Below are 70,592 nucleotides of genomic sequence, written 5' to 3'. Positions count from 1 at the left end.
TGATTGAAGATCGATCTTTTGAAGGTTTGTCCAACGGCTAGTTTGGAAGCTAAGGAGTATAAAAGAAGATCCATGGTGACCAAGAGAGAGAGATCAAAACATATAATTTCAAAGTGTTTGAGTTATTCGGATTCACATACTTATTCTCACGAGTTAAACATATTATCTTTGAGAGGTTTTGTAAGAGCAATTGAGAGTGATAATCTCTTGTAACCTCTATTGATTCATCTAGTGGAATCCAAATAATTGGCTGTCATCGTGAGAAAGTGGACGTAGGCTTAACAAGCTGAACTACTATAAATACTGCGTGCAATCTCCTCTTCCATGAACTCATATTATTGTGGTTAGATCACTTGCACGCTCTCTTACTAATTCTATTCAGATTGTGTTCTAAAATTGTCTTTATTTTGCATTAAGTTTCAAAATTGTTCAGAATTACCTATTCCCCCCTCTCCCTCTAAGTGATATTGCTAGATACAACACTAATCAACCATCAACCACTAGAAAAAATTGTGGATGGAGCACCAATCAACTATCGACTCTAATACAATTTGTTAGGAGCATGTAACAAAAGTTACGTACCTTCATCTAGGGAGATCGCCAAGAGAGAATCCAACTCTAAACTCGTCAACATATCCAGTTAAGTTAATGAGTTATGAGCTAATTAGGACATATTGACGGGCTCGAATGGGGCTCGCTCTTGACGATATTTCTAAGTAAATATATCGGGCTTCTGTTATGCGGTCCCAACACCCAACCCAATTCAAGAGACAGAAGAGGATGGCCTTCAATTAGGTGGTGTCAGACTTGGGGGTGGTGAGAGGATGACGCTGGTCTTGGGCTTGAAAGTGGCCTTGGCAAGTGAGGATGCCGTTCAAGAGCTACGGGGCAACAACGGAGCCGTGGTATTGGTAGAGAAAGCTGAAGATCCAGCCTTTTGGGTGAGGAAGCGAGGAAGGAGGTCTCGGCATTTTTGGGAAATGTCATCTTCTTGCCAGTACTTTTCCTGGGTAGGCTGAGAAGGTGTCATGGTTGAGGAAGGCGGGGAGAATTTCAGAGCGCAGGGTCATTAGAGCTACTTATGGCTCCGCGAGGGGTCCATTAATGCTGTTGAGTAATGTTAGAAATCCGGAAAGGCTTTAGCTAGCTCATTTTTGTCCATACACAAGGTGTTCAATAAGTTATTCATCATACGCATGGGTCCTAACTCAGCCAAATTGATCTTTTTCGATACACAACATTCAGATATCTTAAAAGATTTATGACTAAATTAACACAATTGAAAGATTATGGGCTAGATTGAAAAATCCTCAAAAGATTTAAGACTAAATTGATACAATTAAAAGGTTTATGATCGAATTGACTGCAGTATAATATGTTTAGAACTTTTTGGATAATTTTTCCTAAAAAATACGTTATTGCTTATGCTAAGCAGTGACAAGTTCAGCTTGACTTTTGACTATGAAGGTACAAATTTGCTTTAAGCACATACATCACCATGCTACATGGAGAATGCTTCCACGACAATCTGACAAGATCGTTAGTTATGTTTGATTATACATCCACACAACATCACTACGTATTTTGCATAAAACACGCATTAATTAAAATATTGTGAGGTCAAAAATGATGAAAGTACCGCCAAACTGTTAGATTAGCGGCTTCCACACTATAGTGTGTGAAATATCACCTGAACTCCGTGTTGTGGGCAGGTCGTGAGAAGTTGAGTAGGTGAGTGAACGTATGCAGGGGAGAGAGAGAAAGCATAGCGCTGCAGAATCATCGAAAGAGCAATCTTCGCCTCTGTGGCCGCAAAATTGAAACCCACACAAGTTCGAGGTCCCAAGCCAAAAGGGAAGAATGCTGCCAAATTGTTGTTGGTGGCTTTAGCAACGCCTTCAAAGAATCTCTCTGGCTTGAAAAGTTGTATGTCGTCGCCCCAGATTTGAGGATCGTGGTGAAGCTTCAAATTCGGGATGTATACGCAAATGTTGGCAGGAAGAACAAGCTTTCCTAGCCTAGCTTTTGTAGCAACTTTCCTGTCAATACCAACTACTGGAGGATATAGTCGTAGAGACTCGTTTATGATCATTCCCATCTATAGCAACAGGAGAGCATGTTGATATGTAAATCATTTCGCCGTGCAAAAACAACAGCAATAGTGGAACAAATTTTAGAACTTCATGAGAATGAATGGAAATTACCGTCTTTAGTTTGGCAATACCATCAGGATTCGGATCCTGGTTGCCAAACACGCCGAGCACTTCCTTTCTTGCTTCATCTTGCCAGTCTGGGTGAATCGCCAGGAGGAAGACGGTCCACGTAAGCATGGTGTTCGTGGTATCATGCCCGGCAATGTAGAAGGTCTTGCACTCGTCAACAAGATCATCGATTGTAATCCTTCGACTCTCATCGTCACTTTGAGAAGCCTTCACAAGCAGTCCCAGAAAATCATTCCCCAAATCATCCAATTCTCCAGCTCTCACCTTCTGTTCTCTTTTCCTAATTATCTCTAACACCGCATCGCGTATCCCATTCTCAAGCTTTTCGGACTCAAGTTCGTCGTTCGTCTTCCACAATTTGCTGAAAAACGTAACCAAAACCTCCTCATATCAACTGGGTTCACCAGAATGCATAGAAATCCTAACGTATAGGTATATTCTCAGACAAGTTCTGTATGGTTTTGGTTTGACATTCTGTTAACAACCAACCAATTAGCTTATCAGACCAATCAAACGGAAAAATAGAAAGAAGAGAAAGAGTACCTGATTCCTGGAAACCTTATTTTGAGAGCGTTTCTGGCCGTAATTGAGGACAACTTCCTTACCATCTCGAAGATGTGTCTTCCTTCCACATAGCTGCTCCCGAATGCAGTTTTGGAGATTACTTCTGACGTCAGAACTGTGAATTCTCGGTACACCTCGATCTCATTGCCGTGTAGATTTTTCCATCTCTCTAGCATCATGTGGACGCTATTTACCATTGCGGGAAACATACTCTGCATTTGCATACATTGATGAAATCAGTTCAATTCTTCAGTATGGCCCAATAATTTTCAAGCAACATCGTGTTTCCAAATACTCAGTCATTCATTGTGTTCATTCAAAACTCTACAGCATTCCATCTTTTGTGATTCAAAGACAACATTGGATAACATTTCCTGGGTGAAAATGCAGATTGTACCCTCAAGCTATCCCCATGAAAAGCATAATTCGCCAACCTACGGTGCTTCGCCCATTTCTCGCCTTCCGACGTCACGAGCCCATCACCCAAAAGCTTCTTGAGAAATCCTTTCGCATCAGATTTTGGAAAGGCCTCGTCTTTATTGTTCAACACCTCTTTGATCAGCTCAGGCTCTGTCACAATCAGCCGAGGCAGAGTCCCATACCAACACAAATAATTTGCCCCACAAATCAGAAGCCCGAATGACGAACATTACGTTTTTTTTTTTTCGCGAACTCACCATATGTTCTAGTCCAAGCGGAGATGTGAGGCTGGACCCGAGGGAAGATGTCGTGAGAACGGCTTAAGGGTCTGCCCGAAGCTTCGTTCTGGATTTGGAGGATCGCTCGGGTGCTTCCATAGATGAGCTTGTAAGGAGGGCCTGTGATTCCTTGTGAGGCCATTGTCTTCTGGATGCGAAACGGGGTCCACCATAGCTTGTGGAGAGCGATGGCGAGAGCTGAGAAGAGAAGTAGAAACAGAGAGGCCAAGAGCCCGATCATGGCGTCTCCCAGAGAATCGGGTTGTGCTCTGAAAGGATGAAGAAGAAGGAGAGGGAAGACCAGCTTCTCGGTTGTGAAGTCAAGCGTAACTCACTGAACTCAACCTCAAGTTGTTCTTTCCTCATTTTCCAACTTATTTATTTGCTTCCGCATTTGTCTTTGTACTGCAGGAATCTTCCGCGCTTGATGGCCGACACGTGAAAAGATGCGGAAAACACAAAAGCGCTTCGTTCGATCTGTCATTACATGTGGGATCTATCTGTCTATCTGTGAGATTTATCAAAAACACACACAAAAAAATGTGTGTCGTGCTTAATTAAGCTACAAACCATGCTTTACTTGATGGTTTAAGATAGAAATAATCTTATCCCACCAATAAAAAAGAAGTTAGAAATAATCTTATGATCTGTATTATTCAACATTTCTTGAAAATTGCGATGTGGGTCCATAAAATTGCAATGGTTTTGTGCTATTGGACAAAGAGAGAGTAACACAAAATATCTAAACAATCAGCGATTTTTCCTCATTTATAATGCAAGCTTAAATGGATGTGAAATGATCCGCTGCGGGGTGGGAGCTGCTTGAATCTTCTCCTTTGAGAATAATCCAAAATGAGTCGACTAATGGAGCGGGGATCGATTTACGGCATTCCTTCTTTGTGGTTCGTTTCCAAAGTAAAGATGATCAGAACAGAGTTTTTAGTAGCATAGTTGGGCCAGTACTTGGAGCTGATGCCGAGACGGCTATGAATAAACGTGGAAGCTTTGTTCTGTGCCCAGGTTTCCCTGGATGACCCGCTCAAGAAGAAACTTTCCATTGATGAGGAAGAAAACCGGTTGCTATGTGAAGGTGTTGAGTCCCTGTTCAAATTGTGGGGTTGGGGGACATAGGAAGGATAACTGGCGGAGCTTCAAAGCGAGGGAGGATGATTCAACCGGATGCGCGCAGGCGCTGCTGGTGGAGAATCAACTGTGGAGAAGTGTCAGACAGGGTAGAGCCCCAACGGGAAACAAGTTGCAGATAAGAGGAAAGCCGAGGTTGCTGGTGGATACAGCGAATGAATGGATGATCATTGCGCCCAGAAAGAGTTAAAATTTCCGACTTTGGCGAATGGGTGGAGCTTGGGACCCGAGAAGATGGAGGTGAATGTGTTACTAGCTAGCTGCAGACGCTCTCGAAGGGCCACAGACATACCAATATCATCTTAACCATTAGTTATGCGGTCTCGTCACGGATGATGAGCCCAAAGTGATCAATGGTTGAAATGAACTTGGTTTCTTAAGTAAGTTGATTGAATTTGATAATTCTCCTCATCCAAACATTGGTCATCAGACATTCATTCTTTACTTGTACTTCCAAAACTGTAGTATGTTGCATTTATAAGGGATGTGGTAAAAATCACTATTTAGTCTCACCAGACATAAACAAATTGACTACTTACAAGAAGCAGGACACAAGATTCTGCACCCTGTAAGAGTCTTGGCAAACCCAATACACTACACACTAAGAATATACTGTCCAAATTAAGAGAACGAAACCTTGACACCTTTATGAATATCACATGCCTCTGGAACCAAGAATTCACAAGCCATTGTTGCATTGACCTATGGTGGCATTTATGCACAGTTGCAGCTGAGCATCATGCGGTGATCAGCTACTGCAGAGGATGAAATCTGATCTGAAGTCCATATTGCGGGTGGGTTGTAAGGAGCTGACCTGGGCAGTGGATGTACGCCGGGGACAGCTCAAAGGTGTAGCGCTGGAGGATCATCGAAAGGGCGACTTTCGCTTCAGCCACCACGAAGCTCATCCCGACGCAAGATCGAGGTCCGAAGCCGAAGGGGATGAACACGACCGCGTTGTTGTTAGTAGCCTTGGCTATGCCTTCTGAGAACCGCTCTGGCTTGAATTGATGCGCATCTTCCCCCCAGATTTCTGGGTCATGGTGAAGCTTCAGGGTTGGTACATAGATGTGAATATTAGCAGGAAGAACAAGCTTCCCTAACCTCTGTTTTTTTGCCACCTTTCGACCCAAGCTGACTACAGGGGGGTACAACCGCAGAGTTTCATTTATGATCATGCCAATCTGCACATGAAAAAGGAAAAATGATAGGTTGGGCACTATGTCTGACATACAATTCGAGTGAATCGAAAAAGTTTGCCAGGAACAAGACTTGCGTCGGTTTCTATACCTTCTTTAGTTTTCCTAGTCCATCGGAATCAGGGTCTCTATTCCCAAACACATTAAGAACCTCCTTTCTTGCCTCCTCTTGCCATTCTGGATACATTGCGAGGAGGAATAACATCCATGTCATCATTGAGTTGCCGGTTTCTTGTCCGGCGATGTAGAATGTCTTGCACTCATCCACTAGATTATCTACTGTAATTTTCTTGCTCTTGTCCCCATCGTGCAAAGCCTTCACAAGTTGTCCTAGGAAATCATCCCCATAGCCATCCGCTTCACCGGCAATCACCTTCTTCTCTCTTCTCTTGATCATCTGCACGATGGAATCGCATATGCCTTTCTCAAGTTTCTCCGCTTCGACTTCATCCGCCGTCTTCCAAAGCTTACTGCCAGCAGGGTTCAGAACAAATGCCATTGCTAGTTAGGCCTAATTGAAACTCGGATTCTGAGATGTGAAATGTCTTAGTCCATTAAGGCTTGAAGTTTGTATTTGCACAATGATCAAAATTGATGCCTGACCAACATCAGAAATTTGAAAAATGTGTAATACCTCATTCCTGGTAACCTTATATTGAAAGCATTTTTGGCTGTTAACGATACCAATCCTGTCAACATCTGAAAAATGTTCCTCCCCTCGACGTAGCTGCTCCCGAATGCAGTTCTTGAAATCACTTCGCATGTCAAGAACCTAAGCTCTCCAAACACCTCGATCTCTTTCCCTTCTTGATCCTTCCATCTTCCTAGCATTGTGTGAACACTCTCCACCATTGCCGGTGCCATATTCTGCAATTTCAATCCCCCAAAAGCAAATTTTTAAAGCCTCAAATCAGACAACTCTCTTTATTGATCGAGCTCAACTACCTTCAAACTTTCCCCGTGGAAAACGTGGTTGGCGAGTTTACGCTGCTTCGCCCATTTCTTGCCGTCGGTTGTGCTCGCGAGCCCATCTCCTAGAAGCTTCTTGAAAAAGTCCTTAGTTTCTGTCTTTGCGTATGTTCTCTCTCTGTTGAGCAGCACCTCCTTAATAAGCTCTGGCTCTGTGATGACCAGCTGAGCTTGAGGTCCGTGCCAATTCAGGAAATTCCTCCCTACAAAGTTGCACCAAAACTTCAATATTAAAGTGTCACAACAATGAAAATAAAGTCTTCATTTTTCGGTAATCACCGTAAGCATCTATCCATGCATTGATTTGAGGATGAATCTTAGGGAATATGTCGTGAGAGAGATTGCTCATGGGTGTGTTCTTGACTTTCATCCTCATCTTGATGGTTTCCTTGTTGGTTCCATGGAGGAACCTGTAGGGAGGGCCTGTGATTCCTTGTTGGGTCATCATCCTCTGTATCGTGAGCGGGCTCCACCATAGCTTGTGCAAGAGCTTGGCAAGAGACCAGAGAAGAAGAAACAGAAACAGAGAGCTCAAGAAGATGACCAATCCCATGGTTCCACCAGGGGATCAAGCGGTAAATGAAATGACAACTGTGAAGATTATGGTACTGGGTTTTTCCTGTGAAGTGAAAAGTTTCGATTGGATTCAGTATTTATCGTGTCTTTCGGAGGATCTAATGAGCCGGACGACGATGCCAGGGTCAAAATTCTAAAAGAAAACTTTGTAGGGATGATGTCGGAAAGGTCCTTGGGTCCCAGTTTGACACTTCATTTCGAGGAGGAAACGTGGGATATAGACCAACTCTGATTTAACGTCATCTCTGGGGTCGATGGCCGATCTGGAATTTATCCAAATCAACCCAAAAAAGGAAGAGCACGCAGACGAGCGACTCTTGGGTGATCCGGATGCACGTGAATCCAATCCACTAGAGTCATCTTTATCATAAAAATTATTTTAGGAATAATAAGCTGATCTTCTTCAAAAGTTCACGGTGAGAGATATTTCGCCTTATATGCCTATTAATGTAATTTTCATTACGGATGGACAAATATTAGATGATCGAGAACCGGTGATAATTGTGATGCACACGACGTGCGTGACCCGTTCGCCCCAAGCCCAAAACTGTCAAAATTCCCTCCCCAACAGTCAAACTGACAATTCGATGAACAGAGAATTTGCCAGACTTTTCAATTTAGAGACACGGGTCTCGATTTGCTTTCGGTTGGACCAACGCTGAGGATGACACAAGCTGGTTCGATCGACTTCTTGGTCGACAAGGAATTCAAGGATCAACGTAGAAAGGACGCTGTCATAGGCACATGCGTATAATTAGCATTTTACCTGACAAATCGATGTTGACATCGGACGTGACAAGGAAACACCAAGACCATCTATCACTCGTTTTCATCTTTTTCCTTGCTCTGTCCGAAAAGTCTATCCAACACATTCTCCATTGGCAGATATATTTTTTTTTTTTGGTCAGAAAAATAGATATAGCTTTCATTAAGTTGACATTGAAACAAGATATTGACTTCCGAGCATAACAACCCTAAAAGGGTACGGGGAGGCTAAGAAATCCAGTTTTTAGGGCAAGCCTTTATTGCAGTGGGCTTTAACGATTTAATCCGCAACCTTATTGCTATCCCTATAACAATGGGCTAACTTTAAAAATTGGAACTTCTTTGCACGGGCTTGGGCTTTAACGATTAATGCATTTACTTCCCAGCTTTCTTGAACTAAAGCTCCGATTATCGCTTATATCAGATCAAAGTGATCCGCTTCTATCTCCAACTTCAATTCCGTTCAGTCTTCAAAGTACTTTAGGGTTTCTATGATGGCTAAAGCTTCCACACTCCGAACCCCCATCACCTGATAGCTTCCACACTTGCGACAAAGTCTAACCTCGACATATGGGTGAAAGTGAATCAGACCAAATCTGACCAACAAAGGGAATTACAGCAAAGGGACTCACCTCATTCCTGGAAACCCCCATCCCTCAACGTAATCAAAATCAATGTCGATGGGTAGTTTGTAGCAGGATCGAGTGAAGGAGCTATCTCTTGTGTGTGTCGCGACAGCCATGGGATCTCGGTCTATGGATTTGCTGGCTCGGTAAGAGTTTCCTCAACTGTTCATTGGCAGATTCAAAAGCAAAATTGGCTTTTTGTTTCTGTTGCTTCATCACCACAAGGGTATAAAGGTGGTCTAACCGCCTCATAATCGGTCAAATCGGGAGGATACCTTAGTGGGATCGAACTCCATATCTCATAGTTGTCAGAATGAAGTGAAATAGGCTTGATCATTGATTTGACAGCTTATTATCGAACACGATTTGACATCGACACAGACACCTAATGAATGTGTAAGTAATCCAAGACACGACTCACGTAAATCGTTAGATTAAATGTGGGTCGATTCGACCCAATCGTGACCCAAACACACACATGTTAGGAGCGCATGCAGAAATTTGATAGCTTCACTTGAGGATATCGTCAAGAGAAATTAAGTCCAAATCCATCAACATATCCAATTGGATTCGCTTTCCCTCAAAAGCTTAAACTAGTGAGTTATGGGCCAAATAAGATCTATTAAGTACTCCATACTATACACTTATTCTATATGTGACTTTTCTAATAATATTCACATGTGTATTTCAACTATCTTCCTTTCACATGTGAGCTCAATATTAGGTCTAGCTCCCTCTTAATTCAGGTATCCTTCTATACCAAGATATATCAATTTGAATCTCCATCAACACCTAATCCGGTCTATTTCTCAAAGAACCATGAAATCATATTGGTCACCAGATTCCTTCCTTAAAATATTTACTAAATACTATAACAGATTGGGGGACCACCAATGTACCACCAGCTATGAGAACATTCGTTAGAAATGTGCACTAGAAATCTAATACCTTCATCCGGGGAGATTATCAAGAGGGAGCCCAAATCTAAGCTCCCGAATATATCTAGTTGGATCCACCTTCACTCAAAAACTTAAGGCCATGAATTATGGGCCAACTAGGATACATTAACTACTCCACACCACAACTCACACATGCATCATAACAATGTTCCCCTCATGTGTGAACTCGGTGTTGGAGAAACATCTTATAAAGTTTTTTTTTAATGATTTCAAACTATTATGGGTATAATATCTACCTTGTTTAGTGTATATATTTGAGATAATGTTTAAGGAATAAGTGGTATCGGTGGTGTGATTTATCGGGTGGAGATCGCGAAGTTTCCGGATGCTTTTTATGTAAACAGCACAATCGCATCAAAGATTGACCGAGTAATTTCATTATTGTCGGGGACTTCCTTTTGGTTCTCCTTGGTACTACCCTTAATTCTTCGGATAATGCCTTCAATTCTCGTGCCCACACTCACTAGGTGTTCAAACGAATGGTATCTATGCACGCATTCGATTGAAATACTCCTTTGAAAGGGCTTTCAAGAGATATTCCACTAATTCTTTCTCGGATAGAGGCGGTTGAACTTGCGCCTATTGCATCTTCCATCTATGAGCAAAGGGCTTAAATCCTCATCATTGTCTTTAGTGACGCGAAGCAAATCAGTCCTACCGACGATATCCTTCAAACCAGCTTCAAATCGCCATAGAAATTGGTCACATAAGTCTTTCCAATTCGGAACCCAATCCAGGTCTACTAATCGGAACCAAAATAACGCAGGGCCCATCAAGCAAAATTTAAAGTTGTGGATGAGAACCTAGTCGTCTTCGTGGTAACCGATCATCTTGTGGAGATAATATGAAATATGGGCCAGAGGGCATCCGGTGTCATCATACCTTAGTTGGAACGTCACTTTCGGATTAGACCACAAAGAGGGGATATTTCTACTTTGAACGGTCGGGATAATGAGCTTCTTTAGCTCCGATATCTTGCTCGATAGATCTTCGCATTGTTCCTCTAGATTCGCCATCCGGCGATTCCGTATTTCAATGGCCTTCTGCATGCCTAATGCTTGCGTATCCTCCTCCACTCGCGAGCCACCAATCTGCTCTGTGAGCTGAGATAGTTGTGATATCGATGTTTATGTTGAAGTTGTAAAGATCATGTTGCTGGTGATGTTCGATCAAAAACCTTTTGAAGATGTTCGCTGAAGATAAAGATTATAGCCGGTGTTGGGTAGATATGCGAAACAAAAGTTCAGGAAGATTCGGGGGAACAAAATACAAGCATCTATCAGAGTTGGCTGAGTAGTTAGCATTCAACAGCAGCTGCGGGACCTATTTTTGGATAGCCTGCAAATGTTCACGTAAAAGAGTTGTATGGGTGGTTCCATTCTTGGACAGCAGAACCAAGAGACTTCCAACGGCTTCTTGCTTCTCTAGGACATCTTCAATAGGAAGATTGAAGATATCCATATAAGAAAGGATCGAGAACGCCAATTGTGAGAGAGAGAGACACATTACACTAAATCCAAATATCTGCTCTAAGCTGCTTATCATGTTGGTAGTTATCTATTCTCTAAAGATCTTTATTGTGATAGTTTTGGCGTACTATAATCGTGTAAAAAATCAATTGTACAAGAGTGAATGCAATGGTTGAGTCCAGATAGTGTGATTGATCATATGAAAGGATTAGCACTTCTCAATTGCAACTTGTTGAGCAAATTATTAGCGCAATTCAGCCTAATTTGTGACTATTAGTTTGGAGAGTGGACGTAGGCTTTGTGAATAAGTTGAACCACTATAAATTGTTGTGTGCTATCTTTTCATTCTGCTCTTTAACTTATACCTCCACACAAGCTTCACCAGATCTTTGATATAGATCTGCTACACCCGTTTTCCAAATATCATATGGTGATTTCCGCAAAAAGTTTGAAAACAACCTATTGAGCTCCTTTAGGTTGCATTGTTAGCCCGGATACTCAATGTTCGAAAAGTCTCGCATCAAATAAGTGGTGTGGTGTGGTGTGGAGCAGTTTAGTAATCTCCCCGTCTGAAGGTATCAAACTTCTATTGCGTGCTCCTAACAATATGATTCAGAACACATCTTCGAAATAACACAAGGCTGCAATAGCTTTTTCATGAAACTAGAACCCACAGGCTCACAAAGGCATTAAAATTAGTCTCTGCACATTATTACCTCAGCTTTGACTAGACCATATAGGCTGATAAACGAGCTACAAGGGATGAAATACAACTTGAAGTCCGTGTAGGGGGCGAGTCGTGAGGATTTGAGCTGGACTGTGGATGTACCCAGGAGACAATTTGAAAGTGTAGCGCTGCAGAATCATTGAGAGGACGATTTTCCCCTGGTGCGTCGTGAAGTTCATTCCCACACACATTCGAGGCCCAAAGCCGAAGGGAAGGAACGCGACTGCGTTGTTGTTGGTTGCTTTAGAGACACCTTCTGCGAATCGCTCCGGTCTGAAGAGGTGCACATCTTCTCCCCAGATTTCGGGGTCCTGGTGGAGCTTGAGGTTTGCTATGAACACTTGAATGTTAGCAGGAAGAACAAGTTTCCCCAACCTAAGTTGCTGGTTAACTTTTCGATTGAACCCAATCACAGGAGGGTATAACCTTAGAGCTTCGTTCATGATCATGCTCATCTGCACACAAGAGAATGCATATTAGTTGACAACACGTACAACTCAGAATTTAAAAGAAAGGCGATTTCATTGTTTCGTTCCCAATAAAACAATTCTTTTCCGTCGTTGGTAAATATTAGAAAGAGATTCTCTTTAACCAATAATTTTTTAACAGTTATCGATGTTTCAGCATCAACATTTACGGACAAGAGTGTTCCTCAAACAGAATTACAAATGGTATAATTCTGGTAAGTATCAATGAATTTTGAATTTTGGACTCAAACAACTAGTCATACCATGTTGTTAGGAGCATCATTTCTAGTCTACGAAACAAATTAAGGCAAAGAGCAGTTCGATTCTTCATACCGTCCTTAACTTGGCGATTCCATCGGAGTCAGGGTCTTCATTCCCGAACACATCGAGAACCTCCTTCCTCGCTTCCTCCTGCCAATTGGAATGGACCGCCAGGAGCAACATGACCCACGTCAGCATTCCGGTGGTGGTTTCTTGGGCGGCGAAGTAGAACGTCTTGCACTCGTCCACCAGATCGTTGACAGTGATTTTCTTGCTCTCGTCCGTGTCATGGTAAGCCTTCACAAGCTGCCCTAGGAAATCGTCCCCATAGTCATCTGCTTCCCCAGCCATCACCTTCTTCTCTCTTTTCTTGGCGATCTCCAAGATCGCACCGCGAATGCCTTTCTCGAGCTTCTCAGCTTGGACTTCATCTGCCGTCTTCCAAACCTTGCTGCGCTCGGATTCAACAAGAAATGCCTTACTTTGTGTATCTAAATTGTAAGATTGATTTTCCAACTAATGTGTGTTCAGGTTTCCTTTCACTTTATTAGTCAGCTACGTTTACTCTTGTGGTGGGCTAGTTTGTGCCTAAGGTGGATTTACACCCTTTTAGCTCCGCTTGACCCTTTCCCCCTTTTCACGTTTTTGTCAATTGTGTCTATCTTGTCAAAATTGGCTGGAAATTGCGAGGAAGCCCTAAGAAAAAAAAAAAGAGTAAAGAAAAGGAGAAAATATCCTAAAAAAATTCAACAAAAGATTAAAATATTATTAAAAATATCCATATCAGCACCGGTCATGCCACGTAAGACGGCTGGTATCCACGTTAGGGACTACTGGTCAAAATTGATCGGATAGATTCAATTGATAAATTGTAAAATTGTTTAGGATTCAAGTGACACTATTAAAATATTTAGGACTGAACTGGTACAAATGCAATAGTTTTTACACTTTTTTGGCTAATTCTCCCATAAAATGGGATGACGGAGATTTCGGTACTCATTTATTTTTTCTAGCTTCTATACATCCCAAAAATAAGTGAATTTTTCTTAGGAAGGAATAAAAAGGCATACCTCATTCCCGGGAACCTCATGCGCAAACTATTCCTGGACAACAACAAACCCAAGTTTGCCGTCATCTCGAAGATGTTTCTCCCTTCAACGTAGCTACTCCCAAACGCAGTCCTCGATATCACTTCGGATGTCGATAACTTGAACTCTTCGTACACATCAATCTCTTTTCCGTCCTGTTGCTTCCATTTCTCTAGCATCATATGAACACTCTCCACCATCGCTGGAACCATGTTCTGCACTTCCATTACTTCCGTCAACTCGTAGTCTGAATATCCAGGAAGCAATCCTTTTCCACTTTGAAGACTCCGTTTGTTTCGTGAAAAACGACTTTCACGAAAAAAAAAATTCGGATTTTTCCGTGTTCGGTTCGCAAAAAATAAACGAGTCAAGGAAAATATTTTTCATCCATAGAAAATACACCTTCAAGGAAAATATTTTCCCTCATCTTGCCTCCCTCTACTACTTCACATTCATTTTCTTTTTAATTATTTTTTCATTTTCTTTTCTTTTCTTTTTATTTTTGAATTTTGAATTTTATAATTTATTTTTTTCTCTTTTCTTTCTTCCTCTGCCAATTGCCGGCCATGATGAGGCCTTGAATTGCTAGAACGGTTACCAGCCAAAGAAGAAAGAAAAAGGAAGATAAAAATAAAAAGAAAAGAGAAAAAATAAAAAATAAAAATTTCAATTTTAAAATTATTAAAAGGAGTGCATTGAGGAAAATCATATCTAGTTTCCTTACTAAACCACGGAAAATATTTTCCAGTTCATTTTCAGGTTAAATATCGTCATTTTCTCAGAAAACATTTTATGAAAACATTACATTTTTCGCGAAATGAATGGAGCCTAAGATTTCATGAATTCTTTTTACATATGTTATGTAGGAGAAACTCGAAGTAAAATCGCAGCACGTTGACGTATCAAACCCTAGTTACCTTCAGGCTTTCCCCGTGGAAAGTGTGATTGGCGAGTCTACGCTGCTTCGCCCACTTTACCTCATCTTTCGTCGTCACGAGCCCGTCTCCTAAAAGCTTCTTGCCGAAGTCCTTCGATCCTGTTTTCGGATACGTTTTGTCTCTGTTGATTAGCACCTCCTTAATCAGCTCGGGTTCTGAGATGATCAGTTGAGCTTGAGTCCCGTACCAACTTAGGTAATTCCTCCCTACGAAATTTCTCCCACAAAAATAGATCAAACGAAGGTCAAATCGAAGTTGGGGCGACGCTTCGCACAACAATATGACCAAAGCTTATATTTTTCAATTACCGTATGTGTTGATCCATGCGTGGATGTGAGGCTGAACCTTGGGGAGTATGTCATGGGAGAGATTGTCCATGGGCGTGCTTCTGGCCTCCGTGATCATCTTCATCGTTTCCTTGGTGCTTCCATGGATGAACCTGTAAGGCGGGCCTTTGATTCCCTGTCGGGCCATCATCCTCTGTATCCTGAGCGGATGCCACCATAACTTCTGCGCGAGTTCCGCGAGAGACCATAAAATTAGAAGCAAAAAGAGAGCACTCAACCCGATCGCTATGCTAATTCCCATCGTCTTCCAAGATTGAGAGAAATTTTTCTTGGTCTTGTGGAATGAAATACTGCCGCTGTGGTCGTGTGGGGTCTATGCCGTCGTAGAAGGAAGCTTCTTCTTGTTTGACGAGGGCGACGTCCACGATCGACAATGGCAATGTCTTTTCTTTTTTTTTTCATTTTGGTACGAGACATGGAGTGAAGACAGATTGAGACTTGATGAACACCCTAAAATAAAACAATGAATGTTGCCGGCCGGTTTAAACAAAGTATGCTGATTAGGATTGCATGAAAATTGGTAAGCTTTAGCGTCATGCAGTGCGTCAAATGTAGGATAATGTTTTTATCAAAACATATAATGGTATTCCTTTTTTTTTTCCATAAGAAACATATAATAAATTGCTTCCACAATGACAATAACATTCTGGAAAATGGTTATGATCTTTGTGTTATAGATGCTGAATAGAAATGATCCATTGCTTTGGAGATTGTTTTCTAGATGTTTTTTTGCTTTTACAATGTAATTTTCACGCAGATATCCTAATCCATGTAGAGCATTTATATTTTATAATCGTATGAAAAGACTGAGCCATATCAAATACCTACACGAAATTTATTGGGATGCACAATGAAAGTCTGAAACACTTAAGAAGATCAATAAAAAGGAGCTAAGTCCGAGCTCATTAACATATTTAGTTAGACTGGTGTTCATTTGAAAGTATAAATCAATGAGTTACGTCTTAATTGGGATATATTAACTGCTATCAAATTCAGCACATCCCTTATGTAGGACTTTCTTTGCCCAACACCCTCACACATGTAGCTTAACAAATCTGTTGGATCTCGGAGGCGCAAGCACTCGATACCGAAAGGTTTGAAGAAGGAAATTTGGAAATGAAGTTTATTCACTCATATTGAAAATGATTATAAAACACATCTATTTATAAGCTTAAGATATGACTCTACGTCTACTCTAGACACACGAACAGACACATCTAGATTTATAACATTCAAAGCTATCTTAAAAGATTAGCAACAATAAATAGACATAATTTCCTAGGTAACAACTCCCTAGATTCCAAGTATCAAGATGAACTTGGGTTACGAAAAGTCTCCTTGAGACCCGAAAAGTCTTTTGAGGTTTCCAACAGCCTCCCTTAAACCGAGCTCATCTTGACCATGCCTATCATCCTCTTGAATTTAAGGAAGGAGTCTGTCTTCAACGGCTTCGTGAACATGTCAGCCACTTGGTCTTCCGACTTGCAATATCGTAGCACAATCTCCTCAGACTTCACTAGATCTTGAATGAAGTGATACTTTATATCGATGTGCTTGCTTCTTCCATGAAAGACCGGATTCTTTGCAAGGGCTATGGCTGACTTATTATCACAATTAATCACCGTCGCATGCTCCTGCTTATGACGTAGCTCAGCAAGCATCGAACGTAGCCAAACCGCTTGAGTAGCACAATAACCAGCTGCTATGTATTCTGCTTCTGCACTAGACAAAGCAACCACCTGTTGCTTCTTTGAGGACCAAGAAAAAATTCCATTTCCTAAAAAGAAAACATAACCGGAAGTACTTTTCCTTTCTCCAATATCGCCTCCCCAATCACCGTGCGTATATCCCTCAAGCTGAAAATCATTAGAAGAATTGTAGAATATACCATCATCCATAGTACCTTTAATGTACCGAAGAATCCTTTTTGCCGCCTGCAAGTGTGATTGTCTAGGAGTCTCCATAAATTTGCTTACCATCCCAACACTATAAACAAGATCCGGCCGAGTAGAAGTCAAATATCGTAGACTCCCAACTATCCTCTTGAAATAAGTGGGTTCAACTTCGGAACCACTTCCGTCTTTTGTCAACTTCAATCTTTCCTCCATTGGAGTGCTAATTGGTTTACAAGTAGCCATCTTGAAACGCTCAAGAATATCCTTGGCATACTTTTGTTGACAAACAAAGATACCATCCTCCGATTGTGTGACTTCAAGGCCAAGAAAATAATACATGAGACCCATGTCTGCCATCTCGAACTCACGAGTCATGGCCTCCCCGAAGTTGCAAATCATCTCTTGACAATCTCCAGTAAATATGAGATCATCGATATATAAGCAAACAATGAGCAACTCACCATTCAAACCAACCTTGACATATAAGGTATGCTCATACGGACAGCGAATAAAACCATGATGCATGAAATAAGAATCAATTCTGGTATACCGGGCTCGTGGTGCTTGTTTGAGGCAGTAGAGAGCTTTCTTCAATTTATAGACTAAGCCCTCTTGTCCTTCCTTGACATAGCCCTCCGGTTGATCCACATATACCTCTTCTTCAAGTACGCCATTGAGAAATGCGGACTTGACATCCATTTGGTGTATTTTCCAACGCCTTTGAGCAGCCAAAGCAAAAATCATGCGAATAGTATCCATTCTTGCAACCGGAGCAAATACCTCAAAATAGTCAATCCCGGGTTTTTATTTGTAACCCTTGACTACAAGGCGAGCCTTCAACCGATCAACATCACCATTAGGCTTATACTTGGTCTTATAGACCCATTTCACGTCGATGGACTTCTTGCCTTCTGGAAGAGACGTGAGTTCCCACGTATCATTCTTCTCGATCACATGTATCTCATCATCCATAGCAAGAACCCAACCATCATCTTGGGAAGCCTCCTTGAAGTGTGTCGGATCACAATCCGCAAAGAGAGCAAAATTGATAATTTCTTCATCGGAGGGATTATCATCTTTCGACAGAGCACAACCCCTCAAACGAGCAGGTAACACTCGTTCTCGCCGTGGACGTGAAGATGTTTCGACAATATTTTCGACAAGATTGTCGACAGAATTTTCTACAGAATTCGTTTGAGTTTCTGCTGTCGAATTAGGCTGCATCAAACCCATTGCTGGTTCGGATTGACTATCCGAATTGGGTTGAACCGACTCCTCCTCATCGAGGACAAAGTGAAACTGCCTTTTTTCTTCCGTGTTCCACGTCCATTCAGCTTCCTCATCGAAAGTGACATCTCGATCGATAACCACCTTCTTCGTTACGGGATTATACAACCGATAACCCTTTGTCTCATTACTGTAACCGAGAAAGATGCACTTCTCACTCTTCTCATCAAGCTTCTTGCGAAGCTCATTTGGAACATGGGCATAAGCAATACACCCAAACACGCGAAGATGTTGAACCGAAGGGATTTGACCACTCCACACCTCCGCAGGAGTCTTGAGCTCAAGACCTTTAGTAGGACATCGATTCAACAAATAAATAGCACAGGTAACCGCCTCCGCCCAGAAATGTTTAGGCAAATTTTTGGAATGGAGCATGGTACGTACCATATTGACAATAGTGCGGTTTTTTCTTTCCGCTACTCCGTTCTATTGAGGAGTATACCGTGCTGTTAATTGATGCTTAATGCCGCACTGCTTGAAGAAACCATCTCCAACCAAGTATTCTGTGCCACGATCGGTTCGAAGAATTCGAATTTTGTGCCCACTTTGTTTTTCTACATAGGCTTTGAACTCCTTGAAAGCATCGATGGTATCTGATTTTTGCTTCAAGAAATAAACCCATGTTTTTCGACTAAAGTCATCGATGAAGGTAATAAAATACATGTACCCCCGATTCGACGACTCACCGAGTGGTCCACAGAGGTCGGAGTGCACTAGCTCCAATGGCCTTGAAGCTCTCCATGATTTTCCCGAAGGGAAGCTTTCTCTGCACTTCTTCCTAATAACACATGGTTCACATATCTCCTTCGGAGAAGAAATTTCGGGTAGTCCACGTACTATCTTCTTTTGAGACAACAGCTTCAAGCTGTCGAAATTCACATGTCCGAACCGCTTGTGCCGAAGCCATGTCAAATCTTGCACCGAGGCATTAAAGCATGACGTAGCTGTCGCGACCTAAAAAAAATAAACGAGTTAAGTTTCGGGCTAATGGATTATCAGGTTAATTAATTAACTAACCTAACTCGGACTCTCCCAAGTCCATACCAAATCGCAACTTATGGTTCATGTGATTATCTTGCAAAAGATTTTTCATTTTTTGGAGCCGCCACTAATCATTTTTGGTAGGTTGATTAGAAACCTAAATAAAATAGCGGGAGAAAACTATCTTATTTCCGCGAACCGGAGATTTTGAATTCGGGGATTTGGTTACGTCAGATTTCTCTAACGCCCTTTCGGTACCATTTTCATGAAAAATATTTGATTTGGCTATTTTGATGGATTTTGCTTGAAATTCAAAGATGCAATTTTTTTGGTTTTTTCTTCTTTTTTATGGGGATGTAAAACATTGAACTTTGTACGATATACACCATGGGTGATTTAGAAAGAAAGAAAACGCAGCCAGTCACGAGTATTTATAAAAATAAATTAACATGTAATAATGCTAAAATTTGGAACACGTGGCATGTCTAAAATAAACAAACAAATGTTCAAACCAAACGATTACATTTTTGTAGATCGAGATGGAAAGGATTACCTTCTATTACACAAAATCTTACTCACATACACGTTATAGTTCCCTTCAAGATCTCGGAGCTGGAAGAACGCGGCTGTCGTCGAAAATGGCAAGCAATGGCGTTGTTGGGTTGCAAGGGGCGAAATATGTGTCGGGACTCGTCGAAGATGATGCTCGACTAAAACTCTTTTCTTCACTCTCGAATTTTCTCTTCTGATTTTTCTCAAGAACTCTCTTTTTCCTCTCTAAAAATTCCTTTCAAAAACTCTCTCAAAACTCTCTCAATTCTCTTCCACCTCCCTAAAAAACTCTCTCAATTCTCTTCTACTCTCTCTCTCAATTCTCTTCCACTTCCCCCCTTTTATAGCCAAATTTCTCCATCATCTTCCCTTCTTCATCTTCCCTTCATCATCTTCTCTTCATCACCTTCCCTTCATCATATTCATCTTCTCTTCTTCATCTTCCCTTCACCATCTTCCTTTCATTATCTTCTCTTCTTTATCTTCTCTTCATCACCTTCCCTTCATCATCTTCCCTTCATCATCTTCCCTTCTTCATCTTCTCTTGGTATTTGCAATGCAGTCCCCGAAGTTTCAAGTATTTGCAATACAGTCCCCGAAGTTTTAAGTATTTGCAATACAGTCCCTGAAGTTTCAAATCTTCTCGGTATATTTTTCCAACCCGTACCTAGTCTAGACGCATGCTAAATTAAGTGTTCTGCTTGCCCAATTATATGCCAATGCAATGTACGCTAAAAATAAATATATGAGATGATTTTTTATAATTTTTATGCAAAAAATAGATTAGTCAAAATTTAGGCGTCAACAGCTGCCCCTCTTTGAGTGGAGGCTCGTAGAGGTTCCGCTCAAAGACAAAATTGAATCCTAAATTTTGACAGTGCAAATTATGGATGAACTTTTTGGCGGGAGTTTTAATCCCATTTTTTATGTAATGAAGTGATGCATGATATGCAAGATCGTAGATAACATGTGTCAAAACTTCTCATTTTTCATGTTAGAGAAACCTGCACATGGATCGCATACAAGAATACCTGTTTTACCAAATTTCTCGTAAGCTAATGGTTCTCTTAATTTCCAAGCTTCTTTTTGCGGATGCAAGGATTTTAAGGTATCGGTGCCTTATCCGTTATCGAGACTTCTCCCTAATGCAAGACAGCGCAAGATATGTGTGTCGTTTGAGATCACAAGAGCTACGTCGTTGTGAGTCGAAAGAAGTGAAATCAAGTTCACAAGAGCTACGTCGTTGTGAGTTGATTAAATGTCGAAATCGCCGGTGCATATGTCTTCACGATTCGACAAAGGGAATCAAAATCATAAGAGCTACGTCATTATGATTTGGTTTGGATCAAAACCATGGGTGCTTATGTCTTCATGATTTGATAAAGGAGCCGAAAATCATAAGAGCTATGTCATTATGAGCCGACTAAAGGTCAAGATCACCGGTGCATACGTCTTCGTGATTCGAGACCGAAATCATAAGAGCTACGTCGTTATGATTTGATAAGATGTCAAGATCGCCAATGCATATGTCTTCACGACTGACGAAGAAGAGGCATACTGCCCGAATTGAACAATGTTTGATAGGAGCACCATTGAATGGAATCGATAAGTACAAAAGGGGCATATTGCCTGAATTGAATCATAACAACTATCATCGGAAGAGTTGTTAATTTGAAAAGGGGTTCAGAAAACTTACCCGGGTTCTCCAAACGATTAATCAAGGAACGAAACAGATTGCTGTATCGTACCTGGTAGGCATTTGCCAGCAAAACTTGCTCATTCAATAATCCTTGGATGAATTTCGAGACCTTGGGAGGGAACTCGAACATCGGGAATGTATTACGTATCATAGAATGTCAGAGGTAACACACACAAACATATTCAACAATGAGTATAATGCAATCACTCATACTATGGTTCATGCATAACCATTCTGTCAAGTTTGCATTACCAATTTTGTCCAGGGAGGTTCTCACATGACGAATACCTCGAATGTGAGCTGAATGGGGGGACTTCAGTCCGAAAGGGCTTTCTCTCACTCTTGAGAAAAGCTATTTATCCTGTCTGCAGGATTCAAGAGAAATCACTCAATCTTTCCATCATCGCATTCGATAAGGATCCAAGTAATCTCGCAATTGATACGACCGAGCCGATCCGGAGGTCTTGATTAGGACCGTAATGAGGGCTAGGTCAAAGGTTTACAAAGGAGACTCTAGTTGAGTCAAGGCTGCTGAAATGAATTTCTTCATCATTTGCTCCGGATTTACAAGTCAAGAATCCCGCAAAAATGAGAGAGAAATAATCTTGCTCGAACTTCTTCGAGTGATGCTTAAAATCATTTAACTCTACGTTAACTCAAGTGCCCTAATCGAAGAGACTTTGGATGGTTATAACGTAGGCTAGGATTGGGGACCGAGGAACGAAAAGGCTCGTTTTGGCTCATAAATTAAATGAGAAGGGGCTTGACGTTGGTGATCGTCGCCGACTAGTCACCGATCATGGTCTTCCGGAAATGTCTTCAGAAAGAATTCCATCATTGAATGAGGGATGGTAATTTTCTATTGAAAATTGCACTTTACAAACCGATTTCTTGGGGAGTCTTCTTCACAACAAGTGTCTGTCAAGGATTTGCAAGAGACACAATGCAAACATATACATGGAATTTACAACTTAACATGCAAAAATGTACATTCAAAATTCAGAAGTACTTTACAAATGAATGTGCATTGGCCTTACTTTTGGTAGGGACTTTGCTTTTCCTATGCTCGAAATTTTCATATGAGATCGGCCTTTGCTTTTCTTACTCCCGACTCTCATTTTTCTTTTTTTCTTCTTTTTTTCGAGAAGAGATTTCTTTTCCTTTTTCTTTGAGAGCTCTTCGACATCTCTTTATTTTGCTTTTTTTTTTTTTTTTTTTTTTTGAGAGCGGGCCCTTCTCCTTTAAGTTGAGTTTGCCTCTTTTGTTTTTTTTTTTTTTTTTTTACAATCCAATGATTTTTAACCAGGAATTACAACAAACATAAACATTTACAAAGAAAAATTATGTAAACATAAAAAATCTAGCATACAAGAAATGAGTCCATTCGGGAATTCTCTCGTTGACCCGACCATCTCCAATTCTAATCCTTGGGAAAATGCTATCTTCGTCTTTGGAATGAGCAAATGATCACCAACGGGGGTTTAAGAAATGAATTTGCAGGCTCAAGTGGGCTATGCAAAGAATGAAGTGTATAGATAGAGAAGTGAATGCTCTTCATCATCCTAAGGCACTTGAACTAAAATTCGAGTATAAATGCAAAGAAACACCCGAAGATTAATGTTAGTCCGAGCAAGAAAATTTCTAACCATTTACCTCGTGTTGCTGCTAGAATTAACCCGTCTGGACCCCGATGTGGAGTGGTTCTTGACAGGGGTAAAGAAATGAAACCATCGCTCAAAAGGGGTAATCAATGGATCACCCGTAGTGTTTAGATAGAGAAATGAACACCTCCGTCACTTCGGTTATCGTACCTTTCGCGAGAAAACTCTTTACCTCGGGAATGCGGAATTTTGCCACCGTTCATCTCGCCTGAAAAAATTGGACGTGTTTGGGAAATGATTGCCTTTCATCATCCTGTCATGCCCCATTCCATACATTTGATGTATCTTATGTAGTTCATGTTCCTTATTCGAGTTGGTAAATTAAATACGAGGAACAGTCATGCACAAACTATGCAATGTATGAGTGTTTTCGAGCATATAAAATGTAGCAACTTTTTATCTTGGTGCAAGCACGTAAGAAAATTCTTAAGGGCGTGAATTGTGAGTTGCCCCTACTCATGCAAATGAGTTGCAAAACTTCATTATCTAGTTTGAGACATGAGATTGTCAAAGGCTCCGGGAATTTCTCATTTCATTAATTTTTCGGGAGAAGGGATACTTCCCTATCCGGAAAGGCGGTGACCCCTGTAAAAATCAAAAGGGAAAGCGTCAATGTACGTTCTCACGTTCTAAACGAGTTGAAACGATACCGCTTTACCCTTGTACGTATTCCTTGCAAACTTTGAATTGAAAAGATCAATTCATCTGGATCAGACCGTGTGTCGGGGATGTTATCTCTCCGGGTTACGTAACCATCTTGGCTGAGTTTCAATCGGCACCGAATCGCGAAGCAAAAAGTTTTTATTAATCTTTGTACATTGATGCCAAATCCCGGGATCGAACCCGGGATGCCTCGGACCACTGTCATTCCCCCAACCACTAGGCTGTGGTGATGTTGGCGTCCATGGTTGGTTCGTTTTTTGCTATATTGTTCTCAAAACAGTTGGCAATCCCCTGTCGAGAATAAAATAAGCATAATTTAGAGTTTGAAATGACTAAGAGCCAATTGGGACGATACGGAGTTACCCATCTTTGAGCCCGCTTGGCCTTTTACTCGTATTCTCCCAAGTAAGGCTATTCGGAATTTCTCTTTACGGGCGTTCAGAGGCGTCGTCCACAAATTGATTTGCTATAGGCCTAGCTTAGTAAGGAACTTACGCATTTGACAAGAGAGGAGAAAATTCGTCCTTTAACTCTAGGCAAATTCTAGACAGTTAGAAAGTAAAAAATATCCCACGTAGGGGAACTATACATGGAATTAAAGGAATATTCATGCGAGATTAGTTCCACCTCTCTTGTTGGCCACTTCAACGATCAACCGATTCTGTCTTGGACTAAACACCAACAATCGTTGTTTGAAGACCCATAATAACTTTCTTCGGATCACGGCTACGGAGGTCCTTCATTTCCAAACAGGCTCATCAAGGTAGCAAGCTCATCATCAAAGTAATCTTCCGATTTTTCGAGCAATTGATACTCGAATTGGGCATTGTTACTTGCTAACACCGGTGACAGATTCTTGTGGCAGCATCGACTCCTTAAACTTGAGCCTCCGTCGTTGCTCGGGAACTTGTAGGGATGATCAACTGTCTGCTACTAGAACCACCAGCGGAAGGTTGGTATGACCTGTATTCTTGATTGGGAAGTGGCCGGGTACCTTTTGCTCTGTAGATTTTCCCGAATTGATCTTCCAGCCAACTCTGGTCCGGTCGCCTTGGTCCCAAGCTGCATCGTGCTTCCTCGCCTTATCTCTAACCCTTTGAAGGTGATTTGTGACACTTTGCATGGTGAGTCCGTCTATATTCATCATTTTATGTACAGCCGAGTGGTCGTCTTGAATTGATTCCTAGGCTGTCGAACCGCCTCAATGAATATAGAATGAAGCTTGGCGGACCAAAGGGGCCTTTTCTTTTGGACAAAATCGTCGTCGTCGGCTTGGTCGTGGTTTTTTGTACAAGTAATTGCTTCCTTACAGCATGCTGCCAAATGTTTTGGAGCACTTGAACGCAGACCGGCTTCGCGGGACGTCTCGAGCACCATGCGATATGGCCCTCGTTATGAACTGGCTGATCATTACTTGCCGATACTACGATGACCTGTATGTCCAACTCGGAATCAATGATCTTTAAGAGACGAAACCGTCCATGTCGATCCCTACGACGGCCGTGACGACGATGTCAAAATCATATTTGTACTTGCCTCGGTACTTGTAAGGCATCCGTTGCTTTCGCATTAGCAAAAACCCCGTACATGCAACTTCTCAAGCATAGCAACGAGGATTGAGAGGGAAACGGGGTTGCCATCAATGACCATGACTCGCAGATCTTCGGGATAGGAAGGTTCCCATACTTCCGCCTTGGAATGAACGTGTTTTTCTTTTAAAACCTTCCATATGTAGATCAAAAATGGCTGTTTCGACCCGAGAGCGAGCTTTAGATGTTCTCGAGACTTGCAAAACAATCCGTCCGAAAAATCACAAAAGTGATGGTGGTCTTTCGTGACGAGTTCCGGTGGTCATTTATAAACTTTTTCTGATCCGTTAGTCTCGCATATAGGTTCTCGCTTTTTCTACGAAAGAGGACAACTTTTTCTCTCCTTTCCGGTCTTAGTGCCTTGGATCCATTTCGTAATAACTCTTGCCTCTCACTCAATCTGTCATCTTTTTCCTTTTCTGATATGTAGGAGCCCTCAAATCTTTTCGCTTTCTCTATGAACGAGGCGATTATTTCCTTCCTCAGATCTTTTCGGTTCCTCCTACGAACGAGGCAGTTATTTCCCCGAATCTTTTTGCTTCCTCCCGAGGCGCTTATTTCCTCGAATCTTTTTGCTTTCTCTAATAACGAGGCAGCTATTTTTTTCTCAAATCTTTTTGCATCTATCTATGTGAAGGCTTTTAATGCTTTTTCTTTCGGCGTTCAGTCAAATCTGACAAAGAATTCACGCATTTAAGCATGAAGATATTTGCGGATAGTAATGTTCTTTGCCCCTTGATTAACTCTAGGCGTAAAAGGAAGAATGTCTCACATGGGGACTTTGTAACAAACAGTACATTCATTCACGCATGTCTCTACTTCTCTTGAGAATTCATAAGGGCTAGCTAGTAATGCTCAAAAGAGTGATATTTTGAAAGCCCATAATAAAAACTCAAGCTTCATGTAGGCTACTGATTCGGAGTTTCATCGGTGTTGAATTGGCCGATCGTGACATCGTGGAAACTCCAATTGTAGTGATGCATGTCACTTCCCTCGAAGGGCATCGGTTACGCCTCCGCAAGGCCGACTTTCCGGGATGTATCCCCAACGAAATCCGATTGTGCGAGAACTTGCTCGGGAGGATGAATCGATAAATGAGCATTTTCAATGCTCAGATGTGGCTCATCAAGGAACATGCCACCAAAGGTGATGGGGTTGCTGCGAGACATGGCAAATAGCGATGTTAAGAGCATCCCTATACCTCTTGATCTCTCGCTCGAAGCTCTTCATTTTCTTCCTTTAGAGACGCAAGTTCATGACTTTCACTTCGAACCTTCACTCGGGCCCGCTTGTTTTGAAACCAAAACCTGACCTTCAAGGGCTCCATTCCTAGCTTCCGGCTCAACTCATTTTTTTCGTTTCCCGTTCACGTAAGGGCACTCCTTAAAGGCAGCTTCGAGCTCTTTGATTTGATGTTTTCTTTTACGGGGTTGACTACGGCTCTTCTGCTTTGCTATTGTTGTTGGTGCTTGTTATCGAGATCTTGAACTTCACCGCCAAGGGAGTTGGGTTTTACGGCTTTTGCGCTAGATCTGGCCTCGAAATTCAGCAGTTCATTCTCGGGGATGTCTAGGTTGGTTGCCTCCGGTAAGTGCTGGTAGCCTCCAAACATGTTGGATTGAAATACTTCTTCTTGCCTTTTGTTCACTCTACTCTCCGCTGTATGCTTACTCTCTCCAAATTCTTCCGAGTAAACATGCATGTTCCGAGCCTCCCTTTTAACGTGGATGAAAACCACTAAGCCGAGTGCTTCTCCCAAGATTTCGTGTTTCCCGCTCTGTCTTCTTCATTTCCTTCTAACATGGTGGGACCCTCAAATCTTTTCTGCGGTATGCTTGTCCCTCTTTTAATATGGCGGAACCTTTAAGTCGTTTCGCAACTTTTTCGAATTCGTGAGCCTCGAGATGGTAGATCCGTGATTCACGGACGAAACGTCTGTAGTTTCACCCGGATAATTAACTCGGCCCCCACAATAATTATTGTTATGACTTTTCCTGCCCTTTAAATTAGGATTTAACGCCGAGACGATTATCGCTTTCATATCTTCATCTCCAACCTTCTAAGCACTCTTTCGCATCCATTCTTTTTCGGTTGCTTCAACAACAATGGCCTCCCTCCCCGCACACGTCTTCTCGGCTGAGGTTTTGGCCAAATGGGAGAAACTTTATAATCTCCTAGGCCAGGGCTACTCTTATATAGCCAATCATCCTGAGGTCGAAACTGAAATTCGTTTTATGTTTAGGGATATGGACATTACTTCTATTCAAGGTACCAAGTTAGAAGAGGAATATAGGATCTTCCCTACCCTCTTCACTAACTTCCCGGGAGGCTTACAATCACGCTCATCAAGATGTTACTTTGGCCTATCTTGTGAGGGCACGCTATCGGGGATCGGACGAGATAACTTGGTGTTGGCCGGTCTTGTAGCCGACAATTATAAGAAGGCCCTTGACTACGGTAATGATCAAGTCTCCTTGCTGGTTCGTGAGAGGAGAAACTTGGTGGAACGTTTGGCCATGTCTCGGACCATCTTTGAGCGTGATCCGCTCAATATTGTTTTGAAATTCCAATGCACATGGCTGGAAGAAAGGATGGACGATCCGACCCTGGATATAGCCCGCGGGAGAATGCTGATCCATGACTTGGAATCTGCTGTCGAGTATCACGAGGACAAGGTAGCCGAGCTTAAAGAGAAATGTGAGCTCCTCCTCTTTAAGGCGGCGGATCTTGATTCTCGAAGCGATCGGTGTAGGCGGAGCATCAATTGTATGGAGGACCGGTTAAGCTCCTTTGTGATGCTCATTAGGGCTCGGTTTGGCTTTACGTTCCCACCCCGATGATCTATTTGTAAGGCTTTCTGATGGATGAAACGAATGCAAGTTTTTACTGATTTCATCTTGGTCATCATATTTTTTCGCAAGATAACCCCTTTTACTCTGTGAATATGTAAATCTCACGCTACTGATGGCTGATTCAATTGGGCCAGAGAGACCCCCCATTCGAAACGATCTCTCGGCAAAAATTGGTAGCGATGAAACAAACGAATGCCCAAATGTGAACAACTTGTGAATCTGTATAAATATTATAACTCGATTATGAAAATATCAGAGTAAATCAAGTATAATATTTCTTTACGGAGTCGAATTCATCGGGTTGGTAAATATACGACCATCCATCTCGGCCAGAATCAAAGCACCACCAGGGAGCACCTTCTTTACTATATACGGACCACCATAGTTTGGAGCAAACTTCCCTTACGGGAGTGGGACTATTGGCAACAATTTTCGCAAGACCAGGTCATTGATCCGAAAATATCGAGGCCGAACTTTTTTGTTGAATGAATTAGCAACCCTCTGCTTGATAACACCGACCATGACATATAGCCTTAATTCTCTTTTCATCGATCGTATTCAATTGGCTTGCCCTCTGCTTGGATCCAGATCGGCTTCCGTCGAAGATAGCTTGAGACAAGATACGTAAGGAAGGAATTTCCACTTCAACCGGTAGAACAGCCTCCATTCCATATACAAGAGAATACGGGGTTGCCCCGGTAGATGTCCGGATTGAGGTCCGATATGCCATAAGTGCAAATGGCAACCTCTCATGCCAATCGCGATAATTTTCAGCCGTCTTCGCCAAGATTTTCTTAATGTTCTTATTGGCGGCTTCTCTTGCTCCATTCATCCGAGGACGATATGGGGAAGAGTTCATATGCTTGATCTTGAATTCCTTAAACAATTCGTCCATTAGTTTGTTGTTTAAGTTCGAGCCATTGTCGGTGATTATGGCTTCGGGTGAACCGTATCGAGCAATGATGTCTCGACGGATAAATTTCACGATATTTCGTGCCGTGACCGCTAAATAGGATGCGGCTTCGATCCATTTGGAGAAATAGTCAATCGCCACCAAGATGAATCGATGTCCATTGGATGCTTTAGGGTTGATAGGGCCGATAACATCAATGCCCCACATAGAAAACGGCCATGGTTCGGATAACTGATGCAACTCATTTGGAGGGACATTAATTTTGTCACCATGAATCTGACATTTGTGACAACTCCGGACATGCTGAATACAATCTCTTTCGAGCGTGAGCCAATAATAACCCAATCTCATAATCTTCTTAGCTAACAAGTGGCCGTTCATGTGTGGACCACAGATCCCTTCATGTACTTCCATCATCAGACGAACCGCCTCGGTTGAGTCAACGCATCTTAGCAAGACAGAATCGAATGACCGCTTGTACAAATTCTCTCCGTTCAAGAAGAACTTCGAGGCCATCTTCCTTATGTACTTTTGGTCGGATACGGTACTTTTTTCGGGGAACTCCTGTTTCTGAATATAAGTCTTGATGTCATGGTACCACGGCTTACCGTCGGGTTCATCGGTCACGACCATACAATATGCTGGCTTTTTTAATACCTCGATCTTCAGCGGGTCAACCTCAAGTCCATTGGCGACTTGTAACATTGAAGACAAGGTAGCCAATGCATCAGCGAATCGATTATGAGTCCCGGATAGATACTCAAATGAGATGTCCTCAAATTCCTCCACCAGTTCATCCGGATACTCATGGTAAGGTAGCAATTTAGCATCTCTCGTCTTCCACTTTCCGACAATCTGAAGGATAATCAAAGCGGAATCTCCGAATACCTTGAGTCGGGCTACCCCCATTTCAATCGCAGCCCGCAAGCCGAGGATGCATGCCTCATATTCTGCTATGTTGTTTGTGCAAGGGAAAACCAATTTTGCTGCCACGGGATAATGCCGACCACCTGGAGATATTAGAACCGCGCCCGTGCTCGATCCCGATAAATTGACAGCTCCGTCAAAATACATAGTCCAGATATAAGCCTCCACGACAATGATTCGATCCTCAAAATGATAGGCATCATCATCTCGCCCCGGATTTTCAGCTAGGACATCTGCTATAGCCCGTCCTTTGATTGACTTTTGGGACAAATATTGAACATCAAATTCGGAGATGAGGATTTGCCATTTGGCAAGTCTACCAATCAAGGCGGGTTGATTAAGCAAGTATTTGATAGGATCGCACTCTGTCACCAGAAGCACCTGGTAATGCAAGGTGTATTGTCGAAGCCTGTGCAGCACCCGGACTAACGCCGCACATGTTTTCTACGCTCGGAGTAGTTCATTTCCGAAGCTGTGAATTTCTTGCTCAGATAATAAATGGCTCGTTCTTTTCCATCCTCCTGCCTCTCTTGTGCTAACATAGCACCCAAAGACTCACTAAGGATTGTGAGGTAGAGGATTAAAGGTTGCCCCGGTGTTGGAGGAATAAGCACGGGTGGACTCATGAGATGTCGCTTCAGTTTCCCAAAAGCTTCTTCACATTCGCTATCCCATTGGATTAGCGCATTCTTCTTTAACAGCTTGAGGAATGGCTTAGCGGTTTCTGATAACCGAGAGATGAATCGAGCAATATAGTTTAGCCTGCCCATCGGACTTCGAACTTCTTTAACCGTCGTCGGCGGCTTAAGCTCACGAATAGCCTTGACTTTAGAAGGGTCGACTTCAATACCCTTATTGCTTACCACGAATCCGAGCAGCTTGCCCGAGCTGGTCCCAAAGACACACTTGGCGGGGTTGAGGCGTAACTTGTACTTTCGGAGTCTATCGAACAATTTCTTGAGCGTTTCGACATGATCTTCTCCATGCCTTGTTTTTGCTATCATGTCATCAACGTAAACCTCAATCTCATTATGCATCATGTCGTGGAAAAGGGCAACCATGGCTCGTTGGTAAGTAGCTCCAGCATTTACGAGACCGAACGGCATCACCCGGTAATGAAACATTCCCCATGGTGTGGTGAAAGTGGTTTTCAACTTATCATTGACATTCATCAGAATCCGATTGTACCCGGAGAAACCATCCATGAATGAAAACAATTCAAATCCTGCAGATCAGTCAACAAGTACGTCGATATGCGGGAGGGGAAAATCATCTTTAGGACTGGCCTTATTCAAATCTCGATAATCGACACAGACCCGAATACGCCCATCCTTCTTCATGACCGGGACTATATTGGCAACCCAATCAGAATATTCTGTAGTCTCAAGGAATCCGACGTCAAGCGACTTCATGACCTCCTCTTTGATCTTACGGACCACTGCAGTCCGGCCCTCCTTGACTTTTGCACCACCGGCTTAGCCGAAGGATCTATCGGCAAACAATGTTCGACAATGGAACGGTCAAGACCGGGCATATCTGCATAGGACCGAGGCGAAAATATCCCGGTAATCCTTCGGGGAGCTTAGTCAAGCGCTCGGTCATCTCTTTGGAAAGGTTTGCCCCGATCTTAACTTCTTTAGGGTTTTCTGCATCGCCTAGGTTGACCGAGACAGTTTGTTCACCGGTCAAGGGCTTGATCTCCTCATGTCGTTCGAAATCCCGACGAATTTCCTCATAACCTGGACTGCACTCATCTAGGTCGTATACTTCTGAATCCACTAGATTTCCCTCCTCATGTATCCCCACGAAACATAAAGTAACAAAATCAGAAAAACAAACAAGGTTTAATTGCGGTGTTTTTTTTTTTTTTTTTTTGAAGAACTTTATTTATTTATTTTTTGTTATTATTTTTTTTTCAAAACCGTGGGACATGAATTCTTGAAGAAGCCCAACCCTCGGTTCTTACCATGATGACAAACTTGTTGGTCGTTGGTTATCGTCATCGGGTTGGTTTGGGATACTTCAACAAGATTCGAAAAATAGTGCAATTTTATTGATATGAAATTACATCTTCTAGGAAAAAATTCAAGAGTGCAACACGTAATAGAAATCCCAATGTGACCCAAAACCTAAAGGAAACAGAAAAGGTCCCACGCAGGGGATTGCATAAACATAAAGATGTTACTCCGAATCTAAACCCTCCAGTGGATCATCACATATGGCATTGACGAATGATTTGGAAGGTTTAGGCACCAGGTAAGGTTCCTCTTTATGCGCTCCGTCTTCAGATATAGCAGCAATGGTTACATCATCAAAACAACCGGCGATATCGCAGACTCCTTCATCCTTACTAGCACCAACCTGTCTGATTCCTAGCCCGAATACAAGATTAACTTTACCAGAATGATCCGGCAAAGGATTATTCTGGACATTTGGCGGTTTGTTGCCTTGGAATGAGAATGCCTTAGAATCAAGAAGATCTTGAATCCGATGCTTCAACACGAAACAGCTGTCGGTGTCATGTCCAGGCTCCCCACAGTGGTAATCACATTTCTTTGATGGATCATATTTTGGCGAGCTCGTGTTACCGGATCGTAGAGGCTCGGAAGTCGCTAAGCCTCTCTTACGTAGAACCGCGAGTACCTGTGACGGGGTTCCTGGTAGAGGAGTAAACTGTCGAGGGGGCCGTTGATTCCCTCTTTGTCGTTGTGCGCCGAAATTAGCCTGCTGCTGATTAGGAATCTGCACAACCGGCGTCCGGGTCATGGGTTTCTGGCTGTAGGTCATGTTAACTTCGTGGAGCCGGTTCCTTATCTTTCCTTACCGCAAACCTCTTAGTCGTCGTGGTGACATCATCGTACCAACCTTTCTTCATACCGTTCTCGATTTCTTCAGCCATTGCGATGAGATGGCTGAATGACGTAGCAACGGATCCCAGAATTCGGGTTTTCATAATTCGCGGTAGAGTGGAAACAAACAACTTCATGAGCTCCCTTTCCGGAGGGACTGGTTTCAGCTGAGATGCCACATTCCTCCACCTGGTGGCATACTGCTTGATTGTTTCTCCTTTCTTCATCTCAAGCTGTTCAAGATCTTCTCTGGTGGTGAGTACGTCCAAGTTAAAGCTGAAATGTTTGATGAAAGCATTAGCTGCCTTCTCCCAATCATCCATCCGATAGATCTCGTAGTCCGTATACCACCTCATGGCAGCTTCTTTTAAACTAGCCTGGAAAGTCTGGACCATTAGGGGGCCGTTGGTCGCGTGCTTATTCATTCTTGCCTGGTACATCCGGACGTGTTGAACCGGGTTAGAAGTCCCATCATACTTCTCGAAGTCGGGCATTTTGAACTTCTCCGCACTTGTGACCTTTGAAAAGACAGACAAGTCAATCTGGGTATGTTGTGAGTCCCCTCGACCTCTCGGATCCTCTGTTCCATTTGGGCCAACCGCTTGGCCGTATCACCATTCAACCCGGGGGCCACGGGGCTGGCTTGGGGGATTGGGACTACGGGCGGCGTGCTCGAGCTCACGCCCGTGAAGATCACGTCTTCTAGCGGCATTGTCCGATGGGGAGCGGTTTCCGGGGCTTTACCGGAGTTGTCCATAGGAGGAATTGGAGCAGGAATGGTTAGCGGCGGGCTGGTGGTGGATGATTGAAGTTTGGCGGCAAAGGCGGCCATCATTTCCTCCATCTTTCGGGACATCATCCCTTCAAAGCGCTCGGTCAAGGAGCCAAGTTTCTCATCCAGGGCAGCACCGACGGTGGCGTTGATGTCGGCCATCCTTTTTGCTACCGATCGGGTGATATGTGGAGGATCCGTGATAAATTACCTGTAGAGAGTAACAAACCCAAAATGAGTACGGGGAGCAAAAATAGCGAGCCGGCCCATGGCATCCCTCTAGACTCAAACGAACAAAGTGATTATGACCAAAGGATTGAAACATGTAATTTTCAGTTTATCCGCTTTTACGAAAAAATTCATATTAATTCGTACGTTGATCAAAACATGTCCAAATTTTACGAGCTTGTAGTTGAGAAGATGATGAACAACTTTTATGTTGGCCAATCGGACTAGAAATGCACGGATCAAATCAGTTTAATATGTTTTTCCAAAAAATCGCATTCAGAAAACTGTTATAACCGCAGGTAGTTGAAAAAACGAAAGGCCATCTTAAATTATGAATTTAATTCTGAAATTTTGTAGGATATTAGTTGAAACATAGGTCTACAACTTTCGTGTTTGGCACTTACTCAAAGCTCGATCATAGAATTTAGTAAAAATCGCACAACAAAAACAAGCCAAATCAGAATTGAGGACAACCGATGAAATTGTAAAAGCTACGGAAGCAAAGTGCGAAATTGGAAATAAGACAACGATACTCCTAAACCATGGACCAGCTCAAAATTAAAATGAGATAATAGGGTAAAAGAGACAAGAAATTACCGTTCATAGGAAGAAAATGTCAATCACAAAGACATGCGCATGAATTGTGAGTTTAAATCTTATTCTATCTATCCAAAAGGCTTTTGCAAAGTGAAATGATGAACGAAACGACATGCCGCAGCCTCGCGCGCAATCATCATGACTAGTCGCAGCCTCGCGTACAATAGTCATGACTAGTCGGGTTCAATCACTTCGGCTTGGTTTGGTCGACAAGGGCAATTCTCATGCATCGTAGCCTCACGTGCATAAGAACGACCCTTGAGCCATTTTTTGAAAAAAATTTCGGGATCCAGATGGGATAACCTTTAGCGAAGCCTTACCGCCAAGGTTAAAGGACCATCTAAATACCATCTTAAAACTATTAGTGTGACCCAGGTCCGGTCACGGGTTGTGTGCAGTGTAGTGCAAAGACGATAAATCATGCACAACAATTAAAAACAAACACCGCTTCAATGATTCAAAAGTTAAATCACAATTCCAATTCACCAAGCCTGCAAAACAAAGGGTTAGCCAATCACTCCTCCCCTTATAACTCCCAATCTGCAAAAACATTTAACACCTAAGAATGAGAATTCAACCAAAGTTTACCAAATCAAGTGATTTCCTTTTCATGAAATTATCTGGCCTAAGTCCTCTTTGGGTCCCCGATGGAGTCGCCAAGCTGTCGCGACCTAAAAAAAATAAACGAGTTAAGTTTCGGGCTAATGGATTATCGGGTTAATTAATTAACTAACCTAACTCGGACTCTCCCAAGTCCATACCAAATCGCAACTTATGGTTCATGTGATTATCTTGCAAAAGATTTTTCATTTTTTGGAGCCGCCACTAATCATTTTTGGTAGGTTGATTAGAAACCTAAATAAAATAGCGGGAGAAAACTATCTTATTTCCGCGAACCAGAGATTTTGAATTCGGGGATTTGGTTACGTCAGATTTCTCTAACGCCCTTTCGGTACCATTTTCATGAAAAATATTTGATTTGGCTATTTTGATGGATTTTGCTTGAAATTCAAAGATGCAATTTTTTTGGTTTTTTCTTCTTTTTTATGGGGATGTAAAACATTGAACTTTGTACGATATACACCATGGGTGATTTAGAAAGAAAGAAAACGCAGCCAGTCACGAGTATTTATAAAAATAAATTAACATGTAATAATGCTAAAATTTGGAACACGTGGCATGTCTAAAATAAACAAACAAATGTTCAAACCAAACGATTACATTTTTGTAGATCGAGATGGAAAGGATTACCTTCTATTACACAAAATCTTACTCACATACACGTTATAGTTCCCTTCAAGATCTCGGAGCTGGAAGAACGCGGCTGTCGTCGAAAATGGCAAGCAATGGCGTTGTTGGGTTGCAAGGGGCGAAATATGTGTCGGGACTCGTCGAAGATGATGCTCGACTAAAACTCTTTTCTTCACTCTCGAATTTTCTCTTCTGATTTTTCTCAAGAACTCTCTTTTTCCTCTCTAAAAATTCCTTTCAAAAACTCTCTCAAAACTCTCTCAATTCTCTTCCACCTCCCTAAAAAACTCTCTCAATTCTCTTCTACTCTCTCTCTCAATTCTCTTCCACTTCCCCCCTTTTATAGCCAAATTTCTCCATCATCTTCCCTTCTTCATCTTCCCTTCATCATCTTCTCTTCATCACCTTCCCTTCATCATATTCATCTTCTCTTCTTCATCTTCCCTTCACCATCTTCCTTTCATTATCTTCTCTTCTTTATCTTCTCTTCATCACATTCCCTTCATCATCTTCCCTTCATCATCTTCCCTTCTTCATCTTCTCTTGGTATTTGCAATGCAGTCCCCGAAGTTTCAAGTATTTGCAATACGGTCCTCGAAGTTTTAAGTATTTGCAATACAGTCCCTGAAGTTTCAAATCTTCTCGGTATATTTTTCCAACCCGTACCTAGTCTAGACGCATGCTAAATTAAGTGTTCTGCTTGCCCAATTATATGCCAATGCAATGTACGCTAAAAATAAATATATGAGATGATTTTTTATAATTTTTATGCAAAAAATAGATTAGTCAAAATTTAGGCGTCAACAGTAGCATAATTAATATACAAGGGAAAAAGTCGATTTCGAGCCATTTTTACCTTTGCAATCAACCCTCCTTGGCCATCATGAACCATGCAAAGTTCATCCTTAATGGTCATGTGATAGCCTCGTTCAAACAATTATCCCATGCTTAGAAGATTTTCTCGAAGACCGGGAACATAATGGACGTCGGAAATGCTTTGAACCGACCCATCTTTTGCCTTGATTTTAATTGTCCCCTTTCCCATGATAGGAACTTTGGTATTATTTTCGAATCTCACCTCCGAACGAAAGGTGTCATCGAATTTCGAGAACAATTCCTTCTCGCCACACATGTGATTACCGCATCCGGTGTCTAAGTACCAAACATTCTTCCGGTTCTCCACCGCAGAATTACACGTGAATAAAAGAGCATTATCTTGCTCACCATCACCATCAACATGTCTATCGACAGATCTTGCTACATTTGCATGAAACTTTTGACCACCAGTCTTCCCGCTTCGACATTCAGATTTATAGTGCCCATATTTTTTACAATTAAAACACTGAATAAGGGACTTATCTTTTCGTTGTCCGGCATACTTCTCGTGCCTCTTTGGATCTTTCTTTTGATTAGAAAGATTCTTCTTTTCACCGGGCAACACCAACTGGATTTGTAAAGCTTCCTCCACCGTCTTGGATTTCTCCTTGAGTCGCTGCTCGTGCATTTGTAGAGAGCCCACCAACTCATCGACGGACAAGATGGAGAGATCACGTGACTCTTCGATGGAAGTCACAATATATTCAAACTGCAAAGTTAGAGTCCGAAGTATCTTTTCAACAATCTGTTGATCAATAATAGTCTCAACATTGGCCTTCATTTGATTGACAAGAGCCAATGTCCGTGAGAAATAGTCAGAAATGGACTCCGACTTTTCCATCCGAAGGAGCTCGAATTGTCGACGAAGAGTTTGAAGCCGAACCTTCCGGACCTTCTCAACACCTTTGTATATGTTGGTGAGAGTGTCCCAAGCTTCTTTTACCGTCTTCGAATTCGCCACTTTTTCAAAGATTGACGAATCTATTGCTTGAAAGATGTAAAAGAGAGCCTTACGATCTTTCTTACGATTTTCTTTTAGCGTCCTCTGCTCCTCCGTTGTCAAATCTGCTGGCGCTTCTGGCTCCACAAATCCTTTTTCTATAATCTCGGTCGGCTCCTGAAACCCGAATAGCACCTCCATCTGGATCTTCTAATGCTCAAAATTCTTCCCATCGAACCTTGGGATTTGAGGTTGGACCATCTCGGCACCACTCACGTAAGCCATCTCACTCGAGAGTAGATTTCACAAAACTTAGCCAAACCGGCTAAACCGGCCAAACTAGCTCTGATACCAAATGTTGGATCTCGGAGGCGCAACACTACGATATCGAAAGGTTTGAAGAATGAAATTTGAAAATGAAGTTTATTCACTCATATTGAAAATGATTATAAAACACATCTATTTATAAGCTTAAGATATGACTCTACGTCTACTCTAGACACACAAACAGACACGTTTAGATTCATAACATTCAAAGCTATCTTGAAAGACTAGCAATAATAAATAGACATAATTTCCTAGGTAACAACTCCCTAGATTCCAAGTATCAAGATGAACTTGGGTTACGAAGAGTCTCCTTGAGACCCGAAAAGTCTTTTGAGGTTTCCAACAAAATCCCCACCTCACATGTCGGCCTCATGTGTTAGGTCCCCACCTTTTAGTCCGGGTATCCTTCGGCACCAATATTATTGTGAAGACCTAAATTTCTAACTGATCGGATTAACGAATAGATTAGTGCATGGTCGATCTTGGAATATTCAAGAAGGGGATTTGGGATTAGTAAGTTAGTGCGGTGGACTATGAAGTTCAAATTTGTCGTCGAGCGCGACGTCTCAAGCGGACTGTTGGCATTTGTTTGAGTGTTAGTTTGGTCCGACGTAATTTTGATCCGTGGTTTGAGCGCGAAGTAGCACCCCAAACCGCCTTAGACCCTCCCACCGCCTCTACCACCTATTTAAGCCCTTCTTTTCGCTCGCCTCCCGCTCACTTCTTCCTTCTCCTTTGCGTGAATAAACCCCTTCCCACCTCGTCCACTCCGCCCGAGCTTCCTCCTCCTCTCTCTCGCCCACTCAGGCCCCGACAACAACGTTGACCAGCAACGATTCCTCAGCCCCTCGACAACTCTATCCGCCCTTATTCAGTCCCTTGCCTCACCCGACCAGCCGCCGCTTATTACTTCCCTTTACCGCACCACCCGAGAAAGGAAAATGGAAACCGACCTCGTCCGGAAAGTGATTCGAGTTCTTCGTGCGGCAACTTGAGGCAAGTACTACTTCTATCCTAACCACTAGACTGCCCGTTGATTGTTTGTTTCAATGATAATAGTTGTCTTGAAAATGGGTTTGCCGCAAGTGAGATTTGCGTGCATGGAAGGGAAAACGCTTTTGTACGAATGATCCGTCACTTGAGTTAGCGACTTTGGATCATGAGTAGTTTAGATATGAGAGCAGATCGTCTTGTTTGTCATCGTATCAAAGTGAATTGAACTTAGAGCCCATGGATGGATATTCAACCATGAGCTCGAGATGGGGGTTAGTTGCCCATTTGTTTTGCATATCAATTCGACTTGCAAGAGTATGTCCCCAAGACTTTGGATAAATGGAAATGACGGATTTTGTGGTTTGGATGTGAATTGAGGATTAAGCCTACAAGGAAGGTTTGGTCATGGGTATTGAGGGGTTGTTTATGAAGTTTATGATTGGACGAAAATGAAGAAAGATTTAGCTGTGAGCTTAGGGGCGCGATTCATAGGGTTCCATAGTTCGTCCGACAATTTTAAGGGAAATCTGACTAATTGTGGTCTTTATATGTGAACTTCGTTGTGATTGTCATTGTGTACCTTGGCTTTTGCTAATTGTGTGGTTTTTGCTTAGATGAACAGTGAATCGAATAGTTTAGTTGTTCGGCTAGACGTATTACTTGTTGAGCTTCGGCTCATCCTTGTTGTTTCTAAACTTTTTCAGATTAGTTAGGCTGGCGGGGATGGCGGGGGGAGCAGAGACGAGGGATAGGCATGGTAGAGGTGGAGCCGGATAGTGAATTCGTGTTTACAGATGGAGTGTAGTTATAATTGTATTGTTTCCCTCGATCTTAGTTTCCTATGGTATCAGAGCCATGGGAGAGGAGTAATTAGTGTATCTTTTGAGTGCAATTTTATATAAGTTTTGCGGAAAAGACACTTGAAAGGGGATACCTCTAGTATGCCACCGTGGTCCCGACAGAGGTGCGTAAGACCGTTGGCCAGCGGGGCTTTGAGGAACTAATCAAGTGTTTGGAAAGCATTATTTATATAAGATGAATCTTTTAAGACGTACTAATTCTTCCTCTTCGGGTTCGATATCTGAGGTTTCTCAAACCGAAGGACCATTGCATAGAGAACAAATTACTATTGAAGACTTTAATAAGTCTATCAAAAACTGGAAAATCCCTAAGATCCGTTATGACTAGATTTATGAGCAATCCTCATTTCAAAGGATTTTTAAATCTTCTGACTATGTGATTGTGACAGAGGAGCGAGACATTCCTCCGAATTCTTCTTATTCTTTGATCCCTCTTTTAAACAAAGACTCAGTCAAAAGACATGCCCAAAAATATAATTATCTCCATTTTGGAATGGTTCAGATTGGCATTAAGCCACTTTTGAAGGAAGGTTTAAATACCTCGATTTTACTTGTTCTAAGAGACTCCAGACTTTTAAGATATGAGGACTCGATTTTGGCTACCATTGAGACTTCTTTGTGTAACGGACCTATACATTTTGACTATTTTCCTAACTTCTCTGTTTCTCTAAGAGACAAAAATATTTTGAAGTCACTTGTTTTGCAAATTAAGACTCATAATTATGCCATAGATGACGGTTCGATTCCGCTTTCCCTCATCTACAAAGTTCATTACAAAGCGATGAGTTCCGCTTTTGACGTTCACTCTTTAAATTCGGCTCCAAAGGGTGAAACCCTTCTTTTAACAACCGATATTAAGAAATCAAACTGCATAATTCCAAAATCCATTTCGTGGAATGACGTTATTTTGCCGGAACAATGGGAAATAGATAACCCGATACCACGACCAATTATTCGAAACGAAAATCCGATGAATTTTGTTCAGCATCCCGAAGGAAGAGTGACTATCCAATTTCCTCGACGATCTTTTGACTTTTCAACTCATATCTCTTCAAGACCTTCTTTTTCTAGTTCTTCTTCCCGCAGATCTGTAGATTTAAGACCAAATCTACCTCCCGTTATCACCATTCCGGTTAGTAGCCAAGGTGATTCCATTTCTCAAGCACAAGGACATACAACTCCAAGTGCCCCCCCTTTTAATTCTGATCTAAATATTAGCGGTCTAGATACAAGCGCACGAATTGCAAGACTCGTTTATCAACAGCAAGATCCAGGATCTCTCGAACCCACTCCATCGCAAATGGAGCAAGACGAAGACCCCGAAGTTCTTGTTTTAGAAAAAAATTTTGAACCGGACCGAATTCTTTTAAACAAAGAATTTAATTCTGATTTTAATACTGAGATCGGGAATTGGTTTTTAGACAAATTCAAGAAAAAAGCCTTAAAAATCAAAGATCAATATTATGAGTTCCTAGGACAATTAGGAGAACATATGTTTTTCTTTGATTGGTTTGAAAACCATTTTCTTGAACAAAGAGAGGTTTTTAACATTAACAAAATTTTTAAATGGAGATTAGACGATGGCCATGAGATTGAATCAAACCATCCTCCTTTGAGAAAAATTAATATTGACTATAGGACTCGATAATCCCAAAGAAGCACCTTTCAAGAAACCTTGTGATGATGACAAAGATTTCAAACAAGAAAAAGAATTCAAAAAAATTATTGAACAAAATAATTTTGCAAATCAACATATTCACACGATAGGTGAACAGTTAAATAGGATCGAAACGACTCTCGATTCTACGGTTTCTTCTCATGCACTTTCCAGTCCTATTCAGGATATTTCTATTCCTTCAACTTCCTCTTTTAATTTAAAACAACCCCTTTTTAAGAATTTTGAAATGCCAAAAAAATTCAGCAAGGAATTTTATGAAGCACTTCAAGAAAAAAGAAATTTCTTTTTAAGGGAAAAAGTAAGAAAACAAAAGACCATGGACCTTCCAGTCCCTCAACCAGTTTTGAGCACACCAAAGGTTGAAACACCTTTGACAATTTCTAGTCCTAAAGAAGTTGCCACTTTAGATTGTGACCAGATTTCTGAAATTTCGGATACTCCAAAGATTTCTACTTTAGACTTTGAAGATACTCCTCGGATCAATAGGATATCTTGGAAAGAACCCCGGAAACTTTACTACTCTCGTGCCACTCCTCCAGATCTCGTCAAGGAAGAATCTTCGACTAGATTCCAAAATAAGTATTCTGCTAATGCGATTTATGAATGGAACATTGATGGCATTTCTGAAGCAAATTTAATCCAAGTTTTGAATCAAATGGTTATGCTTGCTACGACTTACAAAACCATTCCCGACACAACCGATCAACAAATTGCTTTTATGATTATAGCCGGTTTTTTAGGGACTTTAAAACGATGGTGGGATAATTATCTCACCGAAGACCAAAGAAACCAGATTTTAAACACCGTTAAAACTGAAGAAAATGGCCAAACTGTTTTTGATGATCAAGGACAAATGGTCCAAGACGCCGTTTCAACTTTGATCTATTCCATTTCTCAACATTTCATTGGTGACCCTTCTGTTGTTCGAGATCATAACCAGGATCTTCTTTCAAATTTAAAGTGTAGATCCTTAGGTGAATTCCGACAATACAAAGACGAATTTTTCCAACGTGTTTTACTCCAACCAGATTGCAATCAACCATTCCGGAAAGAGAAATTCCTTGCCGGTCTCCCTATCCTTATCGGAAACCAAGTCCGAAAGCGTATACGTGAGCGATTCGGTGAAGAAATTCCTTTTAACATCCTTTCTTATGGCGAACTTGTTTCTTATGTTTTTAAGACTGGTTCCGAAATGTGTAATAACATTAAGTTGCAAAAACAACTTAAAAAAGAAAAATCTCTTGGTAACAAAGGACTAGGAGATTTTTGCAGACAATACGACCCTTCTTATTACTTTTCTTCCAAAAGAAACCCGAAGTGCAAAGGAAATTGTCCACCCGAGAAGATCGATCAAAAGAAAAAGAAAAATTTTTCTAAAAAACCTAAGACATTTTCCAAAAAGAGAAATTTTGACTCTAAAAAACAAGAAACAAAAAGAGACTTTTCTAAGTTTACTTGTTTCAATTGCGGGAAAAAGGGGCATACTCGCAAATTTTGCAAAGTTTTCAAAAGAATTAATGAGTTGAATTTGGATGAAGAAATTTTTGACCAATTAAACCAGCTCATGATTGATTCCGAAAGTGAGACCTCCGATTTCTCCGAACTAGAGGATAATGACGATGGTCTCCAACTTGATGAAATTGCAAACCTTTTTGATTCAGAGATTGATGAGCCCGAGAACCCCGAAAAGGATTCAAAGGATATTTGTGTTTTGACTAAGGATGAAGAAGAAATTTTAGATAAAATTGAAAACCTTTCTGATTCCGAGATAGCCATGAATCGTTTTCAAAAAACAAGAATTTCTACTTCAAAACCTTTTGAGAATCCTTACAATTTGACTAATATTTTAAACAGAGGAAAAAAACAATTTTCTAGACCAACAAATTCTGATGATTTACATTTTGAGATTAATGAATTAAAAAAGGAAATTCGTTTCTCAAAATAAACCAAATTGAGCAACATCAAGAATTTTTGGAATTCGAAAGACAAATTTTAAAGAAGAAAGAGAATGAAACTCAAGAAGTGGAAGCCTCATCCTTTCTTCACCTACTTTCCGAGGTAACTTCAAAAAAATGGATAATTAATGTTACTATTAAAATCCATGATTTTGAATTAAACACTACGGCTCTTTTGACACGAGTGTAGACTTAAACCGTATTCGTGAAGATTTGATTCCAACTAAATATTTTGACAAAACCACCGAAGCTTTGAAAACTGCTTCAGGTGGATATTTGAACATTCGTTATAAACTCCCAGAAGTTTTGATTATTAAAGACAATATTTCTTTAAAGACATCATTTTTACTTGCAAAAGACCTAAAACAAAATATTATTCTGGGAACCCCTTTTATCAATCTAATTCAACCTTTCATGGTAACTCGGGAAGGAATTGAGACAGACATTCTAGGGAATAAAATTATTTTTCATTTTATTTCTAAACCTCGAACGAGGAATTTAAATATTTTGCGGGAACAGTCTATCAAGGAGATTAATTGTCTCATTAGAGATAAGGAATCTCACCTTTTATTTTTAAAAGAAGAAATGGATTATAAAAGGATTGAACAAAGGATAGTTCATCCCGATATAAAACAAAAAATTCTTCTTTTAGAAAATAAATTGAAAAAGGAAGTCTATTCCACTCTTCCAAATGCTTTCCGGAATAGGAAGCGACATATTGTTGATTTACCTTATGAACCCGATTTCTCCGAGAAAGACATTCCGACTAAGGCAAGACCCACACAAATGAATTCTGAACTTTTGACTTTATGCAAAAAAGAAATTGAAGATCTTTTGCAAAAAGGTCTAATTCGAAAAAGCAAATCTCCATGGAGTTGTTCTGCTTTCTACGTCAATAAAAATGCAGAATTAGAACGTGGAGTCCCCGGACTTGTTGTGAATTATAAACCTTTAAATTCTGCTTTAAAATGGATTCGATATCCAATCCCCAACAAAAAAAACCTTTTGAACAGATTGTGCCGTTCCAAGATATTTTCTAAATTTGACATGAAATTTGGATTTTGGCAAATTCAAATTTCTGAAAAAGACCGTTACAAGACAGCCTTCACTATTCCTTTTGACCAATTTGAATGGAATGTTATGCCTTTTGGACTAAAAAATGCACCCTCCGAATTCCAGAGAATTATGAATGACATTTTTAATCCTTACTCCAACTACATCATTGTCTACATTGATGATATTTTAATTTTCTCTTCTGACATTGATTCCCATTGTAAACATGTCAACCAATTTTTGAAGATTACCAAACGAAGTGGATTAGCCTTATCTCCGACAAAGATTTTGCTATTTCGGACAAAAATCAGATTTCTTGGACATTACATTGAACATGGTACGATTATACCAATTGAACGATCTATCCAATTCGCTGAAAAATTTCCGGACGAAATTAAAGACAAGACTCAATTGCAAAGATTTCTTGGATCTTTAAATTATGTTATTGACTTTATCCCAAATATCAATATTATTTGCAAACCATTGTATTTAAGACTAAAGAAAAATCCAGTCCCTTGGACAGATTTACATTCTAACACGATTCGCAAGATTAAAACCTTGGTTAAAGAAATACCTTGTTTACATCTTGCAGATCCTTCTACTTTCAAAATCGTAGAAACCGATGCCTCTGATATAGGTTATGGAGGTATTCTCAAACAAAAGAATGACTTGGGAAAAGAACAAATTGTGCAATTTATTTCTAAACATTGGAATGATACGCAGAAGAATTATTCCACGATCAAAAAAGAAATTCTTGCCATTGTTCTTTCCATTTCTAAATTCCAAGGTGATCTATTAAACCAGAAATTTCTTTTGAGAATTGATTGTAAATCTGCAAAAGACATTCTGCGAAAAGATATTTTAAACATAGCCTCTAAACAGATTTTTGCACGATGGCAAGCCATCCTATCTGTTTTTGACTTTGACATTGAATTTATACACGGAGATTCAAATTCTCTTCCTGATTTTCTCACCCGTGAATTCTTACAGGGAAAAAATCCTTCACCATGCCCCCTTGAAAAGACAAAGGCAAGGCTCCGGCCCGGCCAGAGACCCAAATAGTTCCAGCCAAACTAACTCCTATTCGAAGGCGGCTTGAGGCAACCAAAGCTTCGGACAAATCCTTGACCCAACAGCCTCAACCAAAATTAACCTCAGGAACAGGTCAATCTTCTTCGACCAAACTTCTCGGACCATCAGACTCAAAATCTGTCTTTCTACCTTATGACAAGCTGGCCATGATACCGCCGGAACTTTTGACAGCAATGGGTTACGAAATTTTGACTACAAAAGAGGTATAGTCCCCTTCCCCTCTAAGACCAAAAAATATTTTGAATGAGGTGGTCATTCCGGCATCGCCAGCCCCTTAGAAAAATATCAAGACTAAATCCAAAGGGTTTCCCAGACATTTAGAAAAAATTATGACAGTTGAAAAAGGTTTCTATCACAAAGACCCTTTTGTTTTTGCAAGAAAAATGTTTGGTGAAAACCAATATTTTACTCCTCATGACAATCTAAAGACAGTTGAATTTTATGAAAGGATTTTGACTCGGACTGAGTCAAGAAAATTTAGACATTTTGCTGATAATAAAAATCCCGACATTGTAAACTATTCAACTGCAAAAATTACAAGGGTCATTCACCCTTCCGACTGGGACCTTTCTCCCCGAGCTCCCATCAAATTCAACACCAAGCTTACCGAAATAATTTCTCACAAACCCACTTTCACATATTTTGACTATCAACAAGCTTGGTGGAATGCCTTTTTCAGACAAAATCTCAATGGAACACATACTTGGTTGTTCTACTTTGAAGACAATTTTGACATTTCAAACATACCATACTGGTTCATACGGTGGTGGGATCATTTTGGACCATTTATCGACATACTTCCCCAAAAACCCCAAAACGTTTTTGAGTCCTACCGAATTTTCAAATCATCCTATACACCAACTCCAAGAGAAAAGACATATCCAGCTTTTCTACTTTTCTCAGCCACCTTTCGTATCTCCCGGGTACTTGCCTGGGACTTTGAATACCAAGTAGGCACTCCCGGATCTACTTTTGTGATTTTATCTAGAAGGTTTAAGGTTAAATGGTGGGATGGCTTTACCTTCTGGGACAAATGTTCCATAGACAGTGTGCAAAAATGGATTCAATCAAGACAGGTTAAACCCAGCACGCCAGCCTCAAAGACGACTTTTTTGCATGATCGATCGATAGCTGTCTCCAAACTAGCGGGAGCATCTACCGAAGACGATTTCCGGAAGATGATGAAACAAGCGGTTGAAGACTATGAGGACACCAGGAATTCCCAAGCAGATTCACACCATAGTGGAAACACTAATGAAGACGATCGTTATGGAATACTACCTGGTATCAACGGGCGAGACGTTGCGGACGAGGAAGAAGATACCGAAGACTTGGCATCAGATACTTAAATACCGTATAATGTACGATGTGCAATGTAGACTTTCACTGTTCACTGTACACTGTAGCGGCTTTTTAATTTTAAACCGTAGCACTATAGCTACGGTGAATTTTTTCTTTAAATAGACGGACGAAAGATGTTGGAAGGCGGGACGTCTCCTCCCCGATTCAGGAACCCTTCTAAAGACCTCCCTCACACCTTGAGAGTTGAGATCCCTTCCATCCCTTCTAACCCTTTGGACGACCATCCTTCCTAGCCGACCCTAGTAAGGAGCTAACCCCTTTACCTTGAAGACTCCCTCTCTTACTTCCCGGAGATTTTCCAGTAAGTACCCGGATCTTTCCCCGATCTGTTTTAATTTTAGATCCTTTCTTCTCGGATCTACTCCGGATCTTTCTGTTTTTGGAGTTTTGACACGGATCTACGGATCTCACATTGTAATCTTTTGATTTTGTGATATACATTGTGAAGTTTTCTCATTTCCAGCTTCACACCCACAGACTGCGATAGGCTCCGCCTCCTACTTGTGGCGTTTCAAGCTTTGCCTTTTATATTCTGCGGTTTATTTTCTACATTTTGAATTTTGTACTTTATATTGCTATACCCCGGATCGGAAGGCCGTGCCTCCTACTTGGTGGTTTTACTTATGATTATCCAACTCGTTATAATATTACTGGCAAGTATCAACATTTTGATAACTATAATCTGTAATCTTTGTGAACTTTTAAATATTTATAACGAATACAGCCCTTCGTTTAGACGGTTCCATAAACAAAGACATTTGTAAACTCCAGAATTGGTAGTGCCGTGCGTTCTTAGTTTTCCGACCAATCATTTCAGACTCACTTTCCATACTTTGTTTTCTTTTACATACTTTCATCATTCTCCTCATCAATCATTTCTGCACACTTTCCATATCTTGTCTTCTTTTGCACAGCTTCACCATTCTCCTCATCAATCATTTCTGCACACTTTCCATATCTTGTTTTCTTTTGCAAGATTCCCTCGATCTTAGTTTCCTATGGTTATATATATATATATGAAATTAATTGGTGTATGCCTGCTACGGGTTAGTGAAACCTAATAAGGCCATACCCTTTAGGCGTCGTGCCCGTCTCCATTTTCATGCACTTATATGTTTTGTATGGCCCATTGATTGTTTTTAGTTTATTTAGCTTCCGCATGCACTCTCGATATTATATTATATATAATATAAGATTAAAATAGAGATCACTAGTAGAGTGATGTCCTAGGACGTCACAATTATCATAACTCAAACTTAAGATTCTACATCAATTATCTTGACCTAAACATGTTTAGCACGAAGTCCGAGGACACTATCCATCAACTCGATTGGGAATCAATTGCAAGATTCCTTCATCGACATATTTAGCAAACATTAATAAATATGGAAAGTCGGATATTTATTAATCATCGACTATGATACCATTTATTAAATCAACCAATAGAAAGCCAACAACTTCACGCAAGGTGATTTTGACCTACTTTGACATGAAGTCAGCCTTTGTCAAAATCCTTATCGAATGATGCGATCTGATGATGTTTGTTGAGAGCTTTACAATAATATCGAATTTATCCTAAACTGACATTTGGATCGACAAGCCTCTTTTGATTTGGCCAGTTCAAAGTGACCAGGATGGAAGGTCATCGGATTAAGGTGATACCCAGTGTTTTGTCAAGCAAAAGCAAATCCCCACGCCCCGCATCTTATTTTCCCTCTTATCCAATCCTATCACAGTACGTAAATTAGCGTCTATCCGTAGCCTAATATATTAGTTATGGCAACAAAAATCGTATCTCTTCCAAATAAATTGGGGTACATTAACATATATTGACTGTCTCCACACCCTAATGAAGTAAAATGACAAAAATACTTGTTGACACCTAAATTTTGGCTTTTTGAGTATGAAGGTACAAATTTTCTTTAAGCACGTACATCACCACGCTACAGGGAGAATGCTTCCCTAACAGTCAAACAGTACTATCGGTTATTTCTGACCATAGATCCACGTACTATCACCACGTGTTTTGTATAAAGCATCTATTAATTGGAATATCGTGGGGTCATAAATGATAACAGTATTGCCAGACTGTCAAGCTAACGGCTTTCCACACTACAGTGTGTGAAATATCACCTGAACTCCGTGTTGTGGGCAGGTCGTGAGAAGTTGAGTAGGTGAGTGAACGTATGCAGGGGAGAGAGAGAAAGCATAGCGCTGCAGAATCATAGAAAGAGCAATCCCTTCCGTGGCTGCGAAATTGAAACCCACACAAGTTCGAGGTCCCAAACCAAAAGGAAAGAATGCCGCCAAATTGTTGTTGGTGGCTTTAGCAACCCCTTCAGAGAATCTCTCTGGCTTGAAAAGCTGTGCATCTTCACCCCAGATTTGAGGATCATGGTGAAGCTTCAAATTCGGGATGTATACGCAAATGTTGGCAGGAAGAACAAGCTTTCTGAGCCTAGCTTTTGTAGCAACTTTCCTGTCGATACCAACTACTGGAGGATATAATCGCAGAGACTCGTTTATGATCATTCCCATCTACAGCAACAAGAGAGCATGTTGATATGTAAATCATTTCGCCGTTCAAAAACAATAGCAATAGCGGAACAAATTTTAGAACTTCATGAGATTGAATGGAAATTACCGTCTTTAGTTTGGCAATACCATCAGGATTCGGATCCTGGTTGCCAAACACGCTGAGCACTTCCTTTCTTGCTTCATCTTGCTAGTCTGGGTGAATTGCCAGGAGGAAGACGGTCCATGTAAGCATGGTGTTCGTGGTATCATGCCCGGCAATGTAGAAGGTCTTGCACTCGTCAACAAGATCATCGATTGTAATCCTTCCACTCTCATCGTCACTTTGAAAAGCCTTCACAAGCAGTCCCAGAAAATCATTCCCCAAATCATCCAATTCTCCGATTCTCACCTTCTCTTCTCTTTTCCTAATTATCTCGAACACCGCATCGTGTATCCCATTCTCAAGCTTTTCGGACTCAAGTTCGTCGTTCGTCTTCCACAATTTGCTGAAAAACGTAACCAAAACCTCCTCATATCAACTCGGTTCACCAGAATGCATAGGAATCCTAACGTCTAGGTATATTCTCAGACAAGTTCTGCATGGTTTTGGTTTGACATTCTGTTAACAACCAACCAATTAGCTTATCAGACCAATCAAACTGAAAAATAGAAAGAAGAGAAAGAGTACCTGATTCCTGGAAACCTTATTTTGAGAGCGTTTCTGGACGTAATCGAGGCCAACTTCCTTAACATCTCGAAGATGTCTTCCTTCCACATAGCTGCTCCCGAATGCAGTTTTGGAGATTACTTCTGACGTCAGAACTGTAAATTCTCGGTACACCTCGATCTCATTGCCGTGTAGATTTTTCCATCTCTCTAGCATCATGTGGACGCTATCTACCATTGCTGGAAACATACTCTGCATTTGCATACATTGATGAAATCAGTTCAATTCTTCAGTGTGGCCCAATAATTTTCAAGCAACATCGTGTTTCCAAATACTCAGTCATTTATTGTGTTCATTCATAACTCTATAGCATTCCATCTTTTGTGATTCAAAGACAACATTGGATAACATTTCCTGGGTGAAAATGCAGATTGTACCTTCAAGCTATCCCCATGAAAAGCATAATTCGCCAACCTATGCTGCTTCGCCCATTTCTCGCCTTCCGACGTCACGAGCCCATCACCCAAAAGCTTCTTGAGAAATCCTTTCGCATCAGATTTTGGAAAGGCCTTGTCTTTATTGTTCAACACCTCTTTGATCAGCTCAGGCTCTGTCACAATCAGCCGAGGCAGAGTCCCATACCAACACAAATAATTTGCCCCTGCAACACCCACAAATCAGAAACCCGAATGACGAGCATTACTTTTTTTTTTTTTTTCGCGAACTCACCGTATGTTCTAGTCCAAGCGGAGATGTGAGGCTGGACCCGAGGGAAGATGTCGTGAGAAAGGCTCAAGGGTCTGCCCGAAGCTTCGTTCTGGATTTGGAGGATCGCTCGGGTGCTTCCATAGATGAGCTTGTAAGGAGGGCCTGTGATTCCTTGTGAGGCCATTGTCTTCTGGATGCGAAATGGGGTCCACCATAGCTTGTGGAGAGCGATGGCGAGAGCTGAGAAGAGAAGTAGAAACAGAAAGGTCAAGAGCACGATCATGGCGTCTCCCAGAGAATCGGGTTGTGCTCTGAAAGGATGATGACGAAGAAGGAGGAGGAGGACACGGAAGACCGGCTTCTGGGTTGTGAAGTCAAACGTAACTCACTGAACTCAACCTCAAGTTGTTCTTTCCTCATTTTCCAACTTATTTATTTGCTTCCGCATTTGTCTTTGTACTGCAGGAATCTTCCGCGCTTGATGGCCGACACGTGAAAAGATGCGGAAAACACAAAAGTGCTTCGATCGATCTGTCATTACATGTGGGATCTATCTGTCTATCTGTGAGATTTATCGTAAACACACACAAAAAAATGTGTGTCGTGCTTAATTAAGCTACAAACCATGCTTTACTTGATGGTTTAAGATAGAAATAATCTTATCCCACCAATAAAAAAGAAGTTAGAAATAATCTTATGATCTGTATCATTCAACATTTCTTGAAAATTGCGATGTGGGTCCATGAAATTGCAATGGTTTTGTGCTTTTGGACAAAGAGAGAGTAACACAAAATATCTCAACAATCAGCGATTTTTCCTCATTTATAATGCGAGCTTAAATGGATGTGAAATGATCTGCTGCGGGGTGGGAGCCGCTCGAATCTTCTTCTTTGAGAATAATCCAAAACGGAAAATTCACTAATTCATGAAAAGATACTGGATTTTCGCATTTGAAAAATGTTTCAGGAGGTGTCTTCGAAACTAGGAGGATCGCATGAAAATAGCAATGTACTGCAGTTGAAAAGACTTCACCACCCAGAAGCTGCAGTCGACTAATGGAGCGGGCATCGATTTAGGGCATTCCTTCTTTGTGGTTCGTTTCCAAAGTAAAGATGATCAGAACAGAGTTTTTAGTAGCATAGTTGGGCCAGTACTTGGAGCTGATGCCGAGACGGCTATGAATGAACGTGGAAGCTTTGTTCTGTGCCCAGGTTTCCCTGGATGACCCGCTCAAGAAGAAACTTTCCATTGATGAGGAAGAAAACCGGGTGCTATGTGAAGGTGTTGAGTCCCTGTTCAAATTGTGGGGTTGGGGGACCTAGGAAGGATAGCCGGCTGGACCTTCAAGCGAGGGCGGATGATTCAACCGGATGCGCGCAGGCACTGCTGGTGGAGAATCAACCGTGGAGAAGTGTCAGACAGGGCAGAGCCCCAACGGGAAACAAGTTGCAGATACGAGGAAAGCTGAGGTTGCTGGCGGATACAGCGAATGAATGGATGATCGTTGCGCCCAGAAACAGTTAAAATTTCCGACTTTGGCGAATGGGTGGAGCTTGGGACCCGAGAAGATGGAGGTGAACGTGCTGCTAGCTAGCTGCAGACACTCTCGAAGGTCCACAGACATACCAATATCATCTTAACCATTAGTTATGCGGTCTCGTCATGGATGACGAGCCCAAAGTGATCAATGGTTGAAATGAACTTTTCTTAAGTAAGTCGATTGAATTTGATAATTCTCCTCATCCAAACATCGGTCATCAGACATTCATTCTTTACTTGTACTTCCAAAACTGTAGTATGTTGCATTTATAAGAGACGTGGTAAAAATCACTATTTAGTCCCACCAGACATAAACAAATTGACTAATTACAAGAAGCAGGACACAAGATTCTGCACCCTGAAAGAGTCTTGGCAAACCAAATACACTACACGCTAGATGTGGCCGGTTCCAGTTCCTAAAAAAGGTGGAACCGGACCCGGCCCTTGAAGAGCCAGTTCCGGTTCCAGTTCGGAACTGCCGGTTCCTAGGCCCAACGGGTCTTTTCCCTCGAGCCTCCTCCACTTAAAAAAAAAAAAAAAAAAAACGGGTTGGAACCGGCCCAGAACTGGCGGTTCTTGGCCGGTTCCGGGTTGGAACCATGGGCCCGGTCAACGGGCCGGTTTCGGGCCCATGATTCCATTTGGCCATGTCTACTACACACTGAGAATATACTGTCCAAATTAAGAGAACGAAACCTTGATACCTTTATGAATATCACATGCCTCTGGAACCAAGAATTCACAAGCCATTGTTGCATTGACTGACCTATGGAGGCGTCCGTGCACTGTTGCAGCTGAGCATCATGCGGTGATCAGCTACTGCAGAGGATGAAATCTGATCTGAAGTCCATATTGCGGGCGGGTTGTAAGGTGCTGACCTGGGCAGTGGATGTACGCCGGGGACAGCTTGAAGGTGTAGCGCTGGAGGATCATCGAAAGGGCAACTTTCGCTTCTGCCGCCACGAAGCTCATCCCGACGCAAGATCGAGGTCCGAAGCCGAAGGGGATGAACACGACCGCGTTGTTGTTGGTAGCCTTGGCTATGCCTTCTGAGAACCGCTCCGGCTTGAATTGATGCGCATCTTCCCCCCAGATTTCTGGGTCATGGTGAAGCTTCAGGGTTGGTACATAGATGTGAATATTAGCAGGAAGAACAAGCTTCCCTAAACTCTGTTTTTTTGCCACCTTTCGAAACAAGCCGACTACAGGGGGGTACAACCGCAGAGTTTCATTTATGATCATGCCAACCTGCACATGAAAAAGGAAAAATGATATGTTGGGCACTATGTCTGACTTACAATTTGAGTGAATCGAAAAAGGTTCGCCAGGAACAAGACTTGCGTCGGTTTCTATACCTTCTTTAGTTTTCCTAGTCCATCGGAATCAGGGTCTCTATTCCCAAACACATTAAGAACCTCCTTTCTTGCCTCCTCTTGCCATTCTGGATACATTGCGAGGAGGAATAACATCCATGTCATCATCGAGTTGCCGGTTTCTTGTCCGGCGATGTAGAATGTCTTGCACTCATCCACCAGATTATCTACCGTAATTTTCTTGCTCTTGTCCCCATCGTGCAAAGCCTTCACAAGTTGTCCTAGGAAATCATCCCCATAGCCATCCGCTTCACCGGCAATCACCTTCTTCTCTCTTCTCTTGATCATCTGCACGATGGAATCGCGTATGCCTTTCTCAAGTTTCTCCGCTTCGACTTCATCCGCCGTCTTCCAAAGCTTACTGCCAGCAGGGTTCAGAACAAATTCCATTGCTAGTTAGGCCTAATTGAAACTCGGATTCTGAGATGTGAAATGTCTTAGTCCATTAAGGCTTGAAGTTTGTATTTGCACAATGATCAAAATTGATGCCTGACCAACATCAGAAATTTGAAAAATGTGTAATACCTCATTCCTGGTAACCTTATATTGAAAGAATTTTTGGCTGTTAACGAACTCAATCCTGTCAACATCTGAAAAATGTTCCTCCCCTCAACGTAGCTGCTCCCGAAGGCAGTTCTTGAAATCACTTCGCATGTCAAGAACCTAAACTCTCCAAACACCTCGATCTCTTTCCCTGCTTGATCCTTCCATCTTCCTAGCATTGTGTGAACACTCTCCACCATTGCCGGTGCCATATTCTGCAATTTCAATCCCCCAAAAGCAAAATTTTAAAGCATCAAATTAGACAACTCTCTTTATTGATCGAGCTCAACTACCTTCAAACTTTCCCCGTGGAAAGCGTGGTTGGCGAGTTTACGCTGCTTCGCCCATTTCTTGCCATCGGCTGTGCTCACCAGCCCATCTCCTAGAAGCTTCTTGGTAAAGTCCTTAGTACCTGTCTTTGTGTATGTTCTCTCTCTGTTGAGCAGCACCTCCTTAATAAGCTCTGGCTCTGTGATGACCAGCTGAGCTTGAGGTCCGTGCCAATTCAGGAAATTCCTCCCTACAAAGTTGCACCAAAACTTCAATATTAAAGTGTCACAACAATGAAAATAAAGTCTTCATTTTTCAGTAATCACCATATGCGTCTATCCATGCATTGATTTGAGGCTGAATCTTAGGGAATACGTCGTGAGAGAGATTGCTCATGGGTGTGTTCTTGACTTTCATCCTCATCTTGATGGTTTCCTTGGTGGTTCCATGGAGGAACCTGTAAGGAGGGCCTGTGATTCCTTGTTGGGCCATCATCCTCTGTATCGTGAGCGGGCTCCACCATAGCTTGTGCAAGAGCTTGGCAAGAGACCAGGGAAGAAGAAACAGAAACAGAGAGCTCAAGAAGATGACCAATCCCATGGTTCCACCAGGGGATCAAGCGGTAAATGAAATGACAACTGTGAAGATTATGATACTGGGTTTTTCCTGTGAAGTGAAAAGTTTTGATTGGATTCAGTATTTATCGTGTCTTTCGGAGGATCCAATGAGCCGTACGACGATGCCAGGGTCAAAATTCTAGAAGAAAACTTTGTAGGGATGATGTCGGAAAGGTCCTTGGGTCCCAGTTTGACACTTCATTTCGAGGAGGAAACGTGGGATATAGACTAACTCTGATTTAACGTCATCTCTGGCGTCGATAGCCAATCTGGAATTTATCCAAATCAACCCAATCCACTAGAGTCGGATGGCAGACTTTTCAATTTAGAGACCCGGGTCTTGATTTGCTTTCGGTTGGACCACGTTAAGGATGACACCAGCTGGTTCGATCGTCTTCCAGGTTGATAAGGAATTCAAGGATCAACGAATAAAGGACGCAGTCCTGAGCACATGCACATAATTAGCATTTTACCTGACAAATCGATGTTGACATCGGAAGTGACAAGGAAACACCAAGACCATCTATCACTCGTTTTCATCTTTTTCCTTGCTCCGTCCGAAAAGTCTATCCAACACATCCTTCAGTGGCAGAGATTTTTTTTTTTTTGGTCAGAAAAATAGATATAGCTTTCTTTAAGTTGACATTTGAAACAAGATATTGACTTTCGAGCATAACAACCCTAAAAGGGTACGGGGAGGGTAAGAAATCCAGTTTAAGGGCAAGGCTTTGTTGCGGTGGGCTTTAACGATTCAATCGGCAACCTTATTACTATCCCTATAACAATGGGCTAACTTTATAAATTGGAACTTCTTTGCATGGGCTTGGGCTTCAACGATGAGTGCATTTACTTCCCAACTTTTCTAAACTGAAGCTCCGATTATCGCTTATATCAGATCAAAGTGATCCGTTTCTATCTCCAATTTCAATTCTGTTCGGTCTTCAAAGAACTTTAGGGTTTCTATGATGGCTAAAGCTTCCACACTCCGAACCCCCAACACCTGATAGCTTCGACACTTGCAACAAAGTCCAACCTCGATATATGGGTGAGAGTGAATTAGATCAGATCTGACCGACAAAGGGAATTACCGCAAAGGGACTCACCTCATTCCCGGAAACCCCCACCCCTTGATGTAATCAAAATCAATGTCGATGAGTCGTTTATAGCAAGATCGAGTGAAGGAGCTATCTCTTGTGTGTGTCGCAATAGCCATGGGATCTTGGTCTATGGATTTGCTCTTTCGGAAAGAGTTTCCTCAGCTGTTCATTGGCAAATTCAAAAGAAAAATTGGCCTTTTGTTTCTGTTGCTTCATCACCACAAGGGTATAAAGGTGGTCTAGCCGCCTCATAGTTGGTCAAATCGGGAGATACCTTTGTGGGATCAAACCCCAAATCTCATAGTTGTCAGAATGAAGCGAAATAGGCTTGATCATTGATTTGACGGCTTATTATCGAACACAATTCGACATTGACACAGACACCTAATGAATGCGTAAGTGATCCAAGACACAACTCGCGTAAATCGTTAGATTAAATGTGGGTCGATTCGACCCAATCGTAACCCAAACACACGCGTGCAAAATTTGATAGTGACAAGAAGATCGTCAAGAGGGACTAAGTCCAAGCCCATCAACATATCCAATTGGACTCACTTTCCCTCAAAAGCTTAAACTAGTGAGTTATGGGTCAAATAAGATATATTAAGTACTCCATACCATACAACTTATTTTGTATGTGACTTTTCTAATAATACTCATATGTGTATTTCAACAATCTCCTCCTCACGTGTGAGTTCAATATTAGGTCTAGCTCTCTCTTAATTCAAGTATTCTTCTATACCAAGATATATCAATTTGAATCTCCATCAACACCTAATCTGGTCCATTTCTCGAACGAACTATGAAATTATATTGGTCACCATATTCCTTCCTTAAAATATTTACTAAATTCTAGAACAGATTGGGGGACCACCAATGTACCTCTAGCTATGAGAACATTTGTTAGAAGCGCGCACTAGAAATCTAATACCTTCATTTGGGGAGATCGTCAAGAGGGATCCCAAATCTAAGTCCCCGAATATATCTAGTTGGATCTACATTCACTCAAAACTCAAGCCCGTGAATTACGGGCAACTAGGATACATTAACTGCTCTACACCACAACTCGCACGTGTATCATAATAATCTTCCCCTCAGGTGTGAACTTAGTGTTGGAGAGACATCTTATAAAGATTTTTTTTATGATTTCAAACTACTATGGGTATAATATCTACCTTGTTGAGTGCATATATTTGTGATAATGTTTAAGGAATAAGTGATATTAGTGGTGTCATTTATCGGGTGAAGATCACGAAGTGTCCAAATGCTTTGTATGTAAATAGCACCATCACATTAAAGATTGACCGAGTAATTTCATTGTTATCGGGGACTTCCTTTTGGTTCTCCTTGGTACTACCCTTGATTCTTCAAATAATGCCTTCAATTCTCGTGCCACGCTCACTAGGTGCTCGAACGAATGGTATCCATATGCACACATTCGATTGATATACTCCTTTGAAAGGGCTTTCAAGAGATATTCCACTAATTCTTTCTCGGATACAAGCGGTTGAACTTGCGCCTACTGCGTCTTCCATCTATGAGCAAAGGGCTTAAATTCCTCATCATCGTCTTTAGTGACGCGAAGCAAATCAGTCCTACTGACGGTATCCTTCAAACCAGCTTCAAATCGCCGTAGAAATTGGTCAGATAATTCTTTCCAATTCGGAAACCAATCCAGGTCCACCGATCGGAACCAAAATAATGCGGGGCCGATCAAGCAAAATTTAAAGTCGTGGATGAGAACCTAGTCGTCTTCGTGGTAACCGATCATCTTGTGGAGATACTATGAAATATGGGCCAAAGGGCATCCGGTGTCATCATACTTTAGTTGGAACGTCACTTTCGGATTAGACCACAAAGAGGGGATATTTCTACTTTGAATGGCCGGGATAATGAGCTTCTTTAGCTCCGACATCTTGCTCGATAGATCTTCGCATTGTTCCTCTAGATTCGCCATCCGGCGATTCTGTATTTCAATGGCCTTATGCATCCCTAATGCTTGAATATCCTCCTCCACTCATGAGCCACCACGCCGTGAGCTGAGATAGTTATGATATCGATGTTTATGTTGAAGCTGTAAAGATCATGTTTCTGGTGATGTTCGATCAAAAACCTTTTGAAGATGTTCGCTGAAGATAAATATTATAGCTGGTGTTGGGTGGATATGCAAAACGAAAGTTCAGGAAGATTTAGGGGAACAAAATACAAGCATCTATCAGAGTTGGCTGGGCAGTTAGCATTCAACAGCAGCTGCGGGACCTATTTTTGGATAGCCTGCAAATGTTCAGAGAAAAGAGTTGTATGGGCGGTTCCATTCTTGGACAGCGGAACCAAGAGACTTCCAACGGCTACTTGCTTCTCTAGGACATCTTCAACGGGAAGATTGAAGATATCCATATAAGAAAGGATCGAGAATGCCAATTGTGAGAGAGAGACACATTGGACTAAATCCAAATATCTGCTCTAAGTTGCTTATTATGTTGATAGTTATCTAATCTCTAAAGATCTTTACTGTGATAGTTTTGGCGTACTATAATCGTGTAAAAAATCAATTGTACAAGAGTGAGTGCAATGGCTGAGTCCCGACAGTGTGATCGATCATCCGAAAGGATTAGCACTTGTCAATTGTAACTTGTTGAGCAAATTATTGGTGCAATCCAGCCTGATCTGTGGCTATTAGTCCGAAGAGTGGACGTAGGCTTTGTGAATAAGTTGAACCACTATAAATTGTTGTGTGCTATCTTTTCATTCCGCTCTTTAACTTATACCTCCACACAAGCATCACTAGATCTTTGATATAGGTTTGCTACACTTGTTTTCGAAATATCATATGGTGATTTCCGCAAAAAGTTTGAAAACAACCTATTGAGCTCCTTTAGGTTGCATTGTTAGCCCGGATACTCAATGTTCGAAAAGTCTCACATCAAATAAGTGGTGTGATGTAGTCATGGCCGGTTTTGGTTCGAGAACCGGCGGTTCCAGGCCGGTTCCCCGGCCGATTCATTCCGGTTCCTTTTTTTAATTTTAATTTTTAAAATAATAAATAATATAATAAATTATAAATTATAAAATATAATCAAATTGTACATTGTAATAAAATATGGGGAAAAAAAAAGAGAGGAGGAATGGGCTTGAACTTAATGAATTATCATTAAACACCTACATATCTTCTTGGGGATAGAAGAATCAAAGCCCATGTAGTTCTTTTACCTTTGATAACCCCAACTTACTTCATCGTCAATCGTCGCTACCCGTTGTGGTACCCGTGGCGGTGGTATCTTTAATATCATCGCTAAAAAATTCGTGTTCGGGATCCAACTCTTGGTGTCGATATTTCGCCCTCGTCCAATCGTCGACACAAGCTTAAGCTTCCACAGACTCCGGGCTTAATCTTGAACGGTAAGAGTCCAAAATTAATCCTTCAGCGCTAAATGCTTGTTCAACTACAACCGTTGAAGAAGGGGTTGCTAATATCCGACGAGCGATGAGGGCGAGAACTAGGTAATCGATTTGGTGACTCTTCCACCACTTTAGGATTTCGAAATCTATACTATGTTCTGCATCACGAAACTCAAATTGAGTGGTTAAATATTTTTCTAATTCAGAAATACTACATGTTGCCCTTTTTTGTTTTTTTTTCCTACTCTTGAGCATATTATACCCTCTACTAAGTGAACTACCACATTCGCTACGTGAGGCGATAGATTGTAAAGATCTAGAATCACTTAAACCATATCTACTACAAAATTCTCCATATAATACTATTATAGATTCTTTAACATCTCCTAGTATATTTGAAATATTTATTGAATCTTCAAAATGTAAACAATCATGATAATACACATTCAAATAATCTAGTAAACCGTCTAATTTAATACGTGGATCAAAAACAATACCAACTAAATAGACAAGAGGAATTTGCAAATAATAATGCAACCATTTTTCTCGCATTACTAAAATAATTCGAGCTAATTCAGTATCATTTTCATATTCACTAAAAACACTACAAATATTAACACACTCTATTAAAAATAAATGCGTAGTAGGATAATAAATACCAGATAAAGTCTTAGTAGCATCATTAAAAATTTTCAAAAAATCTAAAATCTTTTTGCAAACGTCCCAATGTTGCGGAAGTAAAGTAATTTCGGGAATATTTTGTGAAATAAACATACATAATAAATCTTTGTAATCAAAAGTTTGCCGAAGTAATTCATACGTAGAATTCCAATGAGTCGGAATATCTTTTGGAAATTTTCTTGCCCTTCTCCCATTTTGTTTACAAAATTTTCCCCATGATTTCATAAAATGGGAACGACTCCACAAAAATTTAATTGCACCCTTTATTGGGGCGAGAGAAGTGTTAAGAGTTCGTAAACCATCTTGTACACATAAATTTAAAACATGGCAAGCACATCTAATGTGAAAAAATTGTAAGCCAAAAGTGGGTTTGCAAATATTTTCTAATTCGAGAATAGAAGCGGTATTTGCAGCGGCATTATCAAAACCAACTGAAAATACTTTATTTATCAAATTATATTCTTCTAAAACTTGCATAATTATTCTATAAATATTATGAGCCGAATGTCTTTCATCAAAAACTCGAAATGCAATAAGTCTTTTTTGAATGGTCCAATCGTCACCTATCCAATGACACGTGACACCCATATAAGAATGAATTTGCCAAGGATCACTCTAAATATCGCTACCTATATGCACACGTCCATTGAATTCCGTAAAAAATTTTGCTAAAGATTTTTTTCTTTTTTTATAAAGATAAAAAACTTCGCGTTTAAAAGTATTTTTTGGAATTGTTGGTGCTTGCGGAATCAACGCATTATTTATCAAATATTTCATATTAAAATTTTCACCAGTATTAAACGGAGCATGATCAAGGGCAACATATTCAGCTAATGTTTGTTCATAAAGTGCATCAGTGTAACAGAATATAGGATGAAGATTAGAAGTGGCGTACCCAGAAATTTGTTGTTGCGTATTATCGATTCCCGCTTGCGTTGGATGTTTTTTCGTCAAATGCCGACGGAATGTTCCGTAGCCGTCTCCTTTCATAAATTTATATATTTGCGAACAATATTTACATTTTATATTATACTTACCTTCGCCTTCATCACGTACATTGTCGAAGTGTAGCCACAAGTCGGATGTATTATCTCGGCCCTTCTGTTCCAGCTCATTTGCCGTTGACGTTTCTTCGACACCAGTGGGAGGATGAAGACTTTCTTATGTTGGGATGTGCTCGACGTTCGGAATCGGGACATAGTTGATATTATCGTCGTTGTCTTCCCAACTTGCATACTCACGAGGATCATATTCAAGAATGGGATACTCGGAATCTCCCATAGTCATCTTGCCCTTGTCGGCATTTCTGCTTCCACTTGCCATTTTTTAGAGAATTGATTGGAAATCCGATTGAGACAATTGAGTCGGGATGGAGAGAATTGAGCGAATTGAGAAAATTTGAGCGAATTGAGAGGATTTGAGAGAATTGTTGAGAGGATTTGTGAGAAAAATGAAAAGGAGATGATATGTATTTATAGGCAAAAAATAAAAATAATTCATTTTTTTTAAAATTTAAAAGGCAACGGCTCTTTGGGCCAACGACCCAAAGAGCCGTTGGGGGTTTTGGGGGGAGGAGAAGCGGGCCCGTAGGGGGACCCGGCGCCATGGGGCAAAGAGCCCAACAGCTCTTTGCCCCACTGAAACATAATTTTTTTTTTTATAATTACGGGTCGGAACCGTGGGTCCGATCAACGGGCCAGTTCCGGGCCCATGGTTCCAAATGGCCATCTCTAGTGTGATGTGGTGAGGAGCAGTTTAGTAATCTCCCCATCTAAAGGTATCAAACTTCTATTGCGTGCTCCTAACAATATGACTCGGAACACATCTTCGAAATAACACAAGGCTGCAATAGCTTTTTCATGAAACTAGAACCCAAAGGCTCACAAAGGCATTAAAATTAGTCTCTGCACATTATTACCTCAGCTTTGACAAGACCATATAGGCTGATAAACAAGCTACAAGGGATGAAATACAACTTGAAGTCCGTGTAGGGGGCGAGTCGTGAGGATTTGAGCTGGACTATGGATATACACAGGAGAAAATTTGAAAGTGTAGCGCTGCAGAATCATTGAGAGGACGATTTTCCCCTGGTGCGTCGCGAAGTTCATTCCCACACACATTCGAGGCCCGAAGCCGTAGGGAAGGAACGCAACTGCATTGTTGTTGGTCACTTTAGAGACACCTTCTGCGAATCGCTCCAGTCTGAAGAGGTGCACATCTTCTCCCCATATTTCTGGGTCCTGGTGGAGCTTGAGGTTTGCTATGAAGACTTGAATGTTAGCGGGAAGAACTAGTTTCCCCAGCCTAAGTTGCTGGTTAACTTTTCGATCGAACCCAATCACAGGTGGGTATAACCTTAGAGCTTTGTTCATGATCATGCTCATCTGCACACAAGAGAATGCATATTAGTTGACAACACGTACAACTCAGAAATTAAAAGAAGGGCGATTTCATTGTTTCGTTCCCAATAAAACAATTCTTTTCCGTCATTGGTAAATATTAGAAAGAGATTCTCTTTAACCAATAATTTTTTAACAGTTATCGATGTTTCAGCATCAACATTTACGGACAAGAGTGTTCCTCAAACAGAGTTGCAAATGGTATAACTCTGGTAATGTTAGAGTATCTATTGGTGTTGTGTCCTAGTGCTGCTGTTGTTTTTCTTGTCGTTATAGTCTTTTATGTTTTGTAGTCAAGTTTGATTTGTTAGGTAATTAGTTTGTTAGCTATTTTCTGGGAAGTGGAACAAGTCAGTTTTTGCACGTTTGTGTACAGTTCAAAACAGGTTCTTATTAAGCTTGTACTAAATAGTTTTCAAAGTTAAGGTTTTTTTGTCTTCTATTCCATCTCTCTCTGTGCAATTAGAAAATTGTGATAGCTGATTATTTATCAGCATTTATAGTGGTATCAAAGCCTCTATGGGATCTTAAGGGACTGTGAAGTGAGGGTAAGCGAGCACGCAAACCGTGAAGTGAGGGTAAGCAAGCCTGCAAAGACAAAGCCGATGGAGGCGGGATCAAGTGGATTCTCTGCAGTGGCTACTCCGGTCTTTACCGGGGAAAATTATCAAGCTTGGGCTGTCAAGATGACAGCATTCTTGGAGGGTCCCGATCTATGGGAGGCTGTGGAGAATGATTATTAGATTGCTCCATTTCCAAACAATCCGACCTTGATTCGGATAAAGATCTATAAAAAGAGAACCACAAGGAAGGCAAAGGCAAAGTCTTGCTCGTATGCTGTTGTCTCACCCCCTATCGTCGCAAGGATCATGAGATGTGATTCTGCAAAGGCAATATGGGATTGCTTGAAGGATGAATACGAGAGAGATGAGAAGATAAGAAGCATGAAGGTGCTGAATCTCTTAAGGGAGTTTGAGAGATAGCAAATGAAGGATTCGGAGTCGCCGAAGGAATACTACGATAGGGTGATTAAGATAGTTGAAAAGATCAGAGTTTTAGGGACTGACTTGAAGGATGAAAGGCTAGTTCGGAAGATCCTGGTGTCTCTTCCAGAGAAGTTTGAAGCCACCATAGCTTCTCTGGAAAATACAAGAGATTTAGCCGACATAAAGCTTGCAGAATTGTTAAGTGCCCTGCAGTCACGGGAGCAAAGAAGACGATGAGAAGAGAAGCGCCTGTAGAGGGTGCACTGCAAGCTAAAGTGAAGTTCAATGATGGAGGCAAAGGGAAGAAATGGAATTAGTCCAAAGGAAATGTAGGTGACTCCAAGTTTGCAGCGAAAGAAGGAAGTTCTTGTGGGTCCGGCAAATGGAAGAAGAACAAGAAGCCTTGTCAACACTGTGGTGGAACTACTCATTAGTCCTTTAGATGCTGGAGGAGGCCCGATGCTAAGTGCAGAAGATGTCACAAGATGGATCGCGTGGAAGCAATCCGCAAAGAGAACAATCACCAGCAAGCGGGAGAAGCACGGATAGCGGTGAATGAGACCGAGGAAGAACGCTTGTTTGTGGCTTCCTATTCCGGTTCTCCTGTTGAGAATGATGCATGGCTGGTGGATAGTGGTTGTACCAATCATATGATTGGCAATTTGAAGCTGTTTAGGAGCCTAGACAAGTCGATCGGGTCCAAAGTCAGAATTGGCAATGGACAGTATATCGAAGTGCAAGGGAAGGGTACAGTGGCTATTGAAGGAAATCGGGAGGTGAAGCCGATTAGTGATGTTCTCTTTGTGCCAAAAATTGACCAGAATCTGTTGAGTGTTGGCCAATTAGTTAAGACAGGCTATAAGGTGAAGTTTGAAGGAAAGGAATGCCTTATTGATAATGCAGATAGCAAGGAAGTGTTGAGAATGCCAATGAAGGACAAGCGCTTCGTGTTCAAGCCACAGGAAATGCAACAAATGGCTTTGAAGTGCAAAGAAGAAAATGCAGAGCTATGGCATAAAAGGCTTGGACATGTTCACTGGAAGAACGTGTTGTTTATGCAGAGGAATAACTTGGTAGATGACTTGCCAAGTTTGGAGGAGGAATTTCCACAGTGCAGAACTTGTCTTCTTGGCAAGCAAGCTAGATTTCCTTTCAAAGGAGGAGGCTGGAGAGCACTACACAGTAAATAAAGGATGCACCAAACCAAAACATTTTTATGCTGATTAACGAGGATGATACGCTCATCGTCAGCATCTCCGAGCTCCCCTTTTAATGTTTGACAAATCCTAGAAGTACAACACGAGGCGTAGAATTATGCAGGCATCGGTGGACATCATTCCACAACTTAGACGTTATTCATATGCCCGGTGAACCGAGCTACAATGGTTGAATAATAACTTGAAGTCCAAGTTTGGGGCGGATCGTGAGGACTGGGACCGGGCAGTGGACGTACGCAGGGGACAGTTTGAAAGCGTAGCGTTGTAGAATCATCGAGATGATGATCTTCACCTCATGCGTCGCAAAGTTCATGCCTGCGCAGATTCGGGGCCCGAAGCTGAAGGGGGTGAACACGACCGGGTTGTTGTTGGTGGCTTTGGCGATGCCTTCTGCGAACCGCTCCGGCTTGAAGAGATGCACGTCTTCTCCCCAGATTTCAGGGTCATGGTGAAGCTTGAGATTTCCTATCCCGATCTTGATACCTGCGGGAAGAACAAGTTTTCCCAACCTGAGTTGCCGGTCAACTTGCCTAGACATCCCAATGACAGGAGGGTATAGCCGCAGAGTTTCATTTATGATCATGCTAAGCTGCACACACAAAGAGAATCTGATAGTTAGGCATCATTTTTCATCAATCTCAACCTATGTAAGCAGAGACATTTCTAGATAAGGCCATCCAAATTTGATTATTTTGTGAGATTGAACTTATTCTGATCTGCCAAAGTTAGCCCCAGACCAAGAATCCGTATTCATACCGTCTTTAATCTTGTAATACCCTCAGCGTCGGGATCATTGTTCCTGAACACATGGAGAACCTCCTTTCTCGCTTCCTCTTGCCAATCAGGGTGAGTCGCTAGGAGGAACACGACCCATGCGATCAACGAATTCGTGGTTTCTTGTCCGGCAAGGTAGAATGTCTTGCATTCGTCCACCAGATCTTCGATTGTGATTTTCTTGCTGTCATCCGTGCCACGAGAAGCCTTCACCAGCTGTCCAAGGAAATCATTCCCAAAGTCAGCTGCCTCGCCGGCCTTCACCTTCTCTTCCCTTTTCTTGATCATCCCCAGTATAGCGTCAAATATGCTTTTCTCGAGCTTCTCTGCTTCGATTTCATCCGCTGTCTTCCACAACTTACTGAGAGGTATTCCACAAGAGATTCCCCTAGTTTGTCAGGCTCAACTCCAACTAAACAGAGGTTATCCTGAAAATAAATCGCCCAAACCAATTTGTTCTCTGGAAAAGAAGGAATACCTTAGTCCTGGGAACCTTACATGAGGCACGTTTCTGGTTAATAACATTCCCAAGTCTGTCAACATCTGGAAAATACTCCTGCCCTCGACGTAGCTGCTTCCGAATGCAGTTTTCGAAATCACTTCGCATGTGAATATCTTAAAATCTTCGAACACCTCAATCTCTTTCCCTTCCTGATGCTTCCACCTTGCTAGCATCTCGTGAACAGTCTCCACCATCACCGGAACCATATTCTGCATTTCAAGTTCGATCCCCACAAAATTAGTACAATCTCAATTCAAAGAACAGTTCTCCTTTCCCGCTGACGTCTTAACGGCTCTGTTAGCTCGATATCGAAACACGCAGTCAGCTCTTTTGAATCGCATGAAGTTGTATTCAAGATTGAAATTGTTGAAGTAGTGAACGTGGAGCACTTTAAGGTCAAGCTGAATTACCTTCAAGCTCTCCCCATGGAAAATGTAATTGGCGAGTCTACGCTGTTTTGCCCATTTGTCTTCATTATTGGTGGTCACAAGCCCATCCCCTAAAAGCTGCTTGACAAAGTCCTGAGGTGGTGGTTTGGGGTATGTCTTCTCTCGATTAACCAGCACCTCTTTGATTAGTTCTGGCTCTGTGATGACCAGCTGAGCTTGAGTCCCATGCCAACTTAAGTAATTTCGCCCTACAAAACTCACAATAAATTCCAATCAACAACTAAGGTCGGATGCTCCTGCGGCAGGCTGTCGCTACCGACATGAAGTAGAGCAACAAATCAGAACTAAAGCTTAGGAGTTGATTCTATTACCGTATGCTTTGGTCCATGCGTGGATTTCAGGCTGAATCTTGGGGAATATGTCATGACAGAGATTGCTCATGGGTGTGTCCCTGACCTGCATGGACATCTTGAATGATTCCTTGGTGTTTCCATGGACGAACTTGTAAGGGGGACCCCTGATTCCCTGCTCGTTCATTATCCTCTGTATCCTGAGAGGGTTCCACCATAGCTTGTACCAGAGCCTGGCAAGGGACAGGAAGAGGAACAGGAACAGGGAGATCAAGATGATGAGCACTTGCATGGTTTTCTTTCCAAGGTTAGGGAGGAAAGGAAGGTAAGGAAGGAAGCGGAGGAAACTAGAAATCCAGATCACGGGCTGTGTTGAAGTGGGTGATGATTATCAAGATGATTTCAGTGGCTATGGGCGGAGGAATCTGTGAGCCGGGGGCGACAAGGACAGGCCTAAAAGGACAGCCTTTTGGCATTGCTTGTTAGGATGATGGTCCTGGCCCTGACTTTTCTCAGAGATGGTGACAGGCCGACACTGACGTTGAAAATGTCGCTGTTGCCGGCCCTTGGATTTTTCAAGAAATTCGTCCCCCCAGACAATTACTATGATGTGATGAAGGTTCCTTTGTGTGCTGAAAAGTCCAGGTGCTTCGCTCACGGTTCGACGCCTCGAGTTAAAAATCGCCTTTGCTAATTAGTTTTTGTGGCCAAGCATTTGCGTTTTATCATGATGCGCATGGAAAAGGATCACCTAGACCAACTCTAGGGTCAAGTTACTGAAGTTGGACAGGTGGTAAGCTCGCCCGAGGCATTTTCCAAAATCCTTTCGATGGCCTATGATGTGTTGAAGAGATATCTATATAATCTGAAACGGTTACATGTCCCAGGTGTAGTATTGAAATAATTTCAGAGGTTTTCCCTAAAAATTTTCTAGTCTTGCATATGTGTTCTAAGCCTCAACCATGAGCTTCTTGTAATTCATTGAATTTCATGGACTTCAAGTTGAGACTTCGTAGTATCTCAGATTATGGGTGGCATATTAATCTATTTCGTGTCATGATCATTTCAACCCGTTGGATAGATGTTGGATAGATTGTGTTTGGCTCATCGACCCGTGTTGAGACCTTCCCAGAGTTGAACCACCAAGGGAAGGCTACTTGATTACTAAGCGTGATGCCCAACATGGGCTCTCCCAAGCCCTACCCACTGCAACTCGGTACCCAATTCAAAAGACCTTGATGTGCTAAGCAAAGCTTCAAATGAATGTTCTAATAATTAAATCTTGGGATAATTACACAATTAGTCCTTGAATTTTGATCCAATATGCAATGTGGTCCCCGAACTTTAGCCCAATATATAATGTGGTCCGTGAACTTTTAATTTGACCAGTAGGGATGTTAAACTTTTGGAACATGTTCAACTTAATCCCTAAATTATATGAAAATGTTCAATGTAGTCCTTTCATTAATTCAAATTCACTGACGACTTTGAATTTTTTCTTATAGTTCAAGAGCTAAGTTGAACAAGTTCCAAATTTTTGGGGATCACATTGAACAAATTGAAAATTCAAGGATCACATTTTACATTGGACTAAAGTTTAGGAACTATATTGGTTAAATTAAAGTTTAAGGATCATATTGCACATCGGCAAAATTTAAAGACCATTCCCGTCATTTTTCCTTAACACTTTGAAACTACATGCAGTCTATATTATTCTAATAACTTTTGTTGTTATTATGAAAACTATGCATTTTAAGATGAACATGCGTTATTTAAATAAGAAGACCCGGAAATATAAATTATGAATGCGCTCTAAACTCTAAACATGACATATACGCGTGATGGTCATTTAATTTCATGTGGCATCAACTCAAAGTTTATTGCTATAATTCGAAGACATACCATCTTGATGCATCCAAGATTTATTTAAATTAATCGCGAATAGAAACACATATATTATAAACCATGACCGAAACAATGAGGCGGTATTAAATTCGCTTATGTGTAATTACCACGAGAAAATCTCTCTCAACAAATACAAGATAAAGTTAGGGCTCATTAACTGACCTCATTAAATGGCACCCGTAAGACAAACTTCACGGGCACCCTCCTATTTTATGGGCATGCATACACATGAGCTCGAGAAAAACATGATGGAATCGGCTAAGTTGACAGTCCCATCAAGTCGGACGGTGGGACGGTCAACTTTTTACCAAAAATATTATTTGTTGAATCGGATCATCACTTGTTGATCCGGTTTCACTTCACATTCTTTTTTTTTTTTACTTTTATTTGTTTTTATTGTAAGCTAAAAATTAGAAGACAAAGTTATAAGAGGGCCAACACAATCAAGGTTCTAATGAAACATATCATGAGGATTTGTGGTGCGTACGTATTAGACGTGAACTTTTGACTAACAAGCATATCACCCGGATATGTGATGTATTCATGTCAGATGTGGACTTTTGAATGACAAGCATATCACACGGTTATGTGATGCGTACATATTAAATGTAAAATTTTGGTTGCAAGCATATCGCTCGAATGTGTGGTGCGTACATGTTAGACGTGGACTTTTGTCCTACAAGCATATCACGCGGATATGTGGTGTGTCATGTCAAACGTAGACTTTTGGATGACAAGCATATCACATGAATATATGATGCATACATATCAAACGTAGAATTTTGGCTATAAAGCATATCACTAGGATATGTAGTGCATACATATTGGACGTGAACTTTTGGCCTACAAGCATATCACGCAGATATGCGATGTGTTATGTCAAACGTGGACTTTTGGATGATAAGTATATCACACGAATATATGTTGTGTATATGTTAGAGAAAAAATTTTGGCCGATAAGCATATCACGTGAATATGTGATGCATTTATGCTGATAGAAACGTAATTATATCGTATACTTTATTTTCTAATTTTAACTCACAATAAAAAAACATAAAAATAAAAAAAATAAAAATAAAGCAAAGTGAAATCGAATCAACAAGTGATTCGATTTCAGCAAACTATTTACCATAAATAGTTTACCGTCCCACCGACTGACTTGGTCGGACGGTCGGCTATGCTTTTTCCACACATGAAAGAAGACAAGGGAGGCCCATAATTGTTAACTTTGACCAATTCCTCTTGCAGCTTCTCTGAAGGAGCTTTCATATATTGTCAACAATCATTTGTGGGTCCTTCGTTAAAGGGTCGGCATCGTTTTCAATCAATGCTGAACGTTAGCCGAGAAAAGAGTGGAATAATTCTTCGTCTGCTCGTCGAATATACGCCGTTTTCATATTAAATGCTCTGCTGACGTACTTCTCTATTTCGGCATATTAATATATACTGCGCCAGCGAGTCGAGTATCGTATACGGCCTGAAACTCAAGACATAATTTTAACAAAAACGGCAACCGAGAAGGCGATGAGCAGCGACTATGGTGGCTTGCCACGATGATATGGATGCCAAAGCACCTGCTGATTTGAAAACTACCTGAAGCTTGCTAGTCTGGAGGGGCGAGGCTGAATGCGGCGCTCGCCGTGATTGCCGCTGGTCGTGAGGCAGAGCAGGTCGAGCTGGAGCGCCAGGTGCAGCTGGGAAGCACGTTGGTGGTCTCGGTGAGCCCTTTGGAAGTGCCAGAGAGATATGGGCGTGATGGAGCGACCGGAACTCACCGCTGGAATGGAAG

The 70,592-nt window shown here is 41.4% G+C and overlaps 5 protein-coding genes and 2 pseudogenes across 6 annotated transcripts; all 7 read right to left on the bottom strand.

The window, feature by feature from the left end:
- Positions 1 to 1,030, bottom strand: part of LOC115756660 — a 4,413-nt pseudogene extending 3,383 nt beyond the window's left edge.
- A 639-nt stretch (positions 1,031 to 1,669) lies between these two features.
- On the bottom strand, positions 1,670 to 3,748 carry LOC115756648 (cytochrome P450 CYP749A22-like). Its single transcript, XM_030696512.2, has 5 exons — positions 3,440 to 3,748; positions 3,184 to 3,356; positions 2,766 to 2,998; positions 2,205 to 2,583; positions 1,670 to 2,098 (listed from the first exon to the last, which is right to left on the bottom strand). The coding sequence occupies exons 1-5, from the start codon at positions 3,723 to 3,725 to the stop codon at positions 1,670 to 1,672; spliced, it is 1,500 nt and encodes a 499-aa protein (XP_030552372.2). The 5' UTR covers positions 3,726 to 3,748.
- Positions 3,749 to 5,189: 1,441 nt separating this feature from the next.
- Positions 5,190 to 7,431, bottom strand: LOC115756625 (cytochrome P450 CYP749A22-like). Its single transcript, XM_030696478.2, has 5 exons — positions 7,075 to 7,431; positions 6,772 to 6,998; positions 6,461 to 6,693; positions 5,918 to 6,296; positions 5,190 to 5,811 (listed from the first exon to the last, which is right to left on the bottom strand). The coding sequence occupies exons 1-5, from the start codon at positions 7,346 to 7,348 to the stop codon at positions 5,380 to 5,382; spliced, it is 1,545 nt and encodes a 514-aa protein (XP_030552338.1). The 5' UTR covers positions 7,349 to 7,431; the 3' UTR covers positions 5,190 to 5,379.
- A 4,440-nt stretch (positions 7,432 to 11,871) lies between these two features.
- Positions 11,872 to 15,280, bottom strand: LOC115756618 (cytochrome P450 CYP749A22-like). Its single transcript, XM_030696465.2, has 5 exons — positions 14,980 to 15,280; positions 14,651 to 14,877; positions 13,716 to 13,948; positions 12,718 to 13,096; positions 11,872 to 12,372 (listed from the first exon to the last, which is right to left on the bottom strand). The coding sequence occupies exons 1-5, from the start codon at positions 15,257 to 15,259 to the stop codon at positions 11,944 to 11,946; spliced, it is 1,548 nt and encodes a 515-aa protein (XP_030552325.1). The 5' UTR covers positions 15,260 to 15,280; the 3' UTR covers positions 11,872 to 11,943.
- Positions 15,281 to 48,982: 33,702 nt separating this feature from the next.
- On the bottom strand, positions 48,983 to 51,071 carry LOC115756638 (annotated as a pseudogene).
- Positions 51,072 to 52,961: 1,890 nt separating this feature from the next.
- LOC115756633 (cytochrome P450 CYP749A22-like) lies at positions 52,962 to 55,170 on the bottom strand. 2 transcript variants are annotated; one of them, XM_048281061.1, is made up of 6 exons: positions 54,814 to 55,170; positions 54,511 to 54,737; positions 54,200 to 54,432; positions 53,657 to 54,035; positions 53,470 to 53,549; positions 52,962 to 53,383 (listed from the first exon to the last, which is right to left on the bottom strand). In XM_048281061.1, exons 1-6 carry the CDS (start codon positions 55,085 to 55,087, stop codon positions 53,068 to 53,070), a joined length of 1,509 nt encoding a protein of 502 aa, XP_048137018.1. In that variant the 5' UTR covers positions 55,088 to 55,170; the 3' UTR covers positions 52,962 to 53,067. The 2 variants fall into 2 exon arrangements, with proteins under 2 accessions (XP_048137018.1, XP_030552349.1); XM_030696489.2 differs by having other exon boundaries at positions 52,982 to 53,549; positions 54,814 to 55,169.
- A 9,672-nt stretch (positions 55,171 to 64,842) lies between these two features.
- On the bottom strand, positions 64,843 to 67,385 carry LOC115756607 (cytochrome P450 CYP749A22-like). Its single transcript, XM_030696456.2, has 5 exons — positions 66,920 to 67,385; positions 66,570 to 66,796; positions 66,136 to 66,368; positions 65,640 to 66,018; positions 64,843 to 65,472 (listed from the first exon to the last, which is right to left on the bottom strand). Exons 1-5 carry the CDS (start codon positions 67,188 to 67,190, stop codon positions 65,044 to 65,046), a joined length of 1,539 nt encoding a protein of 512 aa, XP_030552316.1. The 5' UTR covers positions 67,191 to 67,385; the 3' UTR covers positions 64,843 to 65,043.
- Between the last annotated feature and the right edge of the window lie 3,207 nt (positions 67,386 to 70,592).

The sequence above is a fragment of the Rhodamnia argentea genome, chromosome 6 (assembly GCF_020921035.1).
Source record: "Rhodamnia argentea isolate NSW1041297 chromosome 6, ASM2092103v1, whole genome shotgun sequence".
NCBI lineage: Eukaryota > Viridiplantae > Streptophyta > Magnoliopsida > Myrtales > Myrtaceae > Rhodamnia > Rhodamnia argentea.
The sequence above is the reverse complement of the archived record's forward strand: the minus strand, read 5'-3'. Positions and strand labels throughout refer to the sequence as shown.

Excerpts from the sequence above, each read along its gene's own strand:
- LOC115756648 (XM_030696512.2), bottom strand. The coding sequence starts at position 3,725 with ATGATCGGGCTCTTGGCCTCTCTGTTTCTACTTCTCTTCTCAGCTCTC. Across the intron at positions 3,357-3,439 it reads GTTCGCGAAAAAAAAAAAAC|AGCCTGAGCTGATCAAAGAG; the intron begins GTAATGTTCGTC and ends TGATTGTGACAG. Across the intron at positions 2,999-3,183 it reads TTCATGGGGATAGCTTGAGG|AGTATGTTTCCCGCAATGGT; the intron begins GTACAATCTGCA and ends ATGCAAATGCAG.
- LOC115756625 (XM_030696478.2), bottom strand. The coding sequence starts at position 7,348 with ATGGGATTGGTCATCTTCTTGAGCTCTCTGTTTCTGTTTCTTCTTCTC. Across the intron at positions 6,694-6,771 it reads TCCACGGGGAAAGTTTGAAG|AATATGGCACCGGCAATGGT; the intron begins GTAGTTGAGCTC and ends TTGAAATTGCAG. Across the intron at positions 6,297-6,460 it reads ATAAGGTTACCAGGAATGAG|TAAGCTTTGGAAGACGGCGG; the intron begins GTATTACACATT and ends CCCTGCTGGCAG.
- LOC115756618 (XM_030696465.2), bottom strand. The coding sequence starts at position 15,259 with ATGGGAATTAGCATAGCGATCGGGTTGAGTGCTCTCTTTTTGCTTCTA. Across the intron at positions 13,949-14,650 it reads TCCACGGGGAAAGCCTGAAG|AACATGGTTCCAGCGATGGT; the intron begins GTAACTAGGGTT and ends ATGGAAGTGCAG. Across the intron at positions 12,373-12,717 it reads GAATCGCCAAGTTAAGGACG|ATGAGCATGATCATGAACGA; the intron begins GTATGAAGAATC and ends TCTTGTGTGCAG.
- LOC115756633 (XM_030696489.2), bottom strand. The coding sequence starts at position 55,087 with ATGGGATTGGTCATCTTCTTGAGCTCTCTGTTTCTGTTTCTTCTTCCC. Across the intron at positions 54,433-54,510 it reads TCCACGGGGAAAGTTTGAAG|AATATGGCACCGGCAATGGT; the intron begins GTAGTTGAGCTC and ends TTGAAATTGCAG. Across the intron at positions 54,036-54,199 it reads ATAAGGTTACCAGGAATGAG|TAAGCTTTGGAAGACGGCGG; the intron begins GTATTACACATT and ends CCCTGCTGGCAG.
- LOC115756607 (XM_030696456.2), bottom strand. The coding sequence starts at position 67,190 with ATGCAAGTGCTCATCATCTTGATCTCCCTGTTCCTGTTCCTCTTCCTG. Across the intron at positions 66,797-66,919 it reads CGCATGGACCAAAGCATACG|GGCGAAATTACTTAAGTTGG; the intron begins GTAATAGAATCA and ends TGAGTTTTGTAG. Across the intron at positions 66,019-66,135 it reads GTAAGGTTCCCAGGACTAAG|TAAGTTGTGGAAGACAGCGG; the intron begins GTATTCCTTCTT and ends AATACCTCTCAG.